The sequence below is a fragment of the Gorilla gorilla genome, chromosome 20 (assembly GCF_029281585.2).
Source record: "Gorilla gorilla gorilla isolate KB3781 chromosome 20, NHGRI_mGorGor1-v2.1_pri, whole genome shotgun sequence".
NCBI classification, from domain to species: Eukaryota; Metazoa; Chordata; class Mammalia; order Primates; family Hominidae; genus Gorilla; species Gorilla gorilla.
Window position 1 is genome coordinate 26,215,307 of NC_073244.2, and position 72,089 is coordinate 26,287,395.

A 72,089-nucleotide genomic window follows, 5' to 3' on the forward strand; every position below is an offset into this window, starting at 1 on the left:
TCCCAGCACTTTGGGAGGCCGAGGTGGGAGGATCACTTGAGGTCAGGAGTTCGAAACCAGCCTGGCCAACATGGTGAAACCCCGTCTCTACTAAAAATACAAAAAAAAAGTAGCCATGCTTGGTGGCGTGCACCTGTAATCCCTGCTACTCGAGAGACTGAGACAGGAGAATCGCTTGAACCCGGGAGGCAGAGGTTGCAGTGAGCCGAGATTGCACCACTGCACTACAGCCTGAGTGACAGAGCGAGACTCCGTCTCAAAAAAAAAAAAAAAATACAATTTGATTCATTAAACTCAATTCTGGGGATATATCCAAAGGGAATATAATTTGGATCTTGAAGAGATATCTAGTTCTGTGTCTATTACAGCATTATTCACAATAGCCAAAATATGGAAGCCACCTAAATGTCCATGATGGATACATGAATGTGTCAAGTAAATGTAGTATATACATGCAATTGAATATTATTTAGCCTTAAAAAGGGAGTAAATCTTTTCTTTTCTTTTTTTTTTTGAGATGGAGTCTCTCTCTGTTGCCCAGGCTGGAGTGCAGTGGCGCGATCCCGGCTTGCTGCAACCTCTGCCTCCCGGGTTCATGCCATTCTCCTGCGTCAGCCTCCTGAGTAGCTGGGACTACAGGCGCCCACGACCACGCCTGGCTAATCTTTTGTATTTTTAGTAGAGACGGGGTTTCACCGTGTTAGCCAGGATGGTCTCGATCTCCCAACCTCAGGTGATCAGCCTGCCTCGGCCTCCCAAAGTGCTGGGATTACAGGCGTGAGCCACAGCGCCTGGCCAGTAAATCTTTTCATTTGTGACAACATGAATGTACCTGAAGGATACTAAGGTACACATTAAGGCACGATTGAAAGAAGCCAGACATAGAAAGACAAATACATCATGATCTCACATACATGTGAAATATGAAGTAATCATACATGTAGAGGCAGAGAGTAGAATGGTGTTTTCCAGAAGCTGAGCTGAAAGAAAAACGGGGGTTGGGGGGATACAAAGTTTCAGTTACACAAAATGAACAAACTGGTCTGGATAGGGTTTTTCTTTTTTTAGTAAAACCATAAAAGCTCAGGCAACGAAAACAAAAACAAATGGGGTTATATCAACCTAAAATGCTTCTGCATAGCAAAAAAAAAAAAAAAAAAAAAAAAATTAACAAGGTAAAGAGAAAAGCTACAGAATGGCAGAAAGTATTTTCAAAATACCCACCCAACAAGGGATTAATAACCAGAATATACAAAGAACTCAAATGACTTAAGCAAAAAACAAACAAAAAAAGAATCTAAATTTAAAATGGGAAAGGATCTAACTAGATATTTCTCAGCCAGGTGCAGTGTGGCTCACGCCTATAATCCCAACACTCTGGCAGGCTGAGGCGGGTGGATAACTTGAGCTCAGGAGGTCAAGACCAGCCTGGGCATCATTTTTTGTAGAGGTGAAATCCCACCTCTACAAAAAATTAGCTGGGTGTGGTGGTGCACACCTATAGTCCCAGCAACTTGGGAGTCTGGGATGGGAGGATGGCTTGTGCCTGGGGAGGTTGAGGCTGCAGTGAGCTGTGATTATGTCACTGCACTCTAGCGTTGGCATAATCTGTTGATGACAGAGAGACACTGTCTCAAAAAAACCCAAAAAACAAAAAACAAACCCAACAACAGACTCCTGTCTTCAGCCAAAAAGACCAGGAAAGACACCTTATCAAACAAAACTTTTATCCAATGTGCCTTCTACGCTGGGATAAAATGAGGGTAGATACAATAGGCTTTCTTTCCCCTTTGTGTTTTATAAATTGTATTTGAATATCAAGGAACAATTGAAACATTGTTAACTACGATAATTTCTGAATATAATGTAATATGTTGATCTAACACTAAAAAAGCTATACTCAAAAACACTACAAATAACTTAAATGAAATTTTAAAACATGTTCAAATTATCTACATGAAGAAAGTAAAAATCACACAGAGGAACAAAACAGAGAGAACAAACAGAAAACAACGTATCAGGCTAGTCTTAACAAAATTACCTTAAGTGTTAAATGTTCTAAATTAACCAAGTAGATCTCCGCTGACACACAACAAAAACATGCTGGCCAAAGTGGATGAGGTGAAGTTCACAATCAACACCCAAATGAAGAAGGTGCTATGTCTGGCTGTGGCTGTCAGCCACGTGAAGATGACAGACGATGTTACACACAGACGATGTGTGTAACATTCACCTGGCTGTAAACTTGCTGGTGTCACTGCTCACGAAAAACCGGCAGAATGTCTGGGCCTTATATATCAAGAGCACCACCGGCAAGCCCTAGCACCTGCATTAAGGCACATTTGAATAAATTCTATTGCCACCAGTCAAAAATAAATAAATAAAATAAAATAATCAATTAGAGACAAAGATTGACAACATTGATTTTTTTTTTTTTTTTTTTGAGACGGAGTCTTGCTCTGTCGCCCAGGCTGGAGTGCAGTGGCGCGATCTTGGCTCACTGCAACCTCCGCCTCCCAGGTTCACGCCATTCTCCTGCCTCAGCCTCCCGAGTAGCTGGCACTACAGGTGCCCGCCACCACGCCCGGCTATTTTTTTTGTATTTTTAGTAGAGACGGGGTTTCACCGTGTTAGCCAGGCTGGTCTCAATCTCCTGACTTCGTGATCCGCACGCCTCAGCCTCCCAAAGTGCTGGGATTACAGGTGTGAGCCACTGTTCCCGGCCTGACAACATTGATTAATAAATATGACCATGCATATTCTCTTTAGAAGAAACTCACTTCCAATATAAAAAGGTAAATTTAAAGTATAAGAAGCTGGGCAAGGCGTGGTGGCTCACGCCTGTAATCCCAGCACTTTGGGAGGCTGGGGTGGGCGAATCACTTGAGGTCAGGAGTTCAAGACCAGCCTGGCCAACATAGTGAAACCCTGGCTCTACTAAAAATACAAAAATTAGCCAGGCGTGGCGGCTGGTGCCTATAATCCCAGCTACTTGGGAGGCTGAGGCAGGAGAATCGCTTGGACTGGGGAGGCAGAGGTTGCAGTGAGCCGAGATCGCGCCACTGTACTCCAGCCTGGGAAACACAGTGAGACTCCATATCAAAAATAAATTTAAAATAAATAAATAAAGTATAAGAAGCTGGAAAAAGATACAAGTAATCAAGGAAAGCCTGAGTAGTTACAATAATATCAGATAAAGTAGATTTCAGAGAAAAAAATTGAGACATGGAGAGAAATTACATAATGATAGAAAGCTGAATCCACCCAAAAGACCCAGCAGTCCTAAATGTGTAGGCACAAATCAACAGACACGAAAAATGTGAAACAAAAACTGGAAGAAACAGAGGAGAAACAGACAATAAGACAAATACACAATTATCGGAGATATTGACATTTTTCTCTAAACAATAGAACAGAGAAAATTTCAGCAGCAAATCTAAAAAAAAGACAACAGTTCAACACCATCATTCATCAACAGGATCTGGTTGACATTTGTAGAGTAATTTAATCAACAGCAGCAGCATATGCATTCTCTTCAAGGGCTCATGGAACATAAAGTAAGATAGACCATCTCCTAGGCCATGAAACAAACTTCAACAAATTTTAAAAATCAGATTACACGGAGTGTGTTCTCTGATCATAATGGCGTCAGACTAGAAATCAATAATGTGAAGACAACGCAAACATCTCCAACTCTTGCAAGCTTGAAGGGGAAGTCCCTGGGAAAACAAAAAATACATTGACCACAAAGATGATGAAAAGACAATGGATCAAAATTTGTAAGACACAACTAAAGCAGTGTACTGAAGAAACTGATGGCACTAAACTCATATATTAGAAAAGGCTGGTCGGGCGCGGTGGTTCAAGCCTGTAATCCCAGCACTTTGGGAGGCCGAGGCCAGGAGATCCAGACTATCCTGGCTAACACGGTGAAACCCCGTCTCTACTAAAAATACACACACACACACACACACACACACACACACACACACACACACACACAAAATTAGCCGGGCGTGGCAGCGGGTGCCTGTAGTCCCAGATACTCGGGAGGCTGAGGCAGGAGAATGGCATGAACCCAGGAGGCGGAGCTTGCAGTGAGCCGAGATCGCGCCACTGCACCCCAGCCTGGGCGACAGAGTGAGACTGTCTCAAAAAAAAAAGAAGAAAAAAAAGAAAAAAACTAAGTCTCCAAATAATCTAATTTTCCACATCAATAACCTGGGAAAAGGTCAAACTTAATAAACTAAACCCAAACAAAAGAAGTATTAAGAAAGAAATAATAAAGATAGGAAGAGAAATAAAGTTGAGACTCAAAAAGTAATAGAGAAAAACCAATAAAACAGACAGCTGATTTTTTTTGAAAAGATCAATTAAATAGATAAACCTCAAGCAAGACTAAGTGGGGGAAAGGACAAGACACAAATTACCATGTCAGGAATGAAACAAGGGATATCGGCCAGGCGCGGTGGCTCACGCCTGTAATCCTAGTACTTTGGGAGGCTGAGTCAGGTGGATCACAAGGTCAGGAGTTCGAGACCAGCCTGGCCAATATGGTGAAACCCTGTCTCTAATAAAAATACAAAAAATAAAAATTAGCTGGGCGTGGTGGTGGGTGCCTGTAGTCCCAGCTACTCAGGAGGCTGAGGCAGGAGAATTGCTTGAACCCAGGAGGTGGAGATTACAGTGAGCCAAGGTGGGGCCACTGCACTCCAGTCTGGCTACAAAGCAAGACTCCATCTCAAAAAAAAAAAAAAAAAAAAAAAAAGAAACAAAGGATATCATTACAGACCCTGCAGACATAAAAAGAATAATAAAGTGTATTAGTCTTCTGGGGCTGCCATAAGAAAATACCAGAGTCTGGGTGAGTTAAAATAAATCATCTCACAGTTCTGGAGGATGGAAGTCTAAGATCAAGGTCCCAGGACAGTTGGTTTCTCCTGAGCCCTCTGCATATGGCGCCACCTTTCTCTGTATCCTCACATGGCCCTTTTCTCTTTTTCTTTTTTCTTTTCTTTTTTTTTGAGATGGAGTCTCACTCTGTCACCGAGGCTGGAGTGCAGTGGCACGATCTTGGCTCACTGCAACCTCCGCCCCCCAAGTTCAAGCGATTCTCCTGCCTCAGCCTCCTGAGTAATTGGGATTACAGGCGCCTGCCACTGCGTCCGGCTAATTTTTTTGTATTTTTAGTAGAGACGGGGTTTCACCATCTTGGCCAGGCTGGTCTTAAACTCCTGACCTCGTGATCCACCCGCCTCGGCCTCCCAAAGTGCTGGGATTACAGGCGTGAGCCACCGCGCCTGGCAGGCCTTTTTCTTCTAATTGGCCCGTTCTGGTGTTTCTCTGACCCTTCTCCTTTATTTTATTTATTTATTCATTTATTTATTTATTGAGACAGAGTCTCGCTCTATCTCCCAGGCTGGAGTGCAGTGGCACAATCTCGGCTCACTGCAACCTCCGCCTCCTGGGTTCAAGCGATTCTCTTGTCTTAGTGATCTGAATACAGGTGTGGGATTACAGGTGTGTGCCACCATGCCCAGCTAATGTTTTATCTTTAGTAGAGCCAGGGTTTTGCCATGTTGGCCAGGCTGGTCTCGAACTCCTGGCCTCAAGTGATCCGCCTGCCTTGGCCTCCCAAAGTGCTGCAATTACAGGCGTGAGCCACAGTGCCTGGCCTCTATCTCTTCTTATCATGATGATAGTCATACTAGATTATGGCCTCACTCTGATGACCTCATTTAACCTTAATTACCTCTTAAAAATCTCCCTCTCCATACCCAGTCCCAATGAGGGTTGGGACTTCAATATGAATAACTCTATACACATAAAATTTAACAGCTTAGCTGAAATGATTTAATCACTCAAAACATAAATTATCACAATTACCCAATTAAAAAACTGATATTTTTGAATTACCCTACACTAGGAAGACACTGAAATCATAATTTTATTTTTTATTTATTTATTTATTTATTTATTTATTTATTTATTTATTTATTTATTTATTTTGAGATGAAGTCTTGCTCTTGTACCCCAGGCTGGAGTGCAATGGTGTGATCTCGGCTCACTGCAACCTTTGGTATAATGTCCATGAGCCCAAAGACAAGATTCCCAGCTTAATAAATGGCCCAACAGCATCAGAATTAGAAGATTTAGAAGTAACTAGAATTCTTCCTAGCTCCACTGGAAAGGATGAACATGGGGGCTCCAGCAAGATACGTACAGGGCCAGTGGACAGTGACTGGTCTAGTGAGAATAGAATCCCAAAGATCCTGGGAAATACAATTACCCAACAAGCTTCCAGGAAACAAGTGGAACAAACGAGGCAACCTCGCAGATACTACCATGAATGGATAAGCAGAAGAGGGTCAGAGCCACAAAATCTAAACAAAAGACACCAAATCACAAGAAGCACCCAGCCCTGTGAACACCAGCTGTGGCTACATCAGTACCAATCTTTTCAGACAGCTGCCGTGGGACTGCTGAGAGCAGCCACACACCAAACAGCAGTGCATCTGAACACAAGTCCGAAGACACTCCTCTCTATTAATCCTCATTTTGAGAAGATGGATATGGTTATGTTACAACATCCCCATACAACACTTGTGGGCGAGGGTAATCAGACACCCTCACCTAAAGAGGGCACAGGAAGGAGGAGGATGAAAACAGAGGGATAGGGAAGGGATGTGTGCTCTGGATCACACAGACTTTCCCCACAGGCACTATTTAAAACAAAAGAAGAGCCCTAGAAATGTGCTGTGGTCTCCCTATACTTCCTCATCTTGCCACATGCATAGGTGCCACATGGTTTTGTTTTGTTTTGTGTTTTGAGATGGAGTTTCGCCCTTTCGCCCAGGCTGGAATGAAGTGGCTCGACCTAGACTCACTGCAACCTCCGCCCCCCGGGTTCAAGCGATTCTCCTGTCTCAGCCTCCCTAGTAGTTGGGATTATAGCGCCTGCCACCACGACCGGCAAATTTTTGTATTTTTAGTAGAGATGGGGTTTCGCCATGTTGACCAGGCTGGTCTTGAACTCCTGACCTCAGGTGATCTACCTGCCTCGGCCTCCCAAAGTGCTGGGATTACAGGCTTGAGCCACTGCGCCTGGCAGATGCCACAATTTTTTTTTTCTTTCTTTACACAGGTGCTGATGAACTCAGGTGTAATTAACCCTAAGGGGTAAATTATTCACTAAGTGCAGTAATAGGGTCCAATTTTTATGACCAGGTTTTCAGTTACTTGATATTGTCCTACATTCAGAAATCACAAATGAAAAATACTGGAATGTGTGACGTGAACAATGTCTTGGAGATTAACATCCAGGTTTTTACATATTAGATGTAACAACATGAAAGCTGGTACCATCTGGGAACCAAAGGAACTGTCCCTGAGAACACAGAATTTTAGGGACATCAATTATTAAGAGTTTACATGGAAGCAGAAGTGCTCCTAGATGTTTCCATTATCTAGATAGAAAAATTCAACAGATGAGCCCCAGTGAGTTAAGGAACATCTCTGACAGCTGTGGGTGATGGGCTTTCCATCCAAAGCAGAGATGTGAAACCTGACGGGTTTCAATTGACCCCGAAGTGCTCCATATCTCAAAAGTCAATCCCACAAAGCTGGAACGCTATCTGTTCCTGAAGGATCAGGTCCCACCTGTGTCTCTAAGACACTGCCTTGAGATGAGGCCGATGATTTCAAACGTAAATTGCCTAAATTATCATCAGCTTCATGTTGTGTTTTGGAGCTTGTCCACTTAAGTGGGTTGATAAAAAATGGCTCACAAGACACATGCCTGGGAAATGGGGTTTTCTTCTTTGCTCTTGGCAGATCCTGGGCAACCCTATAATTAACCTTCTTGATGTCTCAATTTTCACATTCGCGAAAAAGGTGCCAGTGCGCGTGACATTTCCCTGAAGCCACAGCCCTTATCACCCCCTGCAAAGCTCTGAAGTTGTGCACAGGTGGGCCAGGTGGCAGATTTCTCTCAAAAGCGGCTGAGCTCGCGCTCTGGCTAGGGAAGGCAGAGGCCTGCGGCACAAAGTACATTGTCTTAGACATCAGGACAGTTTCTATAGCAGTTTAGGAAAGAAGGCAGCTCCCTGGGCTGGAGACGACGCAATGCTCTGGGAAGACCCCTGGGTGCGGGTGAGAGAGGAATCCGAGCTGCACAAGGCCAATGAGGGGAGGACGACCCGCCCGATTTAGACAAAGGTAAGGCATACTTCCTAGCTTAATACCCTCCTCAATGCCCAGCCCAGACCTGCCTTTCACGTCCCTAGCTGTATTCACTCTCCCTGGCGACGGTGCGGCGTAGAATCGGCGGCCAGCAGTGCTTTAGACACACGTTAAGTGTCTGCCCCTCCCTCCAGGGCTTCGCACCACCCCGATGCATACTGGGATTGTAGTTCTGACGCTACCTAGCAACAAAGAGACTACAACTCCCAGCATACCAGGCGCGGCGCGCACCGCCCTGCCCCTTCCTCTGGGGTTGCGAACGGCCCCCGAGCCTGGTACAGGCTGGGATTGTAGTCCTGCAGCCTTGTGGCCGAAGGGCTGGGACTGGCCATGAGATTACATGTCCTAGCATGCTCAGCCAGGCGCGCGCAGCTCTGCCCCTTCCTCCAGTGATGCGCACAGTCCCTGATCCCTGTGCACGCTGGGATTGTAGTCCTGCAGCCCTGCGATCACTTGCCGGTAACAAGAAATTTCAGCTCCCGGCATGGTAGGCGAAGGCCCCCACCTTCAGCCTCGCTCCTCCATGCCTTCAGAGCAGTTCCGCCACGCAGAGGGGGAGCCTGCCTGTTCTTTAACCTCTCCTACCTGATGGGAGAGGACAAGCTACCAGGGCAGCTTGTCTCACCAAGAAATTGTGATACCGCATCCCCCAACGTGCTGGCTTCCTGACTTCCAAAGTTGCGGTAAGTTTGATTTCTCACAGAGCTGCAAGAGTCCGGGATCGTTTCCCAGCCTGCCCAAAGTTGCCATGGTTCTCACCCTCTGGGAGGTTGGCACACCCAGTGACACCTTGTGTCCCTTGAAACTAATCTGTGTCACCTTTTAGGCTTTTGAGACCACTTGAACTCTGACTTTGTGGCATTTATTACCAAATCTACTAAAATGGGTCAACTGTCAGATTTTACCTCCTTTTCCACACATGTTGGTTAGGTAATCTGTTGATTAGACATGGTTTTCTCCAAAAGGGGATTATCTCTTCCTGATTGCCTCCAAGAGAAGGATGAAACGATTGGGCGCTCTAAGGATCTATTTCCCAAATTCGAGATTCCACACTGATCATTCCTGGGCAAAATGTGTCTTTCTGTTCCATAACCACAATCTTGGGCCAGCCTGAGTGCCATCCCAGCCCAATGGGTGTTATGGAACTCCAACTTAGTTCTGTTTAAGTTTTATGTAAATATCCTTGTCTCTGTTTCACCTGGCTCTGTTAGAGAAAATGTCTAGGAGAAAGTAGGAGGTGACAAGAATACAGGTGAAATCATAGGTACTGGAATGGGACACACTGATTCTGTGGAGGCAGAGGGAGAACAACAACCTAAAACCCAGGGAATGAACAACTTAGACCTCAGGAGCTGTGGGGAATGGAGGGGCATTAATAACTTTTTGTCTTTCTGAATTACCCCTGGTGCAACCCAGAAAAGAGTCTGGGAATCTTGTTGGGCCAGGACAAAAGTAGTTTTAGTTAGACCAGAAGGTAAGGCACAAGCTGTGAATTCATCTCCTCCTTTGGCTCCCCACATTAACCTTAAGAATCCTTTGAGACTGTTCTGTCTCTCTGTGATGTAGGTGTGGAATTCTAGGGGGCAGCGTGCACTCTCAGTGCCCAGCTGTCTGAGACCACAGTTCCTTCAGATGATGAATGATATGGTTTGGCTGTATCCCCACCCAAATCTCATCTTGAATTGTAGCTCCCATAATTCCCATGTGTTGTGAGAGGGACCTGGTGGGAGGTAACTGAATCATGGGGGTGAGTCTTTCCCATGCTGTTCTCGTGATAGTGATTATGTCTCACGAGATCTGATGGTTTTATAAAGGGCAGTTCCCCTGCACATGCTCTCTTGCCTGCCACCGTGTAAGACATGACTTCGCTCATCCTTGCCTTCCTCCATGATTGTGAACCCCGCTGCCCTGACCTACAGCCATGTGGAATTGTGAGTCAATTAAACCTCTTTCCTTTATAAATTACCCACTCTTGGGTATGTCTTTATTAGCAGCATGAGAACAGACTAATACAATGGAGAACCATCGCTTTTTTCTGAAGAGACTCAGTCCCCCATGGGTAAGCTTAAGCTGGACGCTAGGCAGCACTGATTATATTTTCTCCTTCTGTGAACTGGAGCTCCTCCTTCCGTTTTCCTACCACCATTAATCTTTTTGGTCAATATTTGGGTAAATTAGAGACATAGATAAGGGAATCTTAGACAGCCCCAGCATAGCTAGACTCTTGCTTATTTCTCTTCCCGGTTTATGAAATCAATTATGTTGGCACAGAGAGATACCCTTAGATGGGGTCACTCAGGAGCAATTAGAGCAGTGTACTTCTAGAGAAGCTGATAGGACAGGGCAGATGTGCCAGTGAGGATCACAGCTTCTGTCTAAATTTTTGACTCTACCTGTGTGTGGCAGATGAATTCAGGAAAAGATCCCAGATTCCTGGAAGGGATCATTAAGAGAGGATTCATGTAGATCAGAACACTAGGGCATGTGTTCATCAGTGACCTTCTAAGTCAGATTGACAGGGTTAAGTCTGTGGTAGGGCTACAGAGCAATGCTTGCCCATGAAAGCCTCTGATCATGTGTAAAATATGTGGTTCTGGCACGGGGAGAAATCTTTATCTGACAGAACATTGTACTTCTGTGGATGTGAGATTCTTTGCTCTTCCTTAACAGTGCACCGCTGACTGATTGTTTGAGAATCACGCATACATAGGCCTGTTTATTTTGAATTTCTTAAATATTGGAACAGGAAAAAACATTTTTATCCACTTTTTTCTTTTTTTTGAGATGGAGTCTTGGTTTGTCTCCCAGGCTAGAGTCCAGTGGCACAATCTCGGCTCACTGCAACCTCTGCCTCCCAGATTCAAGCGATTCTCTTGCCTCAGCCTCCCGAGTAGCTGGGATTACAGATGCGTGCCACCATGCCTAGCTAATTTTTAGTAGAGACGGGGTTTCATGATGTTGGCCAGGCTGGTCTTGAACTCCTGACCTTGTGATCCACCTGCCTCGGCCTCCCAAAGTGCTGAGATTACAGGCATGATCCACCGCGCCTGGCCTTTATTCACTTTCAAATTGAATAAGAGCATGAGCAACTTCAGGGAAAATGTCACGGGAGGAAACTCTGGGGCCCTGCCCATCCCCAGAAACCTTAGAAATCCTGATACAACCTGTAGAATTCACCTTATCAACACTGATTCATTTTTTTGTATAGATTTATCTTTCATTGGACCTTTATTTTGTTCTATGTCATGAAGAACATGAAGAATAAGTCATCTCTTTCCTTTGTGATAGGAACATCAATTTTTCACATGTCAAGTATTAATGATGCCACCCTCCACATAGTTTTTCTTGTTTATTAAATTTTTGGTTTGGTCTAAATATTTGTGTCCCCCTCCAAATTCATATGTGGATAGTATTAGGCATGCGACCTTTCGGGAAGTGACTAAGCCAAGAGAGCGCCATCTTCCTGAATGGAATAAGTGCCCTTTTTAATAATATTGAAGGCAGTGTCCTTGTCTTTCACCATGTGAGGACACACCAAGAAGGTATCATCTATGAGGATCAGGGCTGTCACCAAACACCAAATTTGTTGGTGCCTTGATCTAGCACTTTCCAGCCTCCAGAATTGTGAGCAATAAATTTCTGTTGTTTTTACATTACCCAGCCTAAGGTATTTTGTTACAGCAGCCTGCATGGACTAAGACACTTTCTTAGGCACTTTAGTCTATTTCTGAATTTTTAGTTCCAATGATCTATTAGCTTTTATTTATTTATTTATTTATTTTTAGACAGAGTCTTGCTCTGTCACCCAGGCTGGAGTGCAGTGGCACAATCTCAGCTCACTGCAAGCTCCATCTCCCAGGTTTGCGCCATTCTCCTGCCTCAGCCTCCCAAGTAGCTGGGACTACAGGTGCCCATCATCACACCCAGCTAATTTTTTTTGTATTTTAGTAGAGATGGGGTTTCACCGTGTTAGCCAGGCTGGTCTCGATCTCCTGACCTCATGATCCGCCCACCTTGGCCTCCCAAAGTGCTGGGATTACAGGCGTGAACCACCACGCCCAGCTGATCTATTAGCTTTTTTAATCAAGATTTTTCACAGGGCTGGCCAATATTATCTGTTTTTTTTTGTTTGTTTGTTTCCCCAGAGTTTTCTTGGCTCTTCTTGTCTTTTCATCTATATGCTGTTTTATTTTATGTATGTGTGTATGTATGTATGTATTTATTTATTTTTGAGACAGAGTCTTGCTCTGTCGCCCAGGCTGGAGTGCGGTGGCACCATCTTGGCTCACTGCAACCTCCACCTCACAGGTTCAAGCAATTCTCCTGCCTCAGCCTCCCGAATAGCTGGGATTACAGGCACCTGCCATCATGTCTGGCTAATTTTTGTATTTTCATAGAGACAGGGTTTCACCATGTTGGCCAGCCTGGTCTCGAACTCCCGACCTGAGGTGATCTGCCCACCTCAGCCTCCCAAAGTGCTGGGATTACAGGTGTGAGCCACCGCAGCCGGCCTATATGCTATTTTATAGTAAAATGCCTACCTCCAATATCTAGTGGTATCTATATTAGAACAAAATTTATAAACTACCTTAAGGACAATTTATATTGATAGTATATTGAGTTTTTCTGTCTAAGAACATGTAATTTTTCTATTTGCTTATGTCTACATTCATATATTTTATGAATGTCGTATGTCTTTTCTCATTCTGTAAACCTTTGTGTAATATGGATTCCTAGTTTATTTTATTCCTGTAAAAAGTAATCTGAGACACAATAAAATTGTAAAGAGTTTATTTGAGTAACAGCAATTGATTAATTATAGGACACCAGTCTAAAAGAGGTTTAGGTTTCACTGACAGTGTAAGAGGCAACTATTTATTGGAAAAATGTAGAAACAAATTATTTGATTAGTGGTAGTTACAAACTTGTTTCTTCTTGGTTTTTTGTTTGTTTACCTTGTTGAAAAGTCCCTAGTTATATAAGGTTGTTGGCTACTTCTGATTGGTTGAGCTTCATTTCTGTTTTTCTTTAAAATAGGCAGCTATAAGAAATAATTCAAGTTAAGTTTAGCCGGGCATGGTGGCTCACGCCTGTAATCCCAACACCTTGGGAGGCGGAGGCAGGTAGATCACCTGAGGTCAGGAGTTCGAGACCAGCCTGGCCAACATGGGGAAACCCTCATCTCTACTAAAAATACAAAAAAATTAGCTGAGCATGGTGGCAGGCGCCTGTAATCCCAGCTACTTAGGAGGCCCACAGTCTGGTTAAAACTCCAACTGCCATTTTTTCTCTTTCTGACACATAAAGTGTAAAGGGTTTTGTCAGGTCAGGTAGCCCCAGGGCTGGCGCCGACATGAGTTTTTCTTTTAACTCACAAAAAGCTCGTTGCTGTTGGTTGTAATAGATGTAGTTTATCCAATTTACATTTTTATTAACTGTCACCCACCAAAATATTGACTCGAATCCTGCAGCTATTTGATTTCAAGCTTTAAATTGATTTGGTATTCCCCATGGGACTCCAGTTGCGTCTAAATAGACGTGAGAGTTGAAAGACCCATAAGGGGCTTCTCTCGCTTTACGATGTCTTATTTTTCTTCCCTCTGGTTGATGAAATGCCAGGGTGAAAGGGATAGCCAATTGGACTAAAGTACAAGTGCCACTCCAGTTATTTGGCAGAATGTCCAGTAAAGGTCCACCACAATATCACCACACATCAGCTCGGGGATGAACAAGGGCTGATTGATAAGCTCTTGAAAATTCTTAAGCTCACTGCATCCCTTCAGGTCTCCAAGGAACGCTAAGTTTTCTCCCTATCATGAGAGACACAAAGTGAACTTAGTGTTGGGAGACGGAGGCTGGATGGCCCTCGGGGACTGACCCGCAGGGTGCCGGACTTTGGGATATAGCAGAGAGAGCTTGGCACGACTTATTACTCCAGGCTGTAGAATCCTGAAAAAGAGCTACCATGCAGCCCATGCCTGGTCAACTGGAGGACCACCTTAGTGGAAAGGGGACAATCTGGGCCTCTGGCCTGCCATGTGCACAAGCATAACAATTGCTTTTGTTTAACGTGGGATGGAATATTTGTTCCATTCCAACCAGGCATTTGCATCTTGGTATCCTGTCTTAATTGCCAAAGTTCGTTTTAAGTCTTTAACTTATATGATCCTCTAGTAAAATGAATGCATTATTTTAGGGAATTATAAAAACCATTTGGGGCAGTCCATCCTTGCTCTTTAGTGATCCACAGAATGTTGGACCAACTACAGCATAAAAGCTCTACATTGGGGAGCAAGACTCCTGGTTGACACTGGAGTCTTTATCAAAATTTCCCCAGCTTAAATAGTCCTAATTTACTAATGCCCAGTCTGAGGAGAGTCAGGAGGGACAGAGGTACTTTTCTGAAGTGGAGAGCTGTCTTTCACTTGGTGAATCCCCACAGGGTATAACAAGGCAAGCATTAAATGCAATAGTTTGAGGCAAAATTGACTTGGTTATGTTAATAACTAGATGGTCAGCAATAGAGCAAGGAAAGAAGAAAGAGTAATAGAATAGATTTTGAAAGAGTTAAAAGTTTTCTTAGCTTTAGTTTGGTAGGGTTTTCCCCTGGGACTATGGCCCACGACTCTGGAGGGGGCGGCGCTTTCTTGACTCAGTTGTGATGAGTCCATCCTTTTTCCGTTGTACGAACAGCAGTCTCAGTGGTTAGCAGCACAAGGTAGGGTCCTTCCTAGGCTGGCTCGAGTTTCCTTTCTTTTCACCTTTTGATGAGAACGTGATCTTCAGGCTGGTGCTGGTTTGCTGGAAATTCTAGGGGTGGTACATGTGCTAAAAGACTTGTAGTTTTGAGGTAAAGGAAAGTGGAAGATAAACCAAGTATATAATTTCTAAGAAACTGACCTTTTGTTTTAAATGTGGGGACATCAGCTGTGTACTTTATAGTCTTTGGTGCCTTTCTACTGAGAAATTTCTTTTAGCACCTGCTTTTATTAGTTTTTAGACCAAAGAAAGCCAAACACCATTTTATATTTAATAATGCTTCTTGTATGATTTTTATACCAGATAAGCTAAATTTCACCATTATATTAGTGTGTTATTAATGTGAAACTTAATTTTAATAAAACCTTGTAGACATATTTATCCAATTTTTAATGTCAGACCATAAGGTAAGATTTTTATAGACTCTTTTTAACCTTTTATAATTTTTGTTAAAGAGTAGGTTAGTGCTTTAAGAAAAACCCGTTGTGTTTTTATTTTAATGTCCAGTTCACAAAAAAACTGGATGATACCCCTTTAACTTTAGCTAATATGTTTACACACAGAATTTTCTTTACAATTAACGTTTAAAAACTTGCTTAAAACTTCAAAACAATAATTTTTTTAACCTTTCAATGTAGGTAAAAATTTACATTCTTATGCCTCCTTATAATCCTTTTACCAAAGGTATATTTTACTTTCCTTATACACCTTGCACATAAACTGTTTTTTTCAATAGTTTTACATTCAGGAGGCCTAGCTACTTTTAAATTATACAACATTTCTTGCATAAATTCTTTTTTTATAACATTTTTCTCTTTCATGACTTTTGCAGACAATTCTTTGACATGCGTCAACTTTCTGACTTATTACAAATCTTTCTTTAAACAACCAGTTAATTTATTTCAGGACAAGAATTTCCCATATAACACTCTTTTTATATAAATTCTTCCCCCACTTTTTTCCCCTTTTTTTCGAAGACGATAACCATTCTTTTCCAAAGCGAACTTCCTTTATGTCTGTGGACTAGACTGCCTAAGACCACAAGATTAGAAGTTACTATAATACATGTTACACTGTTAACTTTTAGCAAACTTTACTTTTGTTGGAAACCTTGTAAGTTTGGGATTTTAATTATCCTTTGCTATTAATAAGACCTTGTTTTGTCCAAATTAATTTAGAATTGGTATAGATGGCTTTTTTTTTTCCTTCAATTACCTGGGAGGAACGATTGATCCTCCTGTCCTGAAGGGAGTTCCTCCTAGGTCTGGTCTGACCTTTGTACGGTAATTAAGATTTAGATGCCCTGTTAGGAAAACTTCTGGGTTAAGGGAATTTTCAGTGGTTAATGTTAAATCACACTTTTTTTTTTTTTTTCCTTAGGATACTTCTGAACTGGTGAGGTGTGCTCACAATGAGGTTTCCTCTAAATGTTATTTTTTTACTTTCTTCTGTTAGCAAAGCAGTTGCCGCTACAGATTGAATGCATCTGGGCCATCTGCGGGTTACTGGGTTAAGGATTTTTGATAGGAAGGCTACGGGTTATCAGTGGCCTCAGTGCTTTCAGAATACGCCCTTGTTTACACTGACAACAAAGTGGTATTGAAGTGTTATAGGGTTATGGAGAATACCTTCAATTATCAATTATAGGTTTTAAATTTACCCTGGCTTTTAAAGGAATAGGGTACACTTTTTTCTTAACTACTTGTATATCTCTCTTTCTTTCTCTGATTTTCTGTCTTTTTCTCTTTGACTTTCCTTTTGCCTCTGTCTCTTTCTCTTTCTCTTTCTCTGCCTCTCTCTCTCTTTCCTTGACTCCCTCTTTATCTCTCTGTCTCTTCCTCTCTCTCTCTCTGCTGGTCTTTCCTTGCCTCTGCAAGCTGCTTATGCTGCCGTTCTCTCAGCCATTGTGGGGTGGGGATCTAAACCCAGCTGTAACCAAGTGTCTATGTACAGGAACTGGTCTGGGTGCCCTGGCTTACAGGTTACCTTGTGCCATACCTTTGAAACAAGGGACCTGTCCAATCTTCCTTCTGATGGCCAAACCACCTCTAATGCTGGCCAGTCTATTTCACACAAAGTTCTAAGTTTTCCTGGTATCACAGTAACACTGTAATCTCCCTTAAATCCTTTCTTGAAAATTTTCAACATAGTTCCTACTGGGGCAGGCTTACTTTGTGCCTGACCCATGCTTCTTCAAGACAAAACACCACGCTCACACCACACACACACCACAAAACAAATAACGGGTAAAAAGGGCACACACACACGTTTACAGTTTACGCCAAACCAGAATCAATACCAAAATCGGGGTATCTAGAAATCCAAGCAAGGTCAAAACCAAAACCAAAGTATCAAGCAATCCAAGTCAAGTCAAAAACAAAAACCAAAGTGCCGGTACAGGCACGCCATAGGTGATCAGGCCACACTTCCACTCAAATGGGGTGGGCAAGTTCCAAAGACTAGTCTTACCAAGTTTCAGATGTCCAGACTCCAAGTGCCAGTTCCTTCCTGGTGTTCAGCCACTGCATTGATCCTCCGCAGGGGCTGCCACACGCTGCTCTGGTAAGGCGTTCCACCAGGGAATTTGCTTACCCGGGAGCGCTCTCAGGATCCGCATCGCTCAAGCTGGCCGGAGTCCCCCGCAGGGATGCTCCACAGGGCAGGCCTAAGCCGCCTAACAGGCTGCCTCAACTGTCCGTTAATCACCTCGCTTCCCAGTCAGGGAACCAAGAAATGTAGCAGGACGAGCCGCAGACAAAACCCCTCAGACACCGAGTTAAAGAAGGAAGGGCTTTATTCGGCCGGGAGCATTGGCAAGACTCACGTCTCAAAAACCGAGCTCCCTGAGTGAGCAATTCCTATCCCTCTTAAGGGCTTACAACTCTAAGGGGGTCTACATGAGAGGGTCGTGATCGATTGAGCAAGCAGGGAGTAAGTGACTGAAGGCTGCATGCACCAGTAATTAGAATGGAACAGAACAGGACAGGGATTTTCAAAGTGCTTTTCTATACAATGTCTGTAATCTGTAGATAACATAACCGATTAGGTCAGGGCTCGATCTTTAACTACCAGGCCCATGGTGTGGTGCTGGGCTGTCTGCCTGTGGCTTTCATTTCTGCCTTTTAGTTTTTACTTCTTCTTTCTTTGGAAGCAGAAATTGGGCATAAGACAATATGAGGAGTGGTCTCCTCCCTTAGTGGAGCATGCCTGTAATCCCAGTTACTTGAGAGGCTGAGGCAGAAGAATCACTTGAACCTGGGAGGCGGAAGTTGCAGTGAGCTGAGATCGTGCCATTGCACTCCAGCCTGGGCAACAAGTGCGAAACCCCATCACACACGCAAAAAAAGGAGGACACTATGGTAGGCTGCTTGGAGTTAGGAGCTGTATCTGACATGAGGCCAGGAGAAGCCTTGGCAAAGCTCACACGACCTTCAAGCTCCTTTCACTCCAAAACATGAGCAAGGACTGTGCCGTTGCTTTCCATTCCTCAGGTGGGGACAAGAAGTGGAAACCTATGCAGACACTAAAGGTAGGGTTTGTTTTACAGGCAAGGTAAGAAGAACTACAGAGGAAGAACCTACTGCAGATGTTTCCCAGGAGACTTTAATTGAAGTATCAGCAAAACTGAAAGGTAACGAGAGAATCTTGTGCCTTTGAGGGTGTCTTTCCCATGGATCCCTGCTCAGTTGCCTTTCACGGGCCCCCTGATTTGCGTGAACTCCTGACCTCAGATGATCCGCCTGCCTTGGCCCTCCAAAGTGCTGGAATTACAGGCATGAGCCACCGTGCCTGGCCTGTTCCATGCATTAAAAAAAAAAAAAAAAAAAAAAAAAATCAGTGAGAACAAGAAGAAATGTAAATGCTGGGCTCTTCATATAAATCCAGGGAATTATGGGACAGTTAGTACCCACCTCCCAGGGTATTATGAAGATAAATTCATGTCATCTTCCCAGCACAGTGCTCTGTAGCGTGCTTCTGAGCACACAGAGCATGCTCCATAAACATTGCATTAATGCATGTGTGCATGTTGTTTTCCAAATGCAGACTTACTCAGACATCAGCTGCCTTCTCCAGCCTCTGTAAAGTTTAAAGGACCAGCAGAGTATGCCATGGTTTAGGATAGTGATTCGTGGCTTTTATTTTGGACTGAAAGCATTTATGTTGTGAGAAGAGTATGGGTTTAAGGAACTGTGTGCTGTGGCACTTTGTCTAGTTGAGTGCTGCTATAAGTGATCTAGGGCAAGTAGGGTCGGCATTAGCTGTGAATGAAGCCAATCCATGGACCCCTTTCAAACCTGCAGAATTGGCCAGGCATGGTGGCTCATGCCTGTAATCCCAGCACTTTGGGAGGCCGAGGCGGGTGGATCACTTGAGGTCAGGAGGTCGAGACCAGCCTGACCAACATGGAGAAACCCTGTCTCTACTAAAAAATACAAAATTAGCCGGGTGTGGTGGCACATGCCTGTAATACCAGCTACTCGGGAGGCTGAGGAAGGAGAATCGCTTGAACCTGGGAGTTGGAGCTTGTGGTGAGCTGAGATTGCGTGCCATTGCACTCCAGCTTGGGCAAGAAGAGCGAAACTCCATCTCAACAAAAAAAAAAAAAAAAGAAAAAAGGGAAAAAAGAAAACATTAAATGCAGCAAGATGCAGGTCAGAGCATACCTCCATTTGTGTGCTCTTGTGGACAAAATTTAAATGGCAAATAAGATTTTGCATTTATTGACATTTTTCTTTACATTGCTATAAGTACAAATACCCATTTATCCTTTGACCTCCTGTATCTTTATTCTGTAAGCATATGAAAAAATGCTAGATCTGTATCTAGATTATACATGGGTAAACACAACATATAGAATTATATGACTTTGCCTATGTAGATATTTATGTATACAGTAGATATTAATCAACATTTTAAATTCCCCAGCCTACACTGAGGATGCAGATATAAACTTACTCTCACCTATATGGATCCATACCATCTCAGACTGCAACACAGCCATACAATGTTATGTTTAAACATCAATAAAGCTTCACATATAGGTGCATGGCCTGGGAAGTATGTTTTTGGTAAAGCCATCTTAGACTCTAGTTCCAGCTTAGCATTTCAGGGCCCTGCTTCCTTTCTCACTGTATGCCTGTGTGATTCACATTTGCCATTTGGGCCGATTGACTTATATCCATCTAAGCTGATCTAAGTGGTTTATTAAACTCATCTGGGCTGCAGAAGTTGAGAAGGAAAGCGACCTCTGACCTACTTATTCTGAGGCTTGTCTACAGGACATATGCAATAATGGGAATTAGATTGACATACCTATGTTACCCATTTTCTGCTTTTTTTTTTGAGATGGAGTTTCACTCTTGTTGGCCAGGCTGGAGTGCAATGGTGCAATATCAGCTCACTGCAACCTCTGCCTCCTGGGTACAAGCGATTCTCCTACCTCAGCCTCCCAAGTAGCTGGGATTACAGGCACCTGCCACCACACCTGGCTAATTTTTTGTATTTTTACTAGAGATGGGGTTTCACCATGTTGGCCAGGCTGGTCTCGAACTCCTGACCACAGGTGATCCACCCACCTCGGCCTCCCAAAGTGCTGGGATTACAGGCATGAGCCACTGTGCCTTGCCTTTCTGTGTATATGTTTATCTAGCCACCGATATCATATCTATATGTATAAAAAAGACCACCAAAGCGCTCAGAGGTGATTTTTATTTTCCATTCAGGCCAAGTAAATCCAATCAGCCATTAGCTCAGTGAAGATTTGTCAAATCCAAGCCATACACCAAATCACATTATGCTAAATGTGAAAATGTCCTCATTACTGGGCACCAAGGTGTTTTAAATTCAGAGTCTAATCAAAACAGCTCATGGGGTTCTGTCCATCCAGCTAGGACGCTTCAGACATACCAGTAGGCCTAACCTTTTTCACAAGGAGCTCTGGCCTGGCCAACAAGAATCACCTTTGGTGCTTCAGTGCAGTGTCACTATCACCTGTTTGAAATGCAGCCAGGTAACATGTACCATTATATTTGCTTTCAGTATCACAGTCTATCTTCTAATAAGAAACCTAGGCCTCTGGCTGGGTGTGGTGGCTTACACCTGTAACCCAGCACTTTGAGAGGCTGAGGTGGGTGGATCACTTGAGGTCAGGAGTTCGAGACCACCCTGGCCAACATGGTGAAACTCCCATCTCTACTAAAAATATTAAAATTAGCTGGGCATGGTGGCATGTGCCTCTAATCCCAGGTACTAGGGAGGCTGAGGCAGGAGAATCGCTTAAACCCGGGAGGCAGAGGTTGCAGTGAGCCGAGATGATGCCACTGCACTCCAGCCTGGGCAACAAGAGTGAAACTCCACCTAAAAAAAAAAAAGGATTTTTTTTTGTTTTGTTTTTTTTCTGTGCTGGGTTTACTTAGCATACCTTTCAGATTCATGAGTGTTGCAAATAACAAGACTTTATTTTTAAGGGCTGAATGGCATTTCATTGTGTACATATACCACATTTTCTCTTTCTCCATTCACCTACTGATGAACACTCAGGTTGATTCCATACCTTAGTTATTATCAGTAATCCACTTCCTTCCCTTTCATTTGTGTTTGTTTTGTTTTGTTTTGTTTGAGATGGAGTCTCATTCTGTCACCCAAGCTGGAGTGCAGTGGCGCGGTCTTGGCTAACAGCAACCTCCGCCAGGTTCAAGCGATTCTCATGTCTCAGCCTCCCGGGTTCAAGCAATTCTCCTGCCTCAGCCTCCCGGGTTCAAGCAATTCTCCTGCCTCAGCCTCTCGAGTAGCTGGGATTACAGGCACGCACCACCACGCCCAGGTAATTTTGTATTTTTAGTAGACATGCAGTTTCTCCATGTTGGTAAGGCTGACTCCAACTCCCGACCTCAGGTGATCCACCTGCCTCTGCCTCTCAAAGTGCTGGAATTACAGGCTTAAGCTTCCATGCCTGGCCAAAAGCCTAGGTTTCTTTCTATGTAAGCCTAGGTTTATTTCTATGTAAAGTGTAAAAGAAATTTAAACTCATAGAAGCAGAGAGTACAATAATGAAAAAAAAAATCTCTTATGGGGTTTTTTGTCTGATTGAGAGCTTCTTCATGATCTTTCAGGGATTGTATTTTCTTTCATCTTCTGCATCCTCCTGTTTTTCAGCCAATGGATGAAAAAAGATACAGAGAAGACACATTTGCTTTTATCCACTGCACTTCCACTCACTATTAGTCATTGTGGATACAGCTGAGAATAGCAGTTTTCTGGCAGGACAGCCACTTCTCAGTAATAAACAACAAACTGAAAAAGTATAAATGTGTCATAAAAAGCTAATGGATTTTAAGAAAAACAAGCATAGGCATCAATAATGCTTGCGGTAAAATAAAGATTCATCTTGTTGATTTCTATTGAGCTCCCGTAATATTTGATAAAAGCTTGCAAATATACAGCAGAAAAGGAGTATTATTCTAAATCAGAATATTGTTATGGCTATTTTGTCAATAGAAGTCAATATCCAATATACAGAATGGTTATTTTGTCAATGTAAGTAAAAATATGACTTCACACTAATAGTCTCACCAATAGTTGTAATCAAATGCTATTTTTTATTTAAAATTTTATTTCATATAAGTAATCCCAGCACTTTGGGAGTCCCAGGCGGGCGGATCATGAGGTCAAGAGATCGAGACCATCCTTGCCAACATGGTGACAGCCCATCCCTACTAAAAATACAAAAATTAGCTAAGCATGGTGGCACATGCCTGTAGTCCCAGCTATTCGGGAGGCTGAGGTAGGAGAATCACTCAATCCTGGGAGCTGAGATCACGCCACTGCACTCCAGCCTGGGGACAGAGCAAGACTCCATCTCAAAAAAAAAAAAAAAGGTCTATATGTTTGCAGACAGACCAGATGTTCAAAGAAAACTATATAATAAACATTTACTAATAATTTTTCAGGATTCAGAAATACATGGATTCTATTTCTATTTCTTTCTTTTTTTTTTGAAATAGTCTTGCTCTGTTGCCCAGGTTGGAATGCAGCGGCGTGATCTCAGCTCACTGCAACCTCCACCTCCGGGGTTCAAGCGATTCTCTCCTGCCTCAGCCTCCAGGTGTGTGCCACCATGTCTGGCTAATTTTTGTATTTTTAGTAGAGCTGGGTGTTGGGGTTCAATCAGGCTGGTGGGAAAAATATTTAAAAGAGTAATAGTCAAAAGCTCTCTTAAAAGGCCTGAGAGTTTGCATAGCTTGATTGCTTGGCTGAAGGCAGCCAGGGTCTCTTTGCAGGAGGCCAGGAAGATTAGGGTGCAAGTAAAAAGGAATGTAGGAAGTTTATCTTACTAACCTGTTTAGTCGTATGGGCTTAAGACTAACTTTTGTCCTGCTGAGGGTACTTTACTGCCGCCTACTCGGGGGTCCGCAGTTTATTACCCACAAATGGTGTTTGCTTTAGGCCTGGGAACCTGGCCTTTAATTTTACCCTCTAGTGGTGTTTACTCACAACTTTTGTTAATTAGTCTTACTGAATAAATGCAAGCCTCACTATCTGATCAGAGCCAAGTTGCAACTGTTTACAGAACTCACCTTGGAGCCTGTAAGCGGCTCGGACCCTCAGCTGGACTGGCAGAGCAGAATGTGTGTCAGTGTACTTTATTCATCCACAGCGAGTGCCCCCGCGAAAGGAGCGCTGCCTCAGACGGGGTTTCACTATGTTGGCCAGGATGGTCTTGAACTCCTGACCTCAGACAATCCACCTGCCTTGGAAAGTGCTGGGATTACAGGCCTGAGCCACTGCACCTGGCCGTATTTTATTTATTTTTCTGTATAATTTTTATTATGACCATAAAAATAAACCTGTAGTCAGTAACAATTTAATTGTACATTTTAAAATAATTAAAAATGTATAATTACACTGTAATTCAAAGGATAAATGCTAGAGGTGATGGATACCTTATTTACCCTAATGTAATTACTACATATTGTAGGCCTGAATCAAAATATGCCATATAAGGCATAAATATATACACATACTGTATACCCACAAATACTAATAATAGATTTCAATAAGAAAAAAAAATTTAACCTATGGGAACAATTCTTCAAGTCATTTGCAGTTTAAAGCCACTGGCAAAGTGATGAGTAGAGATGTTATTCCACTATGTACCAAACAGTATATTGTTACCATCTTTTAAGTACACCCTTGATTAAGGTGGGATAGGTTAAAGTTAGTGGCATAACGGCCAGGTGCGGTGGCTCACGCCTGTAATCCCAGTACTTTGGGAGGCCGAGGTGGGCGGATCACAAGGTCAGGAGATTGACCATCCTGGCTAACACAGTGAAACCCCATCTCTACTAAAAATACAAAAAAATTAGCCGGGCATGGTGGCGGGTGCCTGTAGTCCCAGCTACTCAGGAAGCTGAGGCAGGAGAATGGTGTGAACCTGGGAGGTGGAGGTTGCAGTGAGCTGAGATCACGCCACAGCACTCCAGCCTGGGTGAAAGACCAAGACTCCATCTCAAAAAAAAAAAAAAAAAAAAGTTAGTGGCATAATAATGCTTCATTAAACGCAGAATAGTCTTAACATGGTATAAAAAATGAAATTAAGTTCACACATCATCTAACAATTTTTAAATATACTGCATTCAATTACATAAAATTACAATTAGTAAAATAATATTCTCATTTAATACTTCTAACTGTAATTTTTCTCACTGTAATGTAGAAAACTATTACTCTGAACCCCCGCTTTTTAAAAATCTTTATTAATAAAGTAATTCATTATAATTTTTGAAAAAAAAAGTTTTAAAATGGTCTGCCAACATGTTAATGTAGGTTAGGCCATCCAAAAGACAAAGCAAAACATCAACATTAAGTCATAGGCTAGGATTATACAAATGAAAACCCCTACCTTATACATTACTTAATATAAGTTAACTACAAAGAGCCTCTCCACTTACATTTTTATCATGCATCTTACATTTTAATGTCCTTACTCTTTTACAGAAAAGGTCATAATACCCAATAAAAAAGAATCTGTAACATCCCTGATGCAGCAACAATTGATCACATGCTTTCACATGTGACCACAATAGGAATAAAATAACAGCATAAAGAAATTTGAAAGTTGTATTACATCATTATTCACTGTTCAAAAATTTTTTTCAAGAAACAAGTACACTTTCAATGAAATTACAGTGCTTCAGAAAATCTCCCTTTTAAAGTTATATACAAAAACAGCTTTAGTTGAATTAAATTTTTTTTCATATTTACAACTGCAAAAATATACTTTAGTATAAACTCTCTGATGTTTTCTAAGCTATAGATTTTGAAAAAAAAAGTCTTTTCAAATTCATTATATTTGCAGGACTCTTCTCCAATATAAATTCCATGATGTTGAATAAAGGTGGAGCAACTGCTTCAGGGTTTTCCTCTAGTACACCATGTGTGCAACAAGATCTGTGATACAAGTAAAGGTACTACAACCCCCCCTTATATTTGTAATAGCTGATTTCAGAATAAATATTTTAAAGGCTTATATTTTCTGAAAGATTTTTTGACAGTAATTGCACTTTTAATGCTTTTATTAACTATGAACCTTCTTCTGTTGAGATGTGAGTGGGCGTTAATGGTGTTTCCATATTCTTTATATCTGTACAATTTTTCTCAAGGATAAAAGCTTTCCTGTGAAATAAGGCGTAAGCACTCAAAAGTTTTGCCACATTCTTCACACTTGTAGGAGTTTTGGCAGCATTAATTCTCTTACCTACAATCAAGTGTGGCAACCATATAAACGCTTTGTCTCATTTCATACATTTCCAGGGTTTCACATTAGTATAATTTATTTTTATGTATACAAAAGTTGGAGGTGGTGGCAAAAGCACTGTTGCATCTTTCAGGTTTGTAGAGTTCCTCTTCAGCATGAATTATCGCCATGTCTCTTAAGAATTGAGAACTTGTGGCTGGGCGTGGTGGCTCATGCCTGTCATCTCAGCACTTTAGGAGGCCGAGGTGGGTGGACCATCTGAGGTCAGGAGTGGGAGACCAGTCTGGCAAACATGATGAAACCCTGTCTCTACTAAAAATACAAAAATTAGCTGGGCATGGTGGTGGGCACCAGTAATCCCAGCTACTCGGGAGGCTGAGGCAGGAGAATGGCTTGATACCAGGAGGCAGAAGTTGCAGTGAGCTGAGATCGTGCCATTGCACTCCAGCCTGGGTGACAAGAGTGAAACTCCATCTCAAAAAACAAAAAGAATTGACAAGTTGTTATAGGCTTTGCCACATTCTTCACACTTGTAGGGTTTCTGTCCAGTATAAATTATGTGTAATAAGAGTTGAGAACTTCCTTAAAAAGCTTTGTCACATTCTTTATATTTGTAGGGTTTATGTTCCATATAAATTCTCATATTTAGTCAGAGTCCAGGGCTGGTTAAAGGCTTTCCCACATTCATCACATTCATATGGTTTCTCTCCAGTATGAATTATCTTATGCTTATTAAGGGTTGAGGAACATTTAAAAGATTTTCCACATTCTTCACTATGCAGGGTTTCTGTCTAATATGAATTTTCTTATGTTTATTAAGGGCTGAGGACCAGTTAAAAGCTTTGCCACATTCTTCACATTTGTACGGTTTCTCTCCAGTATGAATTATCTTATGTTCAGTTAGAGTTGAGAATGCAGTAAAGGCTTTGCCACATTCTTCACACTTGTAGGGTTTCTCTCCAGTATGAGCTCTCTTATGTTTAGAGAGGCTTGAGTACCAGGTAAAGGTTTTGCCACATTCATCACATTTGTAGGGTACATCTCCAGTATGAATTCTCTTATGTTTAGTAAGGTTTGAGGAACGGTTAAAAGCTTTGCCACATTCCTCACATTTGTAGGGTTTCTCTCCAGTATGAATTATCTCATGTTTAGTAAGGGTTGAGGATGAAATAAAGGCTTTGCCACATTTATCACACTTGTATGGTTTCTCTCCAGTATGAATTTTCTTATGTGAAAAAAGGGTTGCGGGGTGGTTAAAAGCTTTGCCACATTCTCTACATCTGTAGGGTTTCTCTCCAGTATGAATTATCTTATGTGTAGTAAGGTTACAGGACTGCTTATAGGCTTTGCCACATTCTTCACATTTGTAGGGTTTCTCTCCAGTATGAATTTTCTTATGTGTAGTAAGGTGTGAGGACTGCTTATAGGCTTTACCACATTCTTCACATTTGTAGCGTTTCTCTTCAGCATCAATTTTCTTATATGTAGTACGGGTTGAAGACTGGTTAAAAGTTTTCCCATATTCTATACATTTAAAAGGTTTTTTTCCAGTATCTCTTATCTTATGTTTGTTTGAATTTGAAAATTTATGCAAGAACTTCACATATTCATCACATTGAAATATTTTTCTCTGGGTAGTTGTCAAACATTGTTTAAGTCCATTATAACCTCTTTTGTGCACTGGACACTCATCTACACTTTCACAGCCTTTTTTTAACTGTAAATTGTCATGTCTACATTTTTCATATCTTCTTAGTATCACTTTTTGGAAAGAATCTTTTATGCTCTGCTCTGACCAAAGGTCTTGGGCAAAATGAGAACACATAACTGAAAGAAACAATAAAAACACATGACTTCAATTGCTAGACTCAGATAAATATACTTCACAAATCTAACCTATAAAATTATACAAACTACGTAAGCAAGATGACACAGCAAAATACCACAAACTGTAATTTCTTCCTGGATATATAACTGTAACAAAAACATACTGACCAAAATACATTTGCAAAAAATTTATAAATTAGTTAAGTGTGTAAAGGGCTCCAGGTGAGCACAATGCAAAGAGCCACATAGAAAAAAAGAAAAGTCTGTTACTTATACCCAACACAGCTCTTCCTGCTCTCCAGTATAACATTGTGCCTTTAAAAGTAAATTGCGGGCCGGGTGTGGTAGCTCACACCCGTGACCCCAGCACTCCGGGAGGCTGAGGCAGGTGGATCATGAGGTCAACAGTTCAAGACCAGCCTGGCAAAGATGGTGAAACCCCGTCTCTACAAAACTACAAAACGTTAGCCAGGTGTGGTAACAGATACCTGTAATCCAGTTACTTGGGAGGCTGAGGGAGGAAAATTGCTTTAACTGTGGAGGCAGAGATTGTAGTGAGCCAAGATCATGCCATTGTACTCCAGCCTAGGTAACAGAGTGAGACTCTGTCTCACACATGCACACAAATATGTAAATTGCCAACCCCTGGTTTCTTTTTTAAAAAACAAGAAAAGTATTGGCACATACATCTTTATTTCTGGATTCTAGGGGCTTTTTTATTTTTATTTTTTATTTTATTTATTTATTTATTTTGAGGTAGAGTCTCGCTCTGTCTCCCAGGCTGGAGTGCAGTGGCGCAATCTCGGCTCACTGCAAGCTCCGCCTCCCGGGTTCACGCCATTCTCCTGCCACAGCCTCCCAACTAGATGGGACTACAGGTGCCCGCCACCATGCCCGGCTAATTTTTTGTATTTTTAGTAGAGATGGGGTTTCACCGTGTTAGCCAGGATAGTCTCAATCTCCTGACCTCGTGATCCGCCCGCCTCGGCCTACCAAAGTGCTGGGATTACAGGCATGAGCCACCGTGCCCGGCCTCTAGGGGCTTTTTAAAATACTGGTTAATGTCTCCCACGACATGAAATGGTAATATACGTTGGAATGACACTTTGAGTCTAAAGGTAAATGTTTCAGAAGCAAAGAAACTGCAGTATCCCAAACACGGAATGGGTGTAGCAAGTGATTACTGATTTATTAAGAAGAAATAAGAATAAGCCGATTTAACTAAACAACACAAAATTTTAGACAAGACACATCCTAAAAACATGTTTGAGAAATTCCAAGAATCGCTATCCAAGACGATTGATTTTCAGACTATGCGAGGACAGAGCTATATTATAAAGATCATAACAGGTAGCTTTTTGTTCATGTCCAAATCTCAAAGATTACAATGTATACAAAATATTAGGGCAACATGGCCCCATCAAAAAAATTATAAAATTTTCAAAAGCAACAATAAAAAGTGTATAATTTTTAAAATTCCAAATAAATTGAACAGGCCAGGCTTGGTGGCTCATTCCTGTAATCCCAACACACTGGGAGGCCAAGGTGGGGAAATCAAATGAGGTCAGGAGTTTGAAACCAGCCTGGCCAATATGGTGAAACCCCGTCTCTACTAAAAATACAGAAAATTAGCTAGCCGTGTTGGCAGGCACCTGTAATCCCAGCTATTCAGGGGGCTGAGGCAGGAGAATTGCTTGAATGTGGGAGGCGGAGGTTGCAGTGAGCTGAGATTACGCCACTGCACTCCAGGGCGAGACTCCGTCTCAGGAAAAAAAAAATAATAAAACAAATAAAATAAATTTAATTTTCACAAAGTGAAACAGGAACACAGACAACTACTGAAGATTAGAAAAATGAGGATAACAACGAAAAAATATTAAAATAGAAAACAAAAATTGTGGGTGTAAAAAATACAAAAACTAAGTGAAAAATTTCTTAAAAGAAAAAATTGTGTAAATAGGGCAAAGCTGAAAAGCTGAACAAACAAACTAGGATATACCCAAACATCTATGTATAACAAACACATATATAAACAAAATTTCAAAAATCACAGATAAGAAGAGAATTTTGGGAGCTGCAAGATAAAAATGATGGTCATTTATAAGCATAGTCTTATGAGATAACCAATAAATTGATCAAAAAAATTTTTGTAGGTCAAAAGGAAACTGTGATATTGTTATTAAAGTTATAATAAAAAAAGATGTCAAGTGGGAATAGTACCATCACCAAAATTGTGCTACCAAATAAAAAGAAGTCCTTCCAAAATAACCAAATCCTGAAAGTATATTGGCACTGCATATGCCCTACATATCAAGGATGCTGAAAGGAGTTTTTTTCCACAGAAAATAACATAATGCAAGAAAACAACACATAATCATATGAAGAAGATATGTAAGTTTCTGGAAAAGATAGGCACATTCATAAAAATGGAATTTCTTACTTAACTAATGTTATTTAGTTATGTTAATCATAATGGTACAGTTTAAAAGATAAAAGTATGGAAATTATGAACATCTGTTAATGAATAGACAACATAAAAAATATAATTAGTAAAATCAATAACAAATGTGAAGGCAGATGTAATAATGAGGAATTTCTGTATGCAACTGAAGTTAATTTTTTACTACATTAAAATATATTGTTGGATCTTTTAGAGGTTTTAGATAATCCCCCAAGGTACTACTAAGAAAATATCCGAGGCCAGGCACGGTGGCTCACGCCTGTAATCCCAGCACTTTGGGAGGCCGAGGCGGGCGGATCACAAGGTCAGGAGATGGAGACCATCCTGGCTAACATGGTGAAACCCCGTCTCTATTAAAAATACAAAAAAAAAAAATTAGCCGGGCGTAGAGGTGGGCGCCTGTAGTTCCAGCTACTCGAGAGGCTGAGGCAGAAGAATGGTGTGAACCCGGGAGGCAGAGCTTACAGTGAGCCAAGATCGCGCCAGGGCACTCCAGCCTGAGCAACAGAGCGAGACTCCGTCTCAAAAAAAAAAAAAAAGAAAATATCCATATAGATACACAAAAGAAAATAAGAAAAAAGCTCAAAGCATGTCAACACAAAAATAAAAAAATCTTAAAAAGGAGAAATTAAGACACAAAGATATAAGAATCAAAACAATTATTTTATTAACAGTAAGTTTTTCTCTTTCAGAAAACTATTTAAATATAATTATCTTTCCAATCAAGAGACATACTTCTAAAAAGGCTCATTAAAAAATTTTAAAAATCAAGATTCAACTTGCCTTTTTACAAGAGTCAGCTGAGATCTAATGACAAGAAAAGACTGAAAGTGGCAAGACCAAGTAGAAATTTCATGTAAATACTAACAAAATGAGAGCAGAAGAGGTCAAAATAATATTACACAAGCTACATTGTTAAAGTCAAAAGCTGTCATATTTTATAAAATGTACTTTAAGTTAAAACTTCAAAAAAGAAGGACATTAAACAATATATAGATTAATTCATGGAAACCTATGACAAATTTGTTTATCCATGTGTGTATTTGTGCGTGTGTGTGTCTCAAATTGGGGTTTCAAATATATAAAGCAAATACTAACAAAGTTGAATAAATAGAGCAATATAATTATAGTAGGATATTTCAATACCCCACTTTCTGTAATAATAATAAAACAAGACAGTATATTAGTAAGGGAACAGAGGACTAGAAGGCAGTAAAAAACAATTATTTCTAATGAAGGTATAGAGAACACTCCTCAACATCATCAGGATACATAGCCTTCTCAATAGCTCATAAAACATTCCTCTTTATAGACCACCTGTTAGGTCAAAAACAAAGTCTTAACACATTTTTTTAAACTAAAATTTCATAGATTACTTTCTATGACAAAAATGGAATTAGAGTATAAGACAATAATATAAATAACTGATAAATTTTCAAATATATACAAATGATACAACACACTCTTGAGCATGCACTTGTTGAAATAAACTTGGCTGGGTGCGGTGGCTCATGCCTGTTACCCCAGCACTTTGGGAGGCTGAGGCGGGTGAATTTAACTCCATCTCAAAAACAATCAAAAAGGAAATAATTAATATTGTGAAGATGTCTATACCGCTCAATTTAACCTATAGATTTAATGCAATATTTTTCAAATTTCTCATTGTATTTTTGAAGAAATAAAAACAGCAAATCCAAAACTATATGGAATCTAAAAAGACAAAGTACCCAACAATCTTCAAAAAAAAAAAATGTTGGAGGCATTACAATTTCTGATTTCAAAACACATCAAAAAGCTACAGAATTAAAACAATTTGGTATGAGCATAAAGATGAAAAAGTAGACTAATAAAACAGAATGCAGCACATGTATTATATCACCTTTCACATAATTACTGCAGCATTGCTACCGAAAGCCAACAGGTAAAAGCAATGCAAATTTCTGTCACCAAATCAGTAGATATAAATATACTGGCATATCACTCAATTTTCAAAAAGAAAATATTCTAACAACTATTAAGATAAATATTGATGACATTATGCAAAATAAAACGAGCCAGCCACAAAAACTGTATGAGATATATAAAGCAGTTATATGCTTAGAAACCGAAAAGAGTGGTGTTTTAAAAGTGCTAGGAAATGTGAAGAATTGGTAGTTGTTTAATGTGTATTGAGATTTAGCTTTGCAAGATAAAAATATTCTAGTGATATGTTGCATAATATGTCAACATAATTAATATAACTAAACAGAATATATATATATATTTATATATATTATTTTTTGAGATGGAGTCTCACTTTGTCTCCGAGGCCGGAGTACAGTGGCAAGATATCGGCTCACTGCAATCTCCGCCTCCCAGGTTCAAGCAATTCCCCTGCCTCACCCTCCTGAGTAGCTGGGACTACAGGCTTGCACCACCACACCTGGCTAATTTTTTGTATTTTAGTAGAGACGGGGTTTCCCCATGTTGGCCAGGATAGTCTCCATCTCCTGACCTCATGATACGCCTGCCTTGGCCTCCCGAAGTGCTGGGACTACAGGTGTGAGCCACTGTGCCTGGCCTAGAAATATTTTATTATAAATTTTCTTACGTGTTTTTGACAGATAACACATTTTGTTATGTGTTTCCCCCACACAAAAATAATATAGATTCATAAATAAATAGATGTTGAAATTAGGAGAATTTTTATGACTACTCACGTAGACAGGATTAAAAAACTGTTTCAGGCTGGGAGCGGTGGCTCGCACCTGTAATCCCAACACTTGGGGAGGCTGAGGCAGGCGGATCACCTGAGGTCAGGAGTTTGAGACCAGCCTGACCAACATGGTAAAACCCCGTCTCTACTAAAAATAGAAAATTAGCTGGGTATGGTGGCCTGTGCCTGTACTCCCAGCTACTCAGGAGGCTGAGGTAGGAGAATCACTTGAACCCGGAAGGTGGAGGTTGCAGTAAGCTAAGATTATGCCATTGTACTCCAGCCTGGGCAACAAGAGCAAAACTCCCTTTTAAAAAAAATAAAAAAAGAAAAGAAAAACAAAAAAAACCTGGCTGGGTGCCGTGGCTCATGCCCATAATCCCAGCCCTTTGGGAGGCCAAGGCGGGTGGATTGCCTGAGGTCAGGAGTTCAAGATCAGCCTGACAAACAAACATGGTGAAAACTCACCTCTACTAAAAATACAAAAATTAGCCAGGCATGGTGGTGCACACCTGTAGTTCCAGCTACTCAGAAGGCTAAGGCAGAAGAATCGCTTGAACCCAGGAGGTGGAGGTTGCAGTGAGCCAAAATCATGCCACTGCACTCCAACCTGGGCAACAGAACAAGAATCCATCTCAAAAACAAAAAAAAAAAAACAAAAAAAAAGAGACGGGCACGGAGGCTTGAGCCTGTTTAATCCCAGCACTTTGGGAGGCTCAGGAGGGTAGATCACCTGAGGTCAAGAGTTTGAGATCAGCATCGCCAACATGGTGAAACCCCATGTCAACATGGTGAAACCCCATCTCGACTAAAAATACACAAATTAGCCGGCTGTGGTGGCGGGTGCTTGTAGTCCCAGCTACTCGTGAGGCTGTGGCAGAAGAATCTCTTGTACCCAGGAGGCGGAGGTTGCAGTGAGCCGAGATCGCACCACTGCAATCCAGCCTGGGTGACAGAGTGAGACTCCGTCTCAAAAAAAAAAAAAAGAGAAACCTACTCTGAAAAAGCACACTAATGTGGAACTTCAAAACAATAATAAGAGAAATGTTTACTCATAAAATCTGGTATGCAACATTGATGTATCATTTAAACAAACATTGTTAGGCCAGGCGCAGTGGCTCACATCTGTAAACACAGCACTATGGGAGGCCGAGGCGGGCAGATCACCTGAGGTCAGGAGTTCAAAGACCAGCCTGACCAACATGGTGAAACCCCATCTCTACTAAAAACAGAAAAATTAGCCGCGCATGGTGACACATGCCTGTAATTGCAGCTACTTGGGAGGCTGAGGCATGAGAAATGCTTGAAGCCAGGAAGTGGAGGTTGAGGTGAGCCAAGATCGCACCACTGCACTGCAGTCTGGGTGACAGAGAGTAACTCTATCTCAAAAAAAAAAAAAAAAAAAAATTGTCTACGTAACTGCAATATTTAGCTGTTACTGTGTACTCATTAAATGCAGGTATTTTGCCCTCTCCCTCTCCCTCTCCCTCTCCCCACGGTCTCCCTCTCCCTCTCTTTCCATGATCTCCCTCTGATACCGAGCCGAAGCTGGACGGTACTGCTGCCATCTCAGCTCACTGTAACCTCCCTGCCTGATTCTCCTGCCTCAGCCTGCCGAGTGCCTGCGATTGCAGGCGCGTGCCGCCACGCCTGACTGGTTTTCGTATTTTTTTGGTGGAGACCGCGTTTCGCTGTGTTGGCCGGGCTGGTCTCCAGCTCCTAACCGCGAGTGATCTGCCAGCCTCGGCCTCCTGAGGTGCCGGGATTGCAGACAGAGTCTCGTTAACTCAGTGCTCAATGGCGCCCAGGCTGGAGTGCAGTGGTGTGATCTCGGCCCCCTACAACCACCTCCCAGCCGCCTGCCTTGGCCTCCCAAAGTGCCGAGATTGCAGCCTCTGCCCGGCCGCGACCCCGTCTGGGAAGTGAGGAGCGTCTCCGCCTGGCCGCCCATCGTCTGGGATGTGAGGAGCCCCTCTGCCTGGCTGCCCAGTCTGGAAAGTGAGGACCGTCTCTGCCCGGCCGCCATCCCATCCAGGAAGTGAGGAGCGCCTCTTCCCGGCCGCCATCACATCCTGGAAGTGAGGAGCGTCTCTGCCCGGCAGCCCATCGTCTGAGATGTGGGGAGCACCTCTGCCCTGCCGCCCCGTCCGGGATGTGAGGAGCGTCTCTGCCTGGCCGCCACGTCTGAGAAGTGAGGAGCCCCTCCGCCCGGCAGCCACCCCGTCTGAGAAGTGAGGAGCCCCTCCGCCCAGCAGCCACCCCGGAGCATCTCCGCCCGGCAGCCACCTCGTCCGGGAGGGAGGTGGGGGGGCCAGCCCCCCGCCCAGCCAGCCGCCCCGACCGGAAGGGAGGTGGGGGGATCAGCCCCCCGCCCGGCCAGCCGCCCTGTCCAGGAGGTGAGGAGCGCCTCTGCCCGGCCGCCCCTACTGGGAAGTGAGGAGCCCCTCTGGCCGGCCAGCCGCTCCGTCCGGGAGGGAGGTGGGGGGGTTAGCCCCCCGCCTGGCCAGCTGCCCCGTCCGGGAGGTGAGGGGCGCCTCTGCCCGGCCACCCCTACTGGGAAGTGAGGAGCCCCTCTGCCCGGCCAGCCGCCCCGTCCAGGAGGGAGGTGGGGTGGGTCAGCCCCCCGCCCGGCCAGCCGCCCCGTCCGGGAGGTGAGGGGCGCCTCTGCCCGGCCGCCCCTACTGGGAAGTGAGGAGCCCCTCTGCCCGGCCACCAACCCGTCTGGGAGGTGTACCCAACAGCTCATTGAGAACGGGCCATGATGACAATGGCGGTTTTGTGGAATAGAAAGGGGGGAAAGGTGGGGAAAAGATTGAGAAATCGGATGGTTGCCGTGTCTGTGTAGAAAGAGGTAGACATGGGAGACTTTTCATTTTGTTGTGTACTAAAAAAAATTCTTCTGCCTTGGGATCCTGTTGATCTGTGACCCTACCCCCAACCCTGTGCTCTCTGAAACATGTGCTGTATCCACTCAGGGTTGAATGGATTAAGGGCGGTGCAAGATGTGCTTTGTTAAACAGATGCTTGAAGGCAGCATGCTCGTTAAGAGTCATCACCACTCCCTAATCTCAAGTACCCAGGGACACAAACACTGCGGAAGGCCGCAGGGTCCTCTGCCTAGGAAAACCAGAGAACTTTGTTCACTTGTTTATCTGCTGACCTTCCCTCCACTATTGTCCTGTGACCCTGCCAAATCCCCCTCTGCGAGAAACACCCAAGAATGATCAATAAAAAATAAATAAATAAATAAATAAATAAAAATAAAAATAAATAAATAAATGCAGGTATTTTGAATCACTGGCATGCACTGTGTGGCAGTAAAATTTCAGAGAATATATGCAGTGTAATTATACACAGAAGATTCTGAGAAATTTTTAATAAATAACCATTTAAAAGAAACTAGTTACTTTTTATGTTTTAAATATCTTCTTACACAGAATGAAACTGCTATAACCCAACTTTAGAAGAAAAGAATAGACATATTGTTAAATAAAATATATATATATTTTGCAGAATAGGGTTAGACCCTCTGATATGTAAAACAAATATTAGGAAATAAACTACATTATTATTTAGATATAGGCTGAAGTTGATGAAAATTCTGTAATTCCCTTTTGCCTGCAGCAAACTTGAATTTACAAGTAACTATTTTAGTAAATATGGAGTACCTACTAATTATCTAATTTACTTCAGGCATACCATGCAAATTCTAGCACATTGTCCTAAATTTCTGAATCTAAAATTACGACAAATTTGAAATAGAAAACAGAAAGTAAAAATGTATAGGGAGAGTGACCTCACTAAGATGAAAAGATTAAAAGTCCCCTATTTTCATATCCTCTTACAGCAAAAAAAGGTTAGCTATCCCTGACAAAAATGCCTTTATGAGAAAACCAGGCATTATGGCTCACACCTGTAATGACAGCTTCATGGTACATTAAGGTAGGAGAACTGCTTCAGGCCAGGATTTTGAGACCAGTCTGCGTTATGTAGCAAGACCCCATCTCCAAAATAAGTGCCTGTAAGATTTGAGATCCAGGGAGGGAGTTGTGAAATGCTGTTAAAGCTTAAGATTGAGAAGTGTTCTATTCAGAAGGCAGGCCCTCATTCAGGTGGGAAACTACAAGACCCCTGGTTCTTGGCTACAGACCAGGATAGGGTTCACCCAACTTGGTCCCACTGAGAATTCTGAACTTACTCTGTAACTATCCGAAACTCCTCCCGGCCACAGTCTGGCAGAGAGGTCCTGCCATTCCAGAGACCTGGAGGAAGGTGCCCATTTACAGCCACGTAGGCAGGCCTGCAGACCTTGGCCTTTACTGTGGTCCCTGAAACAGTTCAATGACTCAGTTTCATTTACCTGTGCCACAGTTTATGGTCAGTTCTGCCTATATAGAAACCCACCCAGTTACCTGAGGAAATGCTCTCTGGTACACAGTGAAAGCCACACTCATCCACATCCTGATACAACGCCCACCATATGCAGAACCGAGTGCAAAAACATGTCCTAATGTCTGCCCTATGGAGCAAAGTCCTGAAGGATATGCAGTCTGTCCAAAAGTAAAATGGGAATTACAACTACCCAAGTCCCTGTATCAAGCCAACTAAAGGTGAACCCTAGTGCAGACCCGGCAGCCTTGTGACCAAGCTACAACCCCTCTTCACTACAAATTCAGAGGGAATCTCATCACACTAAGGGCCCAATAAAATATTTTTTACTTTCTAAAATTAGTTTATGAAAACTTGAAGAGGTGTTTTGTTTTCTCCATCAAATTCAGACACCAATACAAAACTATATTGTGCCCATTGTCAGTGCTTCTATTTTAATCTAGGACTGGAAGTATGTGGCAGAAGAATTAGTCAAATAAATAAAAAAATCCATTGAAATAGAAAAATAAGTAAAATGCTGTTTGTAGATCATACAATCTTATTTTTAAAAAAACCAAACACAGTACTTTTACATTTGCTGAGGTGTGGTTTACTTCCAACTATATTGTCAATTTTGTCAATTTTGTCCATTCAGGACATAGGCATGGGCAAGGACTTCATGACTAAAACACCAAAAGCAATGGCAACAAAAGCAAAAATAGACAAATGGGATCTAATTAAACTAAAGAGCTTCTGCACAGCAAAAGAAACCACCATCAGAATGAACAGGCAACCTACAGAATGGGAGAAAATTTTTGCAATCTACCCATCTGACAAAGGGCTAATATCCAGAATCTACAAAGAACTTAAACAAATTTACAAGAAAAAAACAACCCCACCAAAAAGTGGGCAAAGGATATGAACAGACATTTCTCAAAAGAAGACATTTATGCAGCCAACAGACACATGAAAAAATGTTCATCATCACTGGTCATCAGAGAAATGCAAATCAAAGCCACAATGAGATACCATCTCACATCAGTTAGAATGGCAATCATTAAAAAGTCAGGAAACAACAGATGCTAGAGAGGATGTGGAGAAACAGGAACGCTTTTACACTGTTGGTGGGAGTGTAAACTAGTTCAACCATTGTGGAAGACAGTGTGGCGATTCCTCAAGGATCTAGAACTAGAAATACCATTTGATCCAGTGATCCCATTACTGGGTATATACCCAAAGGATTATAAGTCATGCTACTATAAAGACACATGCACACGTATGTTTATTGCGGCACTACTCACAATAGCAAAGACTTGGAACCAACCCAAATGTCCATCAATGACAGACTGGATTAAGAAAATGTGGCACATATACACCATGGAATACTATGCAGCCATAAAAAAGGATGAGTTCATGTCCTTTGCAGGGACATGGATGAAGCTGGAAACCATCATTCTGAGCAAACTATCACAAGGACAGAAAACCAAACACCCCATGTTCTCACTCATAGGTGGGAATTGAACAATGAGAACACTTGGACACAGGGCGGGGAACATCACACACCGGGGCCTGTCGTGGGGTGGGGGGATGGGGGAGGGATAGCATTAGGAGAGATACCTAATGTAAATGACGAGTTAATGGGTGCAGGAAACCAACATGGCACATGTATACCTATGTAACAAACATGCACGATGTGCACATGTACCCTAGAACTTAAAAGTGTAATTAAAAAAACCCATACACAGTACATTAAAACCTGTCTAAACTAATAAATACACTAATTAAATTAGGAAAATATAAAATTAACATAAAAGTATATCTATGGTTTCATACAGTTTAACTATCTGATAAAATAAAGAAAAAATCTTATTTACTATAACATTAAATAATAAATTTCTGAGGAAAAAATTAACCAAGGAGGTAATACAAGAAAAAAGAATGAAACAATTGGAGAAGATCCAAGTAAATTTTAAAATAGTTTATGTCTATGGATTGAAAGATTACATATTACTGAAGTGCCATATTATCCAAAGTGATCTACAGATTCAATAAACTTCCTATTAAAATTGCAGTGTTTTTTTTTCACAGTAATCAAAAATACAATTCTAAAATTTACATGAAACTAAAATAAACTTTGAATAGCCAAAGCAATCATGAGGAAAAAGAACAAAGCAGAAGGATATCATACTTAAAATTTCAAACTATACATTTCAAGACTATATAGTAATAAAACAGAAAAATGAACAAAAAAATGGAACAGAAACTAATACTTTCACACACACATTTAAGACCTGATGCAAAAAGAGAACTTAAAGAGTTTTAGTTTCTCAAAATCATGCAGATACTTGTGTGTCCCCAAAACAATGGAAAAACAGCCAGATTGTGCAGTCTCTTATCTGTCATGAAGAGGACTTTGGCTCTCAGTGTGAACTTGAAGGAAGCTCACCGAAAGAAAAATAGAATTCTTAGAGAATTGAAAAGCATAAGACAGAAGATGCCCCTTTGTGAGAGCAAAATTAAAAGAAAAAAGAAAAGAAAAGAAAAAAAAAGCTGCCCAGGAACTATTTCCTTGGGAACACAGCTTCCCAAATCACATTTTAAGGACTCGCTTTCTCTTTGACCTTGGGACCTCTATCTGTGTTGTCTGTCGTATTCATTTTCACTCGCACCTACCTGGGGGTTTGGCAATCATCTCATGCCTCTTCATAGTTAAAGGTTTTTTTCCTTGCTCCAGACAGGTGATCAGGTTTGGTTTAGAGACAACAATACCTGTTTTATTAAGAATAAATAATATGAATCTTGCTCATATTCTCCAATTACAAGCTAGTACTGTGCTCAGCAGAGAGGATGTGATAAAGTATTCTAGTAAATTAATACTAAAATACTAAGTTATAACAGAAATTTTTTTTTCTTTTTTGAGGCAGAGTTTCACTCTTGTTGCCCAGGCTGGGGTGCAATGGCTCGATCTTGGCTCACCACAAGCTCCAACTCCAGGATTCAAGCGGTTCTCCTGTCTCAGCCTCCCGAGTAGCTGGGATTACAGGCATGTGCCACCACGCCCGACTAATTTTTGCATTTTTAGTACAGACAGGGTTTCACCATGTTGGTCAGGCTGGTCTCGAACTCCTGACCTCAGGTGATCCACCCGCCTGGCCTCCCAAAGTGCTGGGATTATAGGTGTGAGCCACCAAGCCTGGCCTATAACAGAAGTTTCTAAATATTTAGAAAATACTTTCAATTTGTAGGTTTCTTAATTTTACTACTGGGTTCTACTAAATCAAAAATTGGTGGTGGCAATTAGATTTTCAGGTGGGGGCAACAATATTTTATGCCACTAAATTTTTGGAATTACCACTAATTTGGAGTGAAGAACAAAGCTCAACTCAGGAATGAATGTGGAAAGTTTGGATTAAGATGAAACATCATGAAGAAATTCTTTTCTAAATGAAAAAATTCTGAAGATTTTTCTGGAAAAAGGGGATCTGAAACTCTTGTATGCAAAGAATAAATTACTAAAAAACATTCTACAAAAAAGAGAAATAAAACCTTTAGAGTAATATTATGAATTATGTACTCAAGTTATCCTCACCAAGGAAGATCAGGTTTCTGTAGTTCTCTAACATCACATCCCTATATAGATTCCGCTGTGCAGCGTCCAGGCAATGCCACTCCTCCAGAGAGAATTCTATGGCCACATCTCTAAATTGCAATGGTCCCTGAAAAACACATACACACTTATTTTTACCAAGTGGCCATGGGTGGAATTTTTAATTTGACTTCAGGTGAAATGAGAGAGTAAAGAGAAAAGGTTCTGACTTATAGGACTAAAATTATCCAATAAAATGATTTTCAACACAGAAATATTCTCTAATGTATTCTCTGACTCTGAGAAGAAAGAGCAGCACAAGATCCACAACATCAGTTCATATATGATATTTTTCTAGATAATAAAGTATAAAATTACGGCCATGAACACGAACATGTACATTTTTGAGTGGTATATTTACATCATACGGAATGAGTAGTGAATATTTTTCAGATAGAAAAGAAATGTTGGGTTAGAAGGCACCTCTCAAATTTTAATATGTACAATAAGCTGACGACCTTGTTATGCAGGTTTTTTTTTCCGAAAGATCTGAAATAAAGTCTTTCTTATTTATTTATTTATTTATTTATTTATAGATGGAGTTTCGCTCTTGTTGCCCAGGCTGGAGTGCAATGGCGCCATCTTGGCTTACTGGAAACGCCGCCTCCTGCGTACAAGCAATTCTCCTGCCTCAGCCTCCCGAGTAGCTGGGATTAGTCATGCGCTACCACGCCCGGCTAATTTTTTTTTGTATTTTTAGTAGAGATGGGGTTTCTCCATGTTGGTCAGGCTGCTCTTGAACTCCCGACCTCAGGTGATCCGCTGCTTCAGCCTCCCAAAGTGCTGGGATTATAGGCATGAGCCACCGCGCCCGGCCAATTTTTTGAATTTCTAACAAGCTCACCAGTAATGCCAATGTTTTTGGCCCCAAAAGGATATTTTTTCAAACATTTAGTAAGTGGAAGAGCCTGTGTTTTCCCCCACATTTTCTAGCCTATAAACAAAGAGCCCTCATTTATCAAAGAAAATATGTAGGAAAAAAATAAGAAAGGACAGCTGCCAGATTAAATGTGATGGTTTATGCACATTAGCTGCATAAAGATACTTAATAATAAAAATAACTCTATAGTGAAAAAAATCTCTCAGGGAGCTACTTAACCAAGTGAATCATTAACCATTAAGTGCACTAGGACAAATTTTTATGATATGCTAATGCTCACAGAAGAACACAGCATCACTGTTGAAATACTCCCCCCCAAAAAGTAAATTATAGTCTGAATTTAACCATAAAGAAACATCAGTTTTAGGCCGGGCGCAGTGACTCACGCCTGTAATCCCAGCACTTTGGGAGGCACGAGGTGGGCGGATCACGAGGTCATGAGTTCAAGACCAGCCTGACTAACAGGGTGAAACCTCATCTCTACAAAATACAAAAATTAGCCGGGCATGGTGGTGGGCACCTGTAATCCCAGCTACTTGGGAGGCTAAGGCAGGAGAATTGTTTGACCCCGGGAGGTGAAGTTTGCAGTGAGCCAAGATCGTGCTACTATATCCCTGGCCTGGGTGACACAGCGAGACTCTGTCTCAAAAAAAAAAAAAAAAAAAAAAACGAAACATGTTTTATGCAAACTTTAAAATACAGATTACTCCTCTGTTCTGTAATTTTTAGTAGTAATTTTAAGTAGGCTTCACTTAGCTCCCTAGAGAGCAGGTATCTCTTAATAATTTTTTTCATCTCATTTAAATAAGCATTTTCTTAATCTCGTTCTGCATAGAGCTAATAGAACACACAGATGGAGCCTCAACATTACATGTTCTCCATCTCTACTAAGGACCAGAGTTTTACCCAATAAGAAATCTTGAGCATCCACATCTTTCCATGTTCAACAGCCACAAAGGAAACATTTTTAATATTGCAGATTATAAATTCTTGCTGAGAATCCTGCATAGCATATAAGAAGCTATGATGCAGAGAATAAAGAGAAGGCTCTGAGATACAGGAAAGAAATATTTTTCAGAGACCCTTGACTATCATAAGAATTTTAACAAGTAGTTAAACCAAACTCATTAGGGCGGAAAAACACAAGTAGAGAAGTAAAGTTTTGTAAGTACTAAACACAAGGCAGTCCAGGAAGCAGAGTGGACACAGCTCTTCATCTGACGCATGTTTACCTGAAGGAAAGTTATTTTTTTCTTCCTCCTCCTTCTCTGGAATTCATTCTCAGATGAGACTCTCTGGATAAATTACATCTGCATCTTGAGAATATGCTTTAAAGGTGTCAGTATTACATGTTTACCTGATAGCATGACATCAATTGGCAGAAAAAGAAAAAGTTAACCCATTTCTGTCCTTTAAAACAGAAGAGATTCAGGAACAATGAGCTGCTCCATGAAAATAAAAATGTTTCTCCTTTCCTGTCCCCAGGTGCCCTCCCCTGCCACAGACACCAGCAATTTCTGCTACAGTAATGGAAATATGTGCCACACTGACCTGTCCCTACCAAGTCAAAACAGAATAGGCCCTGTGACCATCCTTTAGTGCAAAGGTGGAACTTAACTCTCATGAATGTATTTTGAAGCCCTCATACCTGATTCTGGCCTCACCTTAGAGTCATATGAGGCACTTCGTTAAACAACATGGATGCTTCCACACACAACAATAAACAGAAGCTGTGGGGAGGGCACAAGAGATTTCTGCAAATTGGCCACGTGATCCTAATGAGAAGCCTGGGCTGATAACCACTGAGCTAATCATTGCCTCTCAAGCTTTAAGGAGCTTATAATTCACTTGGTAATTTTGGCCCCACTTTATGTAATGTGATTCTGCAGGTTTGAAAAGGGTCCATGAATGGGTGTTTTAAACAAGTCCCCTGTCAATGCGGATGTTGCTCCCCCTTAGCTCATTATTAGCATTAGTTACAGAAGCAGGAACAACACAGGGTCCCTTACACTCAGCACTCTTGTCACAACCAAATACTTCTGGTACAGATAAGGACAAGCCATCTCCATCCTAAAGTTTTATATTCTTTGCTGGCTCTTTACAGACAAAACAGAAGGCAGCAATGTCTGAGTAAGTCTTGATTTAAAAAGCAACATGTACACATTTACTAATGCAATGTTTATTAAGCAGGTACTATGTGCTCAAGAGTATGATACAGAGCACTGTGCTGGGTATTCTCGTAACACCCTGGGAGCTGGCACTAAGGGTTTAATAATTTCCAGGATGTAGTTAAAGGTCCCAGCATTTTTATTTCTTCTATTTATCGGTCATCAAAATTTTTTAAAAAATTGTATAGAATAAAAGCTAAATATAGACAGATGGAAGAGATATAGAAGGAAGAGTTTAATGTATTATAGAGATAATTTTATTCTATTCATATTTACTTTTTTGTGACTTATGGAGCAACTACTGGATCTGCAGGAATAGAAAACAAGTTGCTAATTAGAATGTCTCTCCAAGCATTGGTTTTAATACATTTAAAAACTAAGACCCTAAAATACACACTTTATTTTTCTCATTTATATGCTTTTGGGTTTCAGAAAATTCTGAGCACCAGCTCTAGAAATGCAGTAGGATTTACCAGCCAAAACTCTGATCTCTTCTAATCAGTTCTGTGAGGCAAGACTCCATGGTAGGGTCAGAACTAAACAGTCGCTCTGTCTGGTCTGTGCCTCCAAGATGACAAAGAAAAGAAGGAACAATGGTCGTGCCAAAAAGGGCCGCGGCCACGTGCAGCCTATTCGCTACACTAACTGTGCCCGATGCGTGCCCAAGGACAAGGCCATCAAGAAATTTGTCATTCGAAACATAGTGGAGGCCGCAGCAGTCAGGGACATTTCTGAAGCGAGCGTCTTCAATGCCTATGTGCTTCCCAAGCTGTATGTGAAGCTACATTACTGTGTGAGTTGTGCAATTCACAGCAAAGTAGTCAGGAATCGATCTCGTGAAGCCCGCAAGGACCGAACACCCCCACCCCGATTTAGACCTGCGGGTGCTGCCCCACGTCCCCCACCAAAGCCCATGTAAGGAGCTGAGTTCTTAAAGACTGAAGACAGGCTATTCTCCGGAGAAAAATAAAATGGAAATTGTACTTAAAAAAAAAAAAAAAAGAACTAAATAGACTCCAAAAAGGGTGAATCTGAATAGGTCTGGGGCAGGGTGAAGACACTATGTAGAATTCTGTTCTCTATGCCACTGGGGTACTTCCAGTTTTGTTTTTCCTAAGCTTACCTAAAAGAAATATAAATCCAGAGTTTCTGCAATTTTAATCTTTTCTAGCCACTGCCCTGTCAACTTTATACTATATACTAATATGCAATTTAAACAAATCCCTTAAGGTCTTCTAGGGTAACTTTTTTTGTTTCGAGATGCAGTCTCACTCTGTCGCCTAGGCTGGAGTGCACTGGTGCGATCTTGGCTCACTGCAATCTCTGCCTCCCAGATTCAAGTGAATCTTCTGCCTCAGCCTCCCAAGCAGCTAGAACTACAGGTGTGCATCACCGTGCCCGGCTAATTTTGGTATTATTAGTAGAGATGGCATTTCACCATATTGGCCAGGCTGGTCTCAAACTCCTGACCTCATGATTCGCCTGCCTTGACCTCTCAAGTGCTGGGAATACAGGCATGAGCCACCGTGCCTGGTCTTTCTAGGGTAATTTTATTAGAAAATAAATACGTACACTTAAGGAAAAAGAAATAGAAATTATACTGCTAGGTGTAGTGTCTCACTCATGTAATCCCAGCACTTTGGGAGGCCGAGGTGGGTGGATCGCAAGGTCAGGAGTTCAAGACCAGCCTGACCAAGATGGTGAAACCCCATCTCTGCTAAAAATACAAAAATTAGCCGGACGCAATGGCAGGCACATGTAATCCCAGCTACTCAGGAGGCTGAGGCAGTAGGCTCACTTGAATCAGGGTGGCAGAGGTTGCAGTGAGCTGAGATTACACCATTGCACTCCCTCTCAAAAATATAAAAAAAAGAAATTATAACGGTTCTTCTCTTCATAAATATGCCTTCAGATGTAGACATCAGAAGCCACAGCAATATAAAGTGGCCTAAATAAAGCCCAAGATTTTAGACACATTGTATTTGTTGTACCAACCATATGATGCACAATTCAATTATTTATCCAGTTGCTAGTCTAGACTAAAAGTTTCTGGATTGTAGGAACCATGACTGTTTCATGTTTTTTTTTTTTTAAATGGCCATATGAAATGGAAGCTACTAGTTTATCTATCTGGGCCTCCAGATCTCCTCCTTGTTTATCATCCAAGTACCAGGAAACTGGAGAAACTCTCATCTGGGTACCAACCAAAGACACCTCTTGTATGAGGGGATGAACAAACACAGATGACTCATTTCTCTCACACTGAGACAGAAGCAAAATTAACTCCTGTCAGCCTGACACAATTCTGCATGGGACATCTCAAATGCCTCAAAGACACCTAGGTGATTTTGAAGGAATTCCCAGTGGCCCTGGGCCGCTGGGCCAATGATAAGCCAGGCTGGAGAGATTCAGGCTGATTCTAAATAGAAAATGGAACTTCCCTGGTGGAACTCCACAACCTGGATCACCCATTCTGATTTACTAGCTCTTGTGTAAGAGAAAGAACAAAAATACTCTACTCCAGTATCACATTTTACAGGTAAATATAGTTGTGGTTGTGGTCATGGCTCTGGATACTTTGCAGCCTTGATCTCTCACTACAGATTCTGCCATCAGATTCTATTTCCTCCTGGAGCCTCTGACATCACTGTAGCAGGTCAATGAACAAGATGTGAAACATCTCAAAGAGCCACACTCCCAAATGGGGGCTATAAGATGTCTATGTTGACATCTCACAATGCAGAAAATGCCTTTTGTTAGTTTTCTGTACATTCTCTATCCAAAGTCTGGCCCTTTTTTATCTGCAGATTCTAGGTAGGATCAACTTGGCTCTGTATCCTTTGGTGTTACAGCAAGTGGAGTACAATTAAAGGAGCAATCTTAAGAAAAAGCTCAGATTAGATATGAGATTGATCATGTCTGCCAGAAAATATTCCCCTAAAAGCAATTTCTCTCTCAACACCCAAAGTACACAGCTACTCTCAGCATGAGAAACATGAACATTATGGAGAAAGGGGGCAGATTTTCAGAATAATTTTATAAAGTTTCTTTTCCATCTCTGCTGCTCTCTCATCTCCTAGCCATTGAATAGGGGTTCTATATTTAAATACATCTGACAACTTCCAACACTTTTTGATGAAGAAATAGAATCTGACTGTGTGCATATAGTGGAATATATTAGAGCTTGCAATATAACTAACTAAAGAGCTATGTTGGTGGTGTTTGGGTGGCCACATCACCTGTCTTTATTTGTCCTGTAATAGCAGCATTCCAATTTAGTGAAATAAAAGATACTAAAATTGTGTTTACTCATAATTATCCCTATTGAATAAAGTAATAAACATGTCAGACTGATATCTACTATAACAATTTGGTAGTAAATTTTCTTTGGATATTAGATATAAATATCTAAGCATTAATAATTTTAATGAACTAGTCATAATGTATGTAGCATTTTTAAAAATTGCAACTATATTTCAATTAAAACACTTTTACACTTTCAAAAGTGTAAATAATATTAAAATAACCATTTAAGTGAAAAGGAATGCTTATACTCTGCTGGTAGGAGTGTAAATTAGTTCAACAACTATAAAAAGCAGTGTGGTGATTCCTCAGAAAACTAAAAACAATTATCATTCGACCCAGGAACCTCATAATTGGGTATATACCCAAAGAAATATAAGTTATATTATAAAGACACATCCACATGCATGTTCATTGCAGCACTATTCACAATAGCAAAGACACGCACAGGCCGTAAATGCCTATCAATGGTAGACTGGATAAAGAAAATATGGTATGGTCAGATGCGGTGGCTCATGCCTGTAATCCCAGCACTTTGGGAGGACAAGGCATGTAGACTGCCTGAGCTTAGAAGTTTGAGACCAGCCTGGCAACATGGCAAAATCTTGTCTCCACAGAAAATACAAAGAGAAAAACTGGCCAGGTGTGGTACCGCCCGCATGTAGTCCCAGCTACTTGGGAGGATGAGATAGGAGAGATTTGCTTGAGCCTGGGAAGTTGAGGCTAAAGTAATCCAATATCATGCCATGGCACTTTAGTCTGGGCAATAAGTGAGACCCTGTCTCCAAAAATAAAATAAAATAAAATAAAAGATTTAGTAAAAACAAAATATGGTACATCATGGAGTACTCTGTGGCCACTAAAAAAAAAGATCATGTCCTTTGCAATAACATTGATGAAGCTGGAGACCATTATTCTTAGAAAACAAATGCAGAGGCTGGGTGTGATGGCTTATACCTGTAATCCCAGCACTTTGGGAGGCCAAGGGGGGTGGATCACATGAGGTGCGGAGTTTGAGACCAGCCTGACCAACATGGAGAAACCCCGTATCTACTAAAGATACAAAATTATCCGGGGTTGGTGGCACGTGCCTGTAATTCCAGCTACTCGGGAGACTGAGGCAGGAGAATTGCTTGAACCCAGGAGGCGGAGGTTGCAGTGAGCCGAGATCACACCATTGCACTCCACCCTGGGCAGCAAGTGCAAAACTCCGTCTCAAAATAATAATAATAATAATAACAATAATAATAATAATAATGCAGAAACAGAAAACCAAATGCATGTTATTATTTATAAGTAAGAGCTAAATAATAACAACACATGAACACAAAGAGGAGAACAAAAGACACTGAGGCCTAGTTGAGGGTGGAGGGTGGAAGGACTAAGAGGATCAGAAAACATACCCGTTTGGTGCTATGGGTAGTATCTCAGTGACAAAGTAATCTGCACACCAAACCTCCATGACATAATTTTAGCTGTGTAACAAACCCACATGTGTACCCTGAACCAAAAATAAAGGTAAAAGAAAAAAAAAATCCCTGGGTGGGAGAGAGTGCAATGTAGGTGAGAGGACTGATTTTTGGTACAGATAGTGGTCCCAGTGGGGCTGTACTCTGATTTATTTCCGTGTGCATGCAGGCAGGTGAGATTATGAACAGCTGGTCCAAAATGCTAGGATGGTGGAGAAAACAGGTTGCTGCTGCAGATTCAGTGTCTGTGAGTGGGAATATGCTAGGAGACTTGTAGAGACTTGTGGATTCTTGGCAAGAAACACTAGGATCAAAAATGCCATTTTGGGCCGGGCGCCGTGGCTCATGCCTGTAATCCCAGCACTTTGGAAGGCTGAGGTGGGAGGATCACGAGGTCAGGAGATCGAGACCATCCTGGCTAACATGGTGAAACCCCATCTCTACTAAAAATACAAAAAAAATTAGCCGGGCGTGGTGGCGGGCGCCTGTAGTCCCAGCTACTCAGGAGGCTGAGACAGGAGAATGGCATGAACCCAGGAGGCGGAGCCTGCAGCGAGCCGAGATCGCGCCACTGCACTCCAGCCTGGGCAACACAGCGAGACTCCATCTCAAAAACAAAACAAAACAAAAACAAAAACAAAAAATACCACTGTGAGGTTCCTGAGGGTGGTGCCGAGTCCCGGGAGGAGTGTGGACACGTCAATGTCTAGTGTGTGTGTTCGTGAGTGGGTGGGAATCCTGTGGTGGCAGCTGTGGGAAAAGGGGGTCTGTCATCAGAGCTTCTTTTCTCTACATTTTCAGTCCTCTGTCACCCTGAGAGAAGACCTGGGATCACAGGACAACGGGCAGTGTGACAGCCTGTGTACGACAGAGCAGAGCCTCCCATTCCCAATCACCCAAAGTTTTATTCCAGGCCAGGCCTCCGTGATATCTTTTTTCTGGCACCATATCTGTAGAGTCTGCTGAACATCAAACAATTCTCCAACACTAACTTATTGTCTCACATTTGAATTCTGACACCACCCAGAGTCATTGTAGACCCTGATTCAGGGCTCAGTCCCGCAACATTGTCCTCATGGCAGATGCCAGTCACAAACCCCAAGGGCCCATCTATGCTTCTGAGCTACTGTTTAAAACCTGGGGAGTCCCATAACCTCTCTGAAGTTCAATAATTTGGTAGAGCTACTCACAGAACTCATCAAAATACTGTAGTTATCTTTACTGGTTTAATATATAAGATGCAGCCCTGGAAAAGCCAAATGGAAGAAATGCACAGAACAAAGAAAAGAGATGGGGAAAGATGAAACACATAGATAATCCTGGAAAATATTTCTGATTAATAAAATTCTCCATCCTTTGTGTGCTCCAGGAACAGTTTATGGAAAGAAACACCCTTCCCATTATGAGTTAGATGGTGCTCTCTTTTCTTACCTATCACACAGCCAGACACACACTCTGCACATTTTCTCTTTCTCATTAAAAAAAATCAGCTGAATTTGTTTTCAGTGGTCATAATGAAATATTTCTTTTCTTTTCTTTTTTTTTTTTTTGAGCCAGAGTCTCACTCTGTCGCCCAGGCTGGAGTGCAGTGGCACTATCCCGGCTCACTGCAACCGCTGCCTCCCAGGTTCAAGCCATTCTCCTCCCTCAGCTTCCCGAGTCACTGGGATTACAGGTGCCCACCACCACACCCGGCTAATTTTTGTTTTTTTTTGGTGGTGTTTTTGAGATGGAGTCTTGCTCTGCTGCCCAGGCTGAAGTGCAGTGGCGTGATCTCGGCTCACTGCAAGCTCCGCCTCCCGGGTTCACACCATTCTCCTGCCTCAGCCTCCCCAGTAGCTGGGACTACAGGCGCCTGCCACCACGCCTGGCTAATTTTTTTGTATTTTTAGTAGAGACAGGGTTTCACCGTGTTAGCCAGGATGGTCTCGATCTCCTGACCTCGTGATTCACCCGCCTTGGCCTCCCAAAGTGCTGGGATTACAGGCTTGAGCCACTGCGCCTGACTTGTGTTTTTTAAAATAGAGACAGGGTTTCTCCATGTTGCTCAGGCTGGTCGCGTACTCCCAACCTCAGGTGATCTGCCCAACTCGGCCTCCACAGGCTGAGTGCTGGGATTACAGGCGTGAGCCACCAGCCTGGCCTAAAATAAAATATTTCCTTTTTTTTTTTTTTTTTTTTTTTTGAGGGGAGTTTTGCTCTTGTTGCCCAGGCTGGAGTGCAACGGCGCCATCTTGGCTCACCACAACCTCCACCTCCCGGTGGGATTACAGGCATGTAAGCCTGCAACAGGCGGCACCACGCCCGCCTAATTTTTTTTGTATTTTTAGTAGAGACAGGGTTTCTTCATATTGGTCAGGCTGGTCTGAAACCCCTGACCTCAGGTGATCCACCTGCCTCGGCTTCCCAACTTGCTGGGATTACATGTGTGAGCCACCACGCCCAGCCAAATAAAATATTTCTTAATCAAACTTAAGTTTATCTCCCTCCCTTGGGCTCCTGAACTTTGAGCTACCCTCAGTCTGAGTCAACATACAACCCCATTTTATGTCCCTCCTAAGAACACGCTGATTTCAGTGTAAAACATTCTCTGATCTAAGATCTGACTTTTTCACCCTCCATTTGTCATTCCCCTCCCACCTCCTTTCTAATCTTGTTTGCACCTCCCTAGGAAAGAAAGTCTTTTTCTGCCTACACCTTTGCAAGCCATAAAGATCTTATAGTTAGTTGGTATTTCCTCTTGTTGCAATACTTTTTTAGAATTTTTTTTTACGTAAATCTAATTTTTTTTTTTTTTTTACAAAGTCTAGAAAGTACCTCAAAACAATAACGACTTCATCATCAGTAAGACTCTCTCAGTTTCCTTTCATCTTAACCTCAACTGCATCTGCCTGTGGATCCCCAGCTTTCCAGGGCTCTGTGGCTTCTCTCAGAATAAAGGCTTCTTCTATGGCTGGGGTGAGCAGGCTGAGACATCTGCAGGGCTGGCTCCTCAGAAAGAACTAACTGGGCCTTTAATAACTTCCTCTTGCATGCTTAACATTAGCCTTAGCTTGGAGTCACTAGGTTCAAGCTTTAATTTCCATGTCAGAGTTATTCACTTGGTTTTTGAAACTGTTTCAATAGTCCTGTGAAATTACTCAAACACAGTGTTTACGCAAGGTAAGGAAATTTTAAGGTGCTTTTGTTTTTTTTTTTTTTTTGAGATGGTCTCGCTCTGTCACCAGGCTGCAATGCAATGGCCCGATCTCAGGTCACTGCAACCTCTGCCTCCTGGGTTCAAGCCACTCTCCTGCCTCAGCCTTCGAAGTAGCTGGGACTACAGGCATGTGCCACCACACCTGGCTAATTTTTGTATTTTTAGCAGAGACAGGGTTTCACCATGTTGAGCAGGCTGGTCTTGAACTCCTGACCTCAAGTGATCAACCCCCCCTCAGCCTCCCAAAGTGCTGGGATTACAGGCATGAGCTACCACACCTGGCTAAGGTGCTTGCATTTTATACCTTCATAAGAAAAGCAAATATATCTACTTCTTTCAGACAACATATTATTTTATTATTTATATTAAAAACAATGTAGTAAAAAATTAGTCATATGGGAACACTTCTAGAAGGTACCACATTTCATCACATATAATTTAGCATTAAACTCAGAAATCAAGACAACAGGAAATAGAACCAAGATATTCACTGTCACAAATTTACCCTGCAAAAAGAGGAACTGATGTTTTGACGATCTATATAACTCATCAATTATCTACCAGATTTTCCTGTGGAAACATTTTCATTGTCTACAGACAAAATGGAAGAGAGATTTTCTCTACTTTTTTCCTTGGTAGCTAGCATTCTTAAAGCTAAGGCTTAGAATTCTGTTTGAAATCACTCAGCCATAAAAAACACATCTGAGAAAACTCCTAAACTCACTCTGGGAAAGAAAAAGGTAAATGAGAATTATTAACAAATAGAATATATGATTAGATACTAATTTTTAAAAACTCATCTCTTTTATGTGCTTTGTAAATATTTTTTTACCTTTCAAGCCCTACTAATAAAACGCAAATTACAGTTAAAACACTGATGCAGCTGAGTGCAGTGGCTCATGTCTGTAATCCCAGCACTTCGGGAGGCCAAAGCAGGTAGATCGCTTAAGAACAGAAGTTTGAAGCCAGCCTGGTCCATCTCTACTAAAAACACAAAAACTAGCCGGGCGCAGTGGCGGGCACCTATAGTCCTAGCTATTCGGGAGGCCGAGGCACGAGAATCACTTGAACCCAGGAGCTAGGGGTTGCAGTGAGCTGAGATCGAGCCACTGCATTCCAGCCTGTGCAACAGAGACTGTTTCAAAACAAAACAAAACAAAAAACAACAACAGCAAAAACACCTGAGGTTAAAATAAGTGAACAAATCTTTTCAAGGTACAGATCCTATCACCCACCCCATCCTGTTCAGGTACATGCTCAATAACTACCCTCCCAGGAGACACTACGCTATGCCCCAGTGAGTGCCCCACGTGCATTTTACTTTGTTAGGTTTTTACGCCTTCTCACTGGGGTCAGTTTTTTTTGTCTTTTGAAGTGTTTTTTCACTACTTTTCTGCTCCCCACCCAAGAGAATCCAGGGGTCAGAAATTATTTGTTTTCCCCTCAATACCAGCATCTGATTGTCTGACCAGCAATGTGTCTCCAAGAAATGGAAGCTAGGTTGGGTGAAGAAAATCTTCATGTCTCAAGGGGTTAGCTTTTCAAAAAAAAAAAAAAGAAAAAAGTGCACCAGGATCTGCCTTTCAACCCCAAGGCTGCCACCTGCTCCCTTGAGAGGCTACACTCCATACTTCAGGTAGTCCTATGGGAGAAAATGACCCAAGAGCTAATAGTCACTAGACACTCTAGCAGACATAGCCATGGTGGGTATCTTGGTTTATCCTCAGAAAGTACTAAAACCCAGGACTAGAAAAAAACTGAAGGTTGGCTGAGGACACATCACCCTATTAAGTTTCCAGAGGGTAATCTTGACCCAAAAACATTCGGTAAGTTCTCTGGAAAAATAAAAGACAAAGAGGCACAGATATTTTTGACAATACAGTGTCAGGGGATTATTCTTTGCTTTCTTCTCATGGGAAATATTTACAAACAGAAAACAAATCTTTTCAATAGTGTTATGCAATGCTTTTTAAAAAATGACTATTGGTCAGGCGTAGTGGCTCACGCCTGTAATCCCAGCACTTTGGGAGGCTGAGACGGGCGGATCACGAGGTCAAGAGATAGAGACCACCCTGGCAAACAAGGTGAAACCCTGTCTCTACTAAAAACACAAAAATTAGCTGGGCGTGGTGGCACGCGCCTGTACTCCCAGCTACTCAGGAGGCTGAGGCAGGAGAATCGCTTGAACCCAAGAGGCGGACGTTGCAGTGAGCTGAGATCGCCCCACTGCACTCCAGCATGGCGACAGAGTGAGACACCATCTCAAAAAAAAAAAAAAAAAGATTGAGGAACATGGGGTACACCTGAGGCCCTGCTTGGGACACATGTGAAAAACGCCAGGGAAAATCAGTCCCCTGTGGGATGTGAAAATAATTAAGTGGCAGGCAATTAGAATGAGGAAGCTCTAGTCCCCAGATTCCCACTTCTAAGAAAAAAAAAACAAAACTCAAGTGTATTCTTTGGTAAATTACTACATTAGGGGAAACAAAATTCAAGCTTAAGCAACTATAAACTGCCAATTAAACTCTGATTACATAACCAGGAAATTTCCATCTCGATTGTACAAATTTAAAAACTACCTAACTAGGCTAGGCGCGGTGGCTCACGCCTGTAATCCCAGCAATTTGGGAGGCTGAGGCAGGTGGATCACAACGTCAGGAGATCGAGACCATCCTGGCTAACACGGTGAAACCCATCTCTACTAAGAATACAAAAAATTAGGCGGGCGTAGTGGCGGGCGCCTGTAGTCCCAGCTACTGGGGAGGCTGAGGCAGGAGAATGGCGTGAACCCAGGAGGCGGAGCTTGCGGTGAGCGGAGATCGCGAGACTGCACGCCAACCTGGCGACAGAGCGAGACTCAAAAAAATAAATAAATAAATAAAATAAAATAACAACTACGTAACTATACCTAATCAATTATTGAATTTGGTTTTCTTCATCATGCATTTTATAAATGTCTTTTCTTCAAGCCCCTCCCATGGACTACAAACAACAAAGTGTAGCTGGGTGCTCTACAATTCTTGAATCACACTTTGATTAAATTATTTGATATTTTTGCGGTGACTCCCCCCTCCCCGTTTTTGTTTTTTTAAGGCAGAGTCTTGCTCTGTCGCCCAGGCTGGAGTTCAGTGGCTCGATCTCAGCTCACAGCAACCTCCGCCTACTGGGTTCAACAGATTCTCCCACCTCTGCCTCCCCAGTAGCTACAGACATTTGCCATCACACACAGCTAACTTTTGTATTTTTAGTAGACATGGGGTTTCCCCATTTTGGCCAGGCTTGTCTTGAACTCCTGACCTCAACTGATCAGCCCGCCTCGCCTCCCAACGTGCTGGGATTACAGGGGTGACCCACCACGTCCGGCCCCATAAATTTTTAATAGGAGAAAAGAGAAACTGTGAACCCCACGAACCAAAGCTCTTCCCATTCATGAACCCGCACCCCGAGTCAGGATTCTCCCCTGACGACCCTCCCGTGGCCCCTGAACAATCTGGGAAAGACCTGTGGGTGCAGAGCTGCCCGGAGAGGGTTCCAGGCCAGGGCACAGTCACTGCGCAGGGAAAAGACAGGACACCCCGGGGACCCGCTGTCGATGCAGCCGCCATGTTATGGCTGAGGCGGAGCTGGGCAATGAGAACTTGGAGCGCAGATTGTGGAGCTGACTGCCGGGAGGCCTGAGTTCTGCCACTGCCACAGCCACAGCCACAGCCACTTCCTCCCCAGTTCCAACCAGCCCCTCCCCCTCTCTCGGGATGTCGAACTGGCACTCTCACCATTTCTAGGCTTCCAGGGGGTCCCAGCGTCCTAGCTGTGACCCTCCCAATACCTGCAGGTCACAGGGCCACAGAGGCTGGGCCTCTAGAGCTGACGGCACAGAGCAGTGAAGACGATAGCTGGATCTCCGGCGTCAGCGAGAGACAATGGGCCCGCCAAAGCCGGAAGCCGGAAGTCGTCCTGTTCGCTCCAGCTGCGTGGCTGATTGGACGGGTTCCGGCCCAGCGTCCCTGATTGGATAATGCTTGAGGACCCGCCCCCTCAGGTCCTGAGTGACAGAAGACGTGATCCGATGCTGGACTGAGTGAAGAAAGAGAGACAGTCTAAGCTGCAGCCTTTTCTTTTTTTTTTTTTAATTTTATTTATTTATTTTTTTGAGACGGAGTTTCACTCTTGTTGCCCAGGCTGGATTGCAATGGCGTCATCTTGACTCAGTGCAACCTCTGCCTCCTGGGTTCGAGCGATTCTCCTGCCTCAGCCTCCCGGGTATCTGAGATTACAGGCGCCCGCTACCATGCCCGGCTAATTTTTTTTTTTGTAGTTTTAATAGAGACGGGGTTTCACCATATTGGCCAGCCTGGTCTCAAACTCCTGTCCTCAAGTTATCCGCCTGCCTCGGCCTCCCAAAGTGCTGGGATTACAAGCTTGAGCCACCAAGCCTGGCCAGCTGCAGCCTTTTCAAACAGGACTTCCTCCCTGAGCTGAGCCAGGCCCACCCCAGAGCATGGGAAAATTCTCTCTCTTTTTTACTCTCTCTCTTTTTGAATATATTCAAAAGGTGAACGGAAGTATTCTGCTGTCATATTAATAATACGTAAAATTTTTGTTCAAGAGAAAATCAACTTTTACTTTGGTAATAGTGTATTATCAATTAAAGCTAATTTTAATAAAACCTTACAAATAAATTTGTCATTTTGAACACTCCAGATTTACATATATATTTTGTAATCTCTTGTAAGTTTTTTAACTTTTTATATTTTATTTTTATCCACATTCTTTTTATTTTTCCATTTGAAACAACCTTTAAGTAATTTCAAACTGCTATAGGGGGTAGAAAGAAATCATTTAGGGCCAGGCGCGGTGGGTAAGCCTGTAATCCCAGCACTTTGGGAGGCCAAGGTGGGCAGATCACTTGAGGTCAGGAGTTCAAGACTAGCCTGGCCAACATGGTGAAACCCTATCTCTACTAAAAATACAAAAAATTAGCAGGGTGTGCTGGTGCACACGTATAGTCCCCGCTACTCTGGAGGCTGAGGCAGGAGAATCACTTGAACACAGGAAGTGGAGGTTGTGTAACGGCCCAAGGGGTTCACCTTGCCCTTTGCCTAGACAGAGCCAATTCATCAAGACGGGAATTTGTGGAGGAAAACTTAAATATTAAATTTGAACTTATTGAACGTGGACACAAACAATGGTCACCAAGTCTTGGAACAGGTTATGTGAACCCCTTGAGGTGTTCATCCTGCACTGTTTTGGAGAAATCTCTATTTCAATCTATTCCAATACATTGGTTATTGAAAAACAATAGACAATCACAAAAAAAAAAAAAAAAGTTGACCTTTTTGTGTTCTTTGAGCCCAATCGCGAAGGGCCCTCATGACTGGGCCTCATGCCAAAGAACTCGTTACAAAAAGAGCTAGGGTCCCAGATCACGCGGAACCTTCATGAGACCTCTCCTTGTCTGTGCAGAGACGGGTGGCTGACTCTGGAGCCCAGGCTGTTGCTTTCCAGTCTGGTGGTGAATCCTCCTAGTCTGATGAGTGCGGTATCCGACTCTGGAGCCCAGCCTGTTGCTTCCTGGTCTGGTGGTGAATCCTCCATAGTCTGGTGTGGAGGAAAAGTTAAATATTAAATTTGAACTCAATTGAACATGGCTACAAACAATGGTCACCAAGTCCTGGAACAAGTTGTGTGAGCTGCTTGAGGCATTCATCCAGCGCTGTATTGGAGAAATCTCTATTTCAATCTATTCCTATACATTAGTTGTTGAAAAACAATAGACAATCGCAAAAACCAGTTGACTTTTGTGTTCCTTGGGTCCAGTCACGAATGGCCCTCATGAATGGGCCTTATGCCAAATAATTCGTTACAAAAGAGCTGGGGTCCCAGACTGTGCCAAAGCTCCATGGGAGACCTCTCCTCCTCTGTGCATGGGTGAGTGTCCACCTCTGGAGCCCAGGCTGTTGCTTCCCACTCTGGTGGTAAATCCTCCATAGTCTGGTGAGTGTAAATATATATATCTCTTTTCTCCTCTCCTTTTCCTATTGCAATTTGCTTATTATATGAATCTTCTTCTTATATCAATCTGCTTATTATATTTATTTGCTTATTATATCATTTGCTTATTATATCTGCATTGCCATTTACATGGGATAAAGCTTGTTTACCCTTAAAGGTATTGTGTGTGTGTCTTTTCTTCTCACCTTGCGCCTTTCCCTCACAGAACATTTTTGGCATTACAAACAGGTTTTGAAACCAAAAGTGTGCCTCTTTTTGGCCACAAGGACAGGGCTGGAGGCTCGGGGACTTCCCATACCCTGGGATGGGAACTCTCCCAGTTCTCCCCCTTGGTGATTGAATGGTCCAGGGGAACTGGACTTTGTGAGAATTGAGAATCTAAATTAGTGCAATTTAAACCTTTGTGCATGAAGTGCTGCAGGAGATTCCAGTCAGCAAAAAAGATGCTGAGGGATCTCCCAGAGTGGATGGTGTTTCCTTACTGCTTATAAGTTTATGTGTCAAGATACGGGCTGGTTGCAAGAAGAGAAATGTAAGTTGGAAAACGAATATGCTAATCTGACTTCCAGACTGGCCCTGGCCCAATGCCAGGCCTATGTCTTGATTGATCAGGCTCAAAGCTATCAGCCTATTGCTGAAAAAAGCAGCTGTCCAAGTGGCCCGGTCAGGGTGAAACTGAAGAACTAGTCAGTTGGGGCTTGGAACAGGTAAAAACCCAGCTCCTATCTCAGAAATGGGAAATTAACCTAGTAAAATTCAAAGACCTGCACAAACTGTAAAATTCCATGGCGTTCTATGGAATGCAGAGATGTAGTCCATCTTACCAAAGGCTAAGGCTAAAATACTAGAATTTACAACCCCTACCACTAAAAAGGAGGCCCAGAAATTTATTGGCTTTGTTTGGATTCTGGAGACATCATATTCCCCACTTGGGTAACATTTTACAACCTCTGCATGCAGACTTTCACTGGGGAGAGACAGAGAGTATGGCTTCTTAACAAGCTAAACAAGCAGTGCAACTGGCCCTGGATCTATGGCCCATACGGGATGGGCCAGCAGAACTCCAAGTGACTGTCCTAGATCAACATGCTAATTGGAGCGGTAGGCAGAAACAAGATGGGAAGAGGGTACCTTTCAGGTTTTGGACCCAGAAACTGCCAGAGGCCAGAAAAGCTTATACCCCTTTCAAGAAGCAATTGTTAGCTTGCTATTGGGCTTTGCTGGAAACGGAACACCTCTGTTTCAACCATGAGGTCTTTATGAGGCCTGAAATTTCTATTATGACTTGGGTCATGAGTTCCCTCAAAGCTCACCAGATAGAGCACTCTCAATAAAGTAGCATCATAAAATGGAAATAGTACATACAAGTCCATTTAAGCCAAAACCAAACGGGGTATCACTTTTACATGAGGACGTACAAAACTTCCCAGCTCAGGAAATCACCAAGCAAGCCTTGCTGTTAGGGAAGGAAACCTCCCCTGCCCAATGGGGCAAATCCTTTAAAGAACTAAGCCCAGAGGATCAGAAATATGCTTGGTTTACTGATGGATCCACCAAATACATTGGTGGGACCCGATGCTTGAAGGCCGTGGCTTATAATCCTGTTAAAAACATAAGTATTTATGATGAAGGAAGGGGTGAGAGCAGCCAGTTAGCTGAACTAGTAGCCATCCTCTGAGCTATTCAAGAGGAGGCCAGAGGGATTTGTCACTTGTATACCAACTCTTGGTCTGTAGCAAATGGTCTTACTACCTGGATACCCCAATGGTAACAAAACAAATGGTTAATTGGGAATAAAGAGGTTTGGGGAAAACAATACTGGGGAGATATCTCAATCCTTTCGCACACTACCATTATCACCGTTTTCCACGTTGATGCCCATGCATCTCTGCTTTCTCTTGACAGACTATTTAATCAGCAAGTTATCAATAAGGCCAAAATTTCCACCATAACTGCAAACTTGAATGGATTATGTGTCCAAGCCTTTCAATGACAGGCATTGTAATGTATGGTGGTATAATTGATAGTGATTATTGGCCTAAATGCTACTAATTTAGTGGCCTAAATGCTCCACTTAAAAGACACAAAATGGCAGAATGGATAAGAGTTTACCAGGCTGGGTGCAGTGGCTCCTGCCTGTAATCCCAGCAGTTTGGGAGGCTGAGGTGGGTGAATCACCTGAGGTCGGGAGTTTGAGACCAGCCTGACCAACATGGAGAAACCCTGTCTCTACTAAAAATACAAAATTTAGCCAGACGTGGTGGTGCATGCCTGTAATCCGAGCTACTCAGGAGGCTGAGGTAGCAGAATAGCTTGAACCCAGGAGGCAGAGGTTGCGGTGAGCCGAGATCATGCCGTTGAACTCCAGACTGGACAATGAGAATTAAACTCCAACTCAAAAAAAAAAAAAAAAAAAGATTTTACAGGCCAAATATCTGCTATCTTCAAGAGACTCACCCAACACATAAGGACTCACTTAAACTTAAGGTAAAGGGTTGGAAAAAGATATTCCATGCAAATGTACCCCAAAAGCTAGCAGTAGTAGCCATTCTTACATCAGACAAAACAGATGTTAAAGCAAAAACAGTTAAAAAAAAAAGAAAAGACAAAGAGGGACATTATATAATGATAAAAGGACTAGTCCAACAGGAAAACATCACAATTCTAAATATATATGCACCTTACACTGGAGCTCCCAAATTTATAAAACAATTACTACTAGACCTAAGAAATGAAATAGATGACAACACAATAATAATGAGGGACTTCAATATTCTACTGACAGCAGTAGACAAGTCATCAAGACGGAAAGTCAACAACAACAACAACAAACAATGGACTTAAACTATATCCTAGAACAAATGGACTTAAAATATATTTACAAACATTCTATCCAAGAACTGCAGAATATACATTTTATTCATCAGCACTTGAAACATTTTCCAAGATAGACATATGATAGGCCACAAGTCTCAATAAATTTAAGACAATCAAAATTATATCAACTACTCTCTCAGACTGCAGTGGAATAAAAGTGAAAATCAACTCCAAATGAACCATCAAAACCATGAAAATACATGGAAATTAAATTTAAAAATTAAAGATCAACCTGTTTCTGAATGAGTGTTGGATGAAATCAAGATGAAAATTTAAAAATTCTTTGAACTGAATGCACTCGCCATGTCCATGGAGAGAGGCTGAGGTGGCCGAGCTCCAGCTGGAGGTACCGGAGCGCCAGGACAGCAAAGATGTCGGCTGCCTTAGTCCGGGCAAATGTCTGGGCTGTGAGCAAGAGGAAGCTTCAGCCCACCTAGGCCGCCCTCACCCTGACACCTTCAGCAGTAAACAAGATAAAACAACTTCTTAAAGATAAGCCTGAGCATGTAGGTGTAAAAGTTGGTGTGCGAGCCAGGAGGCTGTAATGGCCTTTCTTATATTCTAGAATATACAAAGACAAAAGGAGATTCTGGTGAAGTTATTCAAGATGGAGTCAGAGTATTCACTGAAAAGAAAGCAAAGCTAACACTTTTAGGAACAGAAATGGACTATGTTGAAGAAAAATTATCCAGTGAGTTTGTGTTCAATAACCCAAACATCAAAGGAACTTGTGGCTGTGGAGAAAGCTTTAATATTTGAAATCTCAGGACTCTTCTGGCCGTAGGTTCCAGGAAAGCTGGTGGAAGCCTTGGGGCTCACTGCAGAAATCATGTGACTGTCACGTGTTTAATATGCTGCTGCCTTGTAAGGAAAATAAAGTGATGCATTTTGAAAATGAAGCCAGTGTGTTAGATTCCAGAAGAAATGATATTTGTATTCCCTGTAGGGGACAGAAAATGAGAAGCCATCACTCTCTTTGGATCATTTAGGTCTCTTACATCCTTTGTTTTAGAAACAGTTTCATTAAAGTTGCCTTCCTGGGCACCTGTTTATCCATTTCCTGGACCGTGTGCACTCCTTAGCTCTCTACTGAATGGCTTGAACATGCATCCCCCTCAGCATTTCTCCCAACCAGATCGGCAACTCCTAAAATCTGAGACAGGACGTCCTGACTGCTGGTAGTAACATGGTGGTGCATTGTTTTTTCCAACCAAACTTAACATAGCCTTTTAGTACATTTGTATGAAAATTTTTATTGTCAGATGCCTCATTGCGTACCCTTTAATAGTACCGGGCAAAGATTTTCTTCAACTATAGTACAGATTAGTTCTGAGTGATGGTATCAAAAGGTGAGAAAGATGTCATCCACCTGTTTTTTAATCCATTTCTTTTGCCACCCATGTCTGCTCAGAGATGGGATCTCAAGGTGACTTTGATTCTTTTAGTTGTGGGGTCTCTTAAAGCCGTCTACCCCACCTCCCTCAATACCCTATGTGAGGAAGCAAATCCCCAGGGAAGCCAAAGTGCTCCTGTCCACCCCCACTCCACAGGCCACGGGAGAATGGGGACTCTACCCCCATCTCCCCTTCCTTGTAGGTGACACATGCTCTGCCCTCTGAGGCAATCAGTGAAGGCAAATGGTCTGATTTCTTTATTTGGTTGACATTTTGATAGAATTTCTTTATAATTTGATGGAGATCATAGTATTTTTATTTTATTTTGAGTGGGAAGAATTTTAAAACCATTTTATGTGAATTACCATCTTGTTTCTTTCACCTTTGAAACAATGGTTTGTAGCAGAGAAGACATTGTAGCAACCCAGAATTATGCTTTTGGAATGTGGTCCTCATTGTGCAGGAGAACGTGGGGATCTTTTCTTAAAATTCTGTGTGCATACACTTTCTGATTCCTCGGTCCAGTTGCTAAAGTTTTTAATATTTTAGCCTAATATTTTATCATCAACCTTTCTTTAAAAGTGTTCCTTTTGTCACGTAGTTACTGATTTTCCCGGGTTTGACATGTTAAGTATTCTATGAAATGACATATATGCTTTTTTTGAAAGCTGATTCTCATGAATTCAAGTAGCTGAGGTCCTTTATGTTTCCTTCATTCCCTAAAGTAGCTGGCACAAAACACAACAAAACCTAGAGCAGTAGTTTTATGTAAATGCTCATGAGTTTGTATCAATAATATAATTGTTGATCCACTTATAATTCATGCAATACTGTATGTATCTAGAGATTGAGTTGTCAATTAAAAAAAAAATGAGGCCTCAGGATGGGTGTGGTGGCTCATGCCTGTAATTCCAGCACTTAGGGAGGCCGAGGTGGGTGGATCACCTGAGGTCAGAAGTTCGAGACCAGCCTGGCCAACATGGTGAAACCCCGTCTACTAAAAATAAAAAAAAATTAGCTGGGCATGATAGCAGGTACCTGTAATCCCAGCTACTTGGGAGGCTGAGGTAGGAGAATTGCTTGAACCTGGGAGGTGGAGGTTGCAGTGAGCCAAGATCTTGCCATTGCACTCCAGCCTGGGAAACAATGTGAGACTATCAAAAGAAAAAAAATGTGGCCTCTTTGTGATCATAAAAAAAAAATTCTTTGAACCGAACAATAATAATGACACAAGCTATCAAAATATCTGGTATACAGCAAAAGCGCTGCTAAAAGGAATGTTCATAGCATTAAGTGCCTACGTCAAAAAGTCTGAAAGAGCTTAAGTAGACAATGTAAGATAACACCTCAAGGAACTAGAGAAACAAGAACAAGCCAAACCCAAACCCAGTAGAAGAAAAGAAATAACAAAGATGAGAGCAGAACTAAATGAAACTGAAACAACAACAACAATAAAACAGAAGATAAATGAAATGAAAAGCTGGCTCTTAGAAAAGATAAATAAAATTTATAGACCATTAACAGCATTAACCAAGAAGAGAGAAGATCCAAACAAGCTCAGTTAGACATGAAATGGAAGATATTGCAACTGATGCCACAGAAATACAAAAGATCATTGAGGGCTACTGTGAACACCTTTACATGCACAAATTAGAAAACCTACAGAAGATGACTAAATTCCTGGAAATGTACAACCCTCCTAGATTAAAAAACAAAAACAACTCTGAACAGACTAATAACAAGCAGTGAGATTGAAATAATAATTTAAAAAAATTGCCAACCAAAAAAGAAGTTCAGAACCAGGTGGATTCACAGCTGAATTCTATCAGACATTCAGAGAAAAACTGATGGGGATGGGGCCAAGATGGCTGACTAGAAGCAGCATCCCATAGAAAAGAATCATAATAGCATGTGAAACCTGCACCGTCACCTGAGGTATCCAGGTTCTGTCATCAGAACTGACTAGGTCGCTGGCATGAACCATGGAGAAGAAGGAAGAGCAGTGTGGGGCAACAGCCCACCTGACACCCACATGGGGCTGGGGAGCCCCCACCCCCCAGCCAAAGGAGGCAGTGAGTGAGCATCCTACCCAGCCTGCGAAACTGTGCTTTTTCCATGGAACAGTGCAACCCATGGATCAGAAGTTTCCACTCGTGAACCCACGCCACTGGAGCCTAAGGTACCAACTGTTGGAAACAAGAGCTCAGAGTCACAAAGAAAACAAGCACTCAAACAAGGAATTTCTCAGCAAGGCAAATTTACTTCTAGAGAAGGGTGCTGCTCACATCTCTGGTTGTTGTGAGAGCACACTGTACTAGAGAGGGAAGGGGTTATTATTGCTAACATAGTCCCTACTTCTGTGTCCTGTCCCCATTGGCTGGAGTCAGACCACATAATATAAGCTAACTCGATTGGTTATTTTAAATCGAGACTGGCAGGAAGGTTGTTTACAGAGCAGGTAACTAGGAGTGAGGAGGACTTCTTCCAAATAAAGAAGAGATGTGGGTTACAGATTGGGACTGGTGGGAAGGGTTGTTTACAGAGCAGGTAGCTTGGAGCAGGAACATACAAGGAAGTTGATTTGGAGAACAAAGAACAAGGAAGTTATCCTTTGAAGAGAAACTTATTATGCCTGACACAACCCTGGAGCTAAGCAGATCCTCAACAGCCTCTCAGCTAGAATCTGCTTAAGCCTGCCAAGTTCCCAGGGGAGGGGCGACCAGTACCACAGCTGTGTCTGGCTGCTGTCTAAGCCCTTTGAGCTCCTTGGGGGAGGGACAGCAGCCAGCAATGGGACTCACAACTGCCTGACAGGCTAAGCTTCCTGGGCTCAGGAAGGGCAGCAGCCATCTCTATAGCTCCTGGCCACACTTTTCCCCTGCTAGAGCCAGGGAGGCTGGACAGCTTGGTCTCAAGAGATGTCCCCTACAACCCAACACTCTGGCTGTTGCAGACTGCAGCCAGAGTGTCTCTTCAGGCCTGACCCTGATCATCCCTCCTCACTGGGCAGGGCCTCCCAGCAGGAACTCCAACAGCTCCAGCCAGGGGCTCAGAGGCAGAACTCTGATCTCCCTGGGCCTGAGCCCCTAGGGGGAGGGGTGACTGCAGTCTCTGTGGACCAGCAGACTTAGCCTTTCCTCCTGCTAGTTCTGAGGAATTCAGGCAGCCCAGATGAGTGGGTTTCCCCTCAGGAAACACCCCACCCCTCCACCGAAGGATAGTCAAAGTGCTTCATTAAATGGGTTAGGCTCCCTGTGCCACCCAAATGGGTGAGACCCTTCAATAGGGGTTGTCAGACACCCTATACAGGAGCGATCCTATGGGCATCAGGTTGGTGCCTCTTGAGGTCAAAGATTCCAGAGGAAAGAGTAGGCACCCGTCTTTGCTGTTCTCCAACCTCCTTGAGTGACATCTCCAGGCACAGGAGTAAACCAGATGAATAGGGCCTGAAGTGATCCCCCAGCAAACTGCAGCAGCCCTACAGAAGAGGGACCTGACCATTGAAAGAAAAACAAGCAAACGGAAAGCAACAACAACAGCATCAACAACAAAAAAGTACCCACAAAAACCGTATCCGAGGCCGGGCATGGTGGCTTACACCTGTGACCCCAAGACTTTGGGAGGCTGAGGTGGGCAGATCGCTTGAGGCCAGGAGTTCAAGACTAGCCTGGCCAACATGGTGAAACCCTGTCTCTACTAAAAAATACAAAAATTAGCCAGGCGTGGTGGTGCATGACTGTAGTGCCAGCTACTCGGGAGTCTGAGACATGAGAATCACCTAAACCTGGGAGGTGGAGGTTGCAGTGAGCCGAGATTATGCCACTGCACTCCAGCCTGGGTAATAGAGCAAGACTCTGTCTAAAAAATAAAAATAAAAATAAAAATAAAAATAAAATAAAAATAAAAATAAAAAACCATCCAAGGATCAGCAGCCTCAAAGATCAAAACTAGACAAACTCATGAAGATGAGAAAGAATCAACAAAAAAATGCTGAAAGGCCAGAGTGCCTTTTCTCCTCCAAATGATCAAAATGTCTCTTCAGCAACGTGCAGAACTGGACAGAGGATGAGATGGATGAATTAACAGAAGTAGGCAGATAATAACAAAGTCTGCTGAGCTAAAAGAACATGTTCTAACCCAATTCAAAGAAGCTAAGAACCTTGATAAAAGGTTAGAGGAAATGCTAACTAGAATAACCAGTTTGGAGAAGAACATAAATGACCTGATGGAGCTGAAAAACACAGCATGAGAACTTCATGAAGCATACAAAAGTATCAATAGCCAAATAGACCAAGCAGAAGAAAGGATATCAGAGTCTGAAGACCACCTTGCCAAAATAAGGCTTGCAGAGAAGATTAAAGAAAAAAGAATAAAAAGGAACAAACAAAGCCTCTGAGAAATATGGTGTTCTGTGTGGGAAATGCGCAAGGGGAGAAGAAAAGACACACACACAGTACCTTTAAGGGTAAACAAGCTTTATCCCATGTAAATGGCAATGCAGATACAATAAGCGAATTGATATCATAAGCAAATTGCAGTGGGAAGGGGAGAAGGGAAAAGAGATGTGTATATATATATATTTACACTCACGAGACTATGGAGGATTCATCACCAGATCAGGAAGCAACAGCCTGGGCTCCAGGGTCAGACACCAGACTCACCAGACTATGGAGGATTCACCAACACACTGGGAAGCAACAGCCTGGGCTCTAGAGTTGGCCACCCATTCATGCACAGACAAGCAGAGGCCTCTTGAAGCTTTGGCGCAGTCTGGGACCTTAGCTCTTTTTGTAACAAGTTGTTTGGCATGAGGCCCAGTCACGAGGGCCCTTCGCGACTGGGCTCAAGGAACACAAAAAGGTCAACTTGTTTTTGCGATTGTCTATTATTTTTCAATAACTAACATATAGAATAGATGGCAATAGAGATTTTTCTGAAACAGTGCTGGATGAATGCCTCAAGGGGCTCACACAACCTGTTCTGGGACTTGATGACCATTGTTTGTGTCCACGTTCAATGGAGTTCAAATTTAATATTTAACTATTCCACCACATTCACAACTCCTTCTGTATATTGTAAATATAGCACTCAAAAATGTGCATGTTCGTATTCATGACTTTAAATTTCTACTTTATTATCTAGAAAAATATCATAAATAAACTGATGTAGTGGATCTCATGCTGCTCTTTCTTCTCGGAGTTAGAGAATACATTAGAGAATATTTCTATGTTGAAAATTATTTTATTGGATAATTTTAGTCAGTCCTATAAGTCAGAACCAATTGTCTTTACTCTCTAATTTCACCTTAAGTCAAATTAAAAATCTTGCCCATGGCCACTTGGTAAAAACGTGTGTGTATATGTGTGTTTTCCAGGGACCATTGCAATTTAGAGACGTGGCCATAGAATTCTCTCTGGAGGAGTGGCATTGCCTGGACACTGCACAGTGGAATTTATATAGGGATGTGATGTTAGAGAACTACAGAAACCTGGTCTTCCTTGGTGAGGATAACTTGAATGTATAATTCATAATGTACCCTAAAGGTTTTATTTCTCCTTTTTGTGAAATGTTTTTTAGTAATTTTTTTTTTGCATAAAAGTTTCAGATGCCCTTTTTCCAGAAAATTTTTAGAATTTGTTCATTTAGAAAAGAATTTCAAGATGTTTAATCTTTTTTTTTTTTGAGACAGAGTCTCGCTTTGTCGCCCAGGCTGGAGTGTAGTGGCGCGATCTCAGCTCACTGCAACCTCCACCTCCCGGGTTCACGCTATTCTCCTGCCTCAGCCTCCCGAGTAGCTGGGACTGTTGGCGTACGCCGCCACGCCTGGCTAATTTTTTTTTTTTTTTTTTTGTATTTTTAGTAGAGATGAGGTTTCACCGTGTTGTCCAGGATGGTCTTGATCTCCTGACCTCATGATCTGCCCGCCTTAGCCTCTCAAAGTGCTGGGATTACATGCGTGAGCCACTGCGCTCAGCCAAGATGTTTAATCTTAATCCAAAACTTCCACATGCCTGAGTTGAGCTGTGTTCTTCACTCTAAATTAGCGGTAAGCCCAGAAATTTAGTGGCATAAAATATTGTTGTCCCCACCTGAAAATCTAATTGCCACCACCAATTTTTGATTCAGTCACACCAGGTAGTAAAATTTAAAAATCTACAAGCAAAACCGGGTGCGGTGGCTCAAGCCTGTAATCCCAACACTTTGGGAGGCCGAGGCGGACGGATCACCTGAGGTCGGGAGTTTGAGACCAGCCTGACCAACATGGAGAAACCACATCTCTACTAAAAATACAAAATTAGCAGGGCATGGTGGCGCACGCCTGTAATCCCAGCTACTCCAGAGGCTGAGAGAGGAGAATCCTTTGAACCCGGGAGGCAGAGCTTGCAGTGAGCCAAGATCACATCACTGCACTCCAGCCTGGGCAACAGAGCAAGACTCCATCTCAAAAAATAAATAAATAAATAAAAGCACAATATTATACTGGACAGCAGGAAGAGCTGTGTTGGGTATAACAGAGCTTTCTGTTTCTTCTATGTGGCTATTTCATTCTGCTCACGCGGGGAACTTCACACATTTAACTCATTTATACATTTTTTTACACATGTATTTTGGTCAGTACGTTTTTGTTACATTTATGTGTCCAGGAAGAAATTAGAGCTGGTGGTATTTTGCTATGTCATCTTGCTTAAGTAGTTTGTATAATTTCATAGGTTAGATTTGTAAAGTATATTTATTTATCTGAGTCTATCAATTGAAGTAATGTGATTTTACTCTTTCTTTCTGTTACATGTTCTCATTTTGCCCAAGACCTTTGGCCAGAGCAGAGCATAAAAGATTCTTTCCAAAAAGTGATACTTAGAAGATATGAAAAATGCGGATATGACAATTTACAGTTAAAAAAAGGCTGTAAAAGTGTGGATGAGCATAAGCTGCTCAAAAGAGGTTATAATGGACTTAACCACAGTCTGACAACCACCCAGAGAAAAATATTTCAATGTGATAAATATGGGACAGTCTTTCAGAAATTTTCAAATTGAAACAGACTTAAGATACGACATACTGGAAAAAAATCTTTCAAATGTATAGAATGCGGCAAAGCTTTTAACTGGTCCTCAAACCTTACTACACATAAGAAAATTCATACTGGAGAGAAACCCTACAGATGTGAAGAATGTGGCAAAGCCTTCAAAAGGTCCTCACACCTTACTGTACATAAGATAGTTCATACTGGAGAGAAATCCTACAAATGTGAAGAATGCGGGAAAGCCTTTAAGCACCCCTTACATGTTACTACACATAAGAAAATTCATACTGGAGGGAAACCCTACAAATGCGAAGAATGTGGCAAAGACTTTAAGTACACTTCTACCCTTATTGCACATAAGAGAATTCATACTGGAGAGAAGCCCTACAAATGTGAAGAATGCGGCAAAGACTTTAAGTGCACTTCTAACCTTACTACACATAAGAGAATTCATACTGGAGAGAAGCCCTACAAATGTAAAGAATGTGGCAAAGCTTTTCACCTATCCTCACACCTTACTACACATAAGATACTTCATACTGGAGAGAAACCCTACAGATGTAAAGAATGTGGCAAAGCTTTTAACCATTCCACAATCCTTTTTTCACACAAAAAAATTCATACTGGAGAGAAATTCTACAAATGTGATGAATGTGGCAAAACCTTTACCTGGCCCTCACTACTCTCTAAACACAGGAGAACTCATACTGGAGAGAAACCCTACAAATGTGAAGTGCGTGGCAAAGCCTTTACTGCATCCTTAACTCTAACTGAACATAAGAGAATTCATACTGGAGAGAAACCTTACAAATGTGAAGAATGTGGCAAAGCTTTTAACTGGTCCTCAGACCTTCATAAACATAAGAGAATTCATATTGCACAGAAACCCTACATAGTGAAGAATGTGGCAAACATTTTAAATATTCCTCCACTTTTAATAAGCATAAGATAATTCATACTGGAGAGAAACTGGATGAATGTGGGAAAGCCTTTAACCAGCCCTCGACTCTTACTAAGTATGAGAATTTATATGGAACATAAACTCATACAAATATAACAAATATAAAAAATGTGACAAAGCTTTTAAAGGAAGTTCTCAACCCTTATTACACGTAATTCATACTGGACAGAAATCCTACAAGTGTGAAGAATGTGGCATGGCCTATAAGAAGTTCTCAATTCCTTTTGTTTTTTTTTTTGTTTGTTTTTTTTTGTTTTTTTTTTTGAGATGAAATTTCAGTCTTGTCACCCAGGCTGGAGTACAATGGCATGATCTTGGCTCACTGCAACCTCTGCCTCCTGGGTTCAAGCCATTCTCCTGTCTTAGCCTCCCAAGTAGCTGGGATTACAGTTGCCCACCACCACGTCTGGCTAATTTTTTGTATTTTTAGTAGAGATGGGGTTTCACAATGTTGGCCAGTCTGGTCTCGAACTCTCGACCTCAGGTGATCCACCCACCTTGGCCTCCCAAAGTCCTAGGGTTACAGGCATGAGCCACCATGCCTGGCTACAGGTTCTCAATTCTTAAGAGACATGGTGATAATTCATGCTGGAGAGGAAATCTACAAACCTGAAAGATGTGACAGTGCTTTTTACCAACACCTCCAAATTTCCTATACATAAAAATAAATTACACTAATGTGAAACCCTAGAAATGTATAAAATGTGACAAAGCCTTTATATGGTTGTGACACTGAATGTAGGTAAGATAATTCATACTGACAAAACTCCTACAAGTATGAAGAATGTGGGAAAACTTTTAATCAGTGCTTACACCGTATTTCACAGGAAAGCTAGTATCCTTGAGAAAAATTGTACAAATATAAAGAATATGGAAAAGCCATTAATGCCCATCACATCTTACTCAACAGAAGAAAGTTCGTAGTTAATAAAAGCATGAAAAGGGCAATTACTGTCAAAAAATCTTTCAGAAAATATAAGCCTTTAGAGTGAAGAATATTTATTTTGAAGACAGCCATTACAAATATAAAGTGGGTTGTAGTGCCTTTACTTGTGTCACAGATCTTATTGAACACATTTTGTACTAGAAGAAAACCCTGAAGCAGTTGCTCAAGCTTTGCTCAACATTGGACTTTATATTGGAGAAGAGTCCTGCAAATGAATTTGGAAAGCCCTTTTTTTTTTTTCAAAAACTGCAGCTTAGAAAACACCAGACAGCTTATACTAAAATATATTTTTGCAGATGCAGTAAATATAAAAAAAATTTAATTCAAAATTGATTCTATGTAAATATCAGATAATTTACAGCAAAATAACTAAGGCACTGACACTTCAGACATTACACTAAATCAGTGTTGAGTATAAAAACTAATCCACAGCTACAGCTGTTAAATTATTTGTATATAACTTTAAAAGTAGTAGATTTTTTGAAGCATTGTAGTTACATTGAAAGTATAGTTGTTTCCTTGAAAAAACAATTTTGAAAAGTGAATAAGTATGTAATATGGTTTTCATATCACTTTATGCTGTTATTTCTATTGTGCTCACATGTGAAAGCATGTGATCAATTGTTGCTGCATCAGATATATTAGAGATTGTTTACTAATTGGGCATTACTTAGAACCTTTTCTATAAAAGAGTAAGAACATCAAAATCTATGATGGATGATGAAAATGTAAGTGGAGCGCCTTTTTGTAGTTAACTTATACTAAGTAATGTATAAGGTGGGGGTTCATGTTCTCATTTGTATTATCGTACCCTATAACTTAATGTTGACACTTTGCTTTGTCTTTTGGATGGCCTAACCTACATTAACATGTATGCAGAACATCTTAAAACTTTTTTTTCAAAAGTTATAATGAATTACTTTATTAGTAACAAAGATAAAAAAAGGTGGGGGTTCAGAGTAACATTTTTCTACATTATAGTGAGAGAAAGAAATTATTATAGTTAAAAGTATTAAAATAAATTAGTATATTATTTTACTAGTTGTACTTTTATGTAATAAAATGCAGTACACTTTAAATTGTTAGATTGTGAACTTAATTTT

At 41.9% G+C, this 72,089-nt stretch overlaps 3 protein-coding genes, 1 long non-coding RNA gene and 1 pseudogene across 9 annotated transcripts; 4 read left to right on the top strand and 1 right to left on the bottom strand.

Moving 5' to 3' along the window:
• The first annotated feature begins 8,475 nt into the window (after positions 1-8,475).
• On the top strand, positions 8,476-25,429 carry LOC115931573 (uncharacterized). 5 transcript variants are annotated; one of them, XR_008674267.1, is made up of 5 exons: positions 8,476-8,924; positions 18,548-18,631; positions 21,622-21,823; positions 23,004-23,104; positions 25,358-25,429. It is a non-coding gene; the product is annotated as an uncharacterized lncRNA (long non-coding RNA). The 5 variants fall into 5 exon arrangements; XR_008674266.1 differs by having other exon boundaries at positions 23,022-23,104; XR_008674265.1 differs by lacking the exon at positions 23,004-23,104.
• Positions 24,734-55,858, bottom strand: ZNF506 (zinc finger protein 506). 2 transcript variants are annotated; one of them, XM_031004019.3, is made up of 4 exons: positions 55,546-55,854; positions 40,697-40,823; positions 39,781-39,876; positions 24,734-27,583 (listed from the first exon to the last, which is right to left on the bottom strand). In XM_031004019.3, exons 1-4 carry the CDS (start codon positions 55,546-55,548, stop codon positions 26,475-26,477), a joined length of 1,335 nt encoding a protein of 444 aa, XP_030859879.1. In that variant the 5' UTR covers positions 55,549-55,854; the 3' UTR covers positions 24,734-26,474. The 2 variants fall into 2 exon arrangements, with proteins under 2 accessions (XP_030859879.1, XP_063557900.1); XM_063701830.1 differs by lacking the exons at positions 39,781-39,876; positions 40,697-40,823 and having other exon boundaries at positions 55,546-55,858.
• LOC101129892 (small ribosomal subunit protein eS26-like) lies at positions 44,372-44,750 on the top strand. Its single transcript, XM_019014849.4, has one exon. It carries the CDS (start codon positions 44,373-44,375, stop codon positions 44,718-44,720), a length of 348 nt encoding a protein of 115 aa, XP_018870394.1. The 5' UTR covers position 44,372; the 3' UTR covers positions 44,721-44,750.
• A 5,159-nt stretch (positions 55,859-61,017) lies between the features above and the next one.
• On the top strand, positions 61,018-61,500 carry LOC109024106 (iron-sulfur cluster assembly 1 homolog, mitochondrial-like; annotated as a pseudogene).
• A 2,537-nt stretch (positions 61,501-64,037) lies between these two features.
• Positions 64,038-70,031, top strand: LOC101130248 (zinc finger protein 253-like). Its single transcript, XM_055370946.1, is given in 2 exon segments — positions 64,038-64,234; positions 68,813-70,031. Coding segments are annotated over 2 exon segments (1,416 nt in total).
• Positions 70,032-72,089: the final 2,058 nt, after the last annotated feature.

Excerpts from the sequence above, each read along its gene's own strand:
- LOC101129892 (XM_019014849.4), top strand. The coding sequence starts at position 44,373 with ATGACAAAGAAAAGAAGGAACAATGGTCGTGCCAAAAAGGGCCGCGGC.
- ZNF506 (XM_031004019.3), bottom strand. Across the intron at positions 39,877-40,696 it reads CAGAAACCTGATCTTCCTTG|GTATTGTTGTCTCTAAACCA; the intron begins GTGAGGATAACT and ends TTAATAAAACAG. Across the intron at positions 27,584-39,780 it reads GATGATTGCCAAACCCCCAG|TTATGTGTTCTCATTTTGCC; the intron begins GTAGGTGCGAGT and ends TGTTTCTTTCAG.